General features: G+C 34.7%; 1 protein-coding gene across 2 annotated transcripts; it reads right to left on the bottom strand.

Moving 5' to 3' along the window:
* Nucleotides 1-30,470: 30,470 nt before the first annotated feature.
* Nucleotides 30,471-60,716, bottom strand: LOC149535495 (acetyl-CoA carboxylase 1-like). 2 transcript variants are annotated; one of them, XM_089807780.1, is made up of 32 exons: nt 60,577-60,716; nt 55,654-56,027; nt 55,109-55,315; nt 54,819-54,980; nt 50,964-51,056; nt 50,662-50,757; nt 49,700-49,873; nt 49,457-49,550; nt 49,163-49,350; nt 48,972-49,022; nt 48,445-48,484; nt 48,230-48,354; nt 47,999-48,115; nt 47,827-47,901; nt 47,637-47,693; nt 47,406-47,510; nt 46,786-46,872; nt 44,850-45,041; nt 43,426-43,614; nt 38,821-38,931; nt 38,618-38,710; nt 38,302-38,478; nt 37,885-37,962; nt 37,512-37,634; nt 36,202-36,471; nt 35,722-36,071; nt 35,061-35,298; nt 34,592-34,938; nt 34,246-34,459; nt 33,726-33,905; nt 31,053-33,200; nt 30,471-30,944 (listed from the first exon to the last, which is right to left on the bottom strand). In XM_089807780.1, exons 2-32 carry the CDS (start codon nt 55,999-56,001, stop codon nt 30,885-30,887), a joined length of 6,789 nt encoding a protein of 2,262 aa, XP_089663906.1. In that variant the 5' UTR covers nt 56,002-56,027; nt 60,577-60,716; the 3' UTR covers nt 30,471-30,884. The 2 variants fall into 2 exon arrangements, with proteins under 2 accessions (XP_089663906.1, XP_089663905.1); XM_089807779.1 differs by having other exon boundaries at nt 34,246-34,462.
* Nucleotides 60,717-63,517: the final 2,801 nt, after the last annotated feature.

Consider the following 63,517-nt stretch of genomic DNA (forward strand, 5'->3'; position numbering starts at 1 on the left):
ATTAATTTTAAAATAGAGTAAACAATATTTTCTCTTTCTCCCTATCGTTTCCAAGTTTTTAACTGTATGCAACACATTTTTCAGTCAGTATAGACTGTTTTTCATGTTGTATTTTTATAGTTGATAGTCGTGTATATTGATGATGTTCTTGAATACTTTTACCATTTTTTTTTCATTTTTTTTAATTAAGTTTTATAATTATAGTAAAACATTCGAAGAGGAATTAAGAGAATTATTGGACATGATATTCTCTTTCCTCCTAGGAAAAGATTAATATATCCCTCTCAGATTCTATCAGTTTTCTTGTCAAATGCCCTTGATCTATTGCAGTCTTTATTTCATTTGGAGATGATAGTTTGTAGATTTATCAAACCTGGTTTCTTGCAGGGTGGTAAGCTGCTAAAGCTTGCCAAAAATATGATCTTTGGAGTGGTGTTGCTCTCATTGGGAACTTTTATTTCACCATCATGCACTTCTTAGTAATCATGGTGTTTATGTGGTTTTTGAGAGCATCAAAGAGGCTCTAGAGAGGCAGTCTTTTTGTCTAGTTAAGGCTATGTTGTAGCAGTATGGTGACCACTTGCCTAAAAGTTGTGTTAATAATGTGCATCAAATTGTCTTTTCCATTTTGGATCTTTTGGAGCATGACTCTTCTCAAGCACCTGTATCCCCACTAATATCTCCTCCCAATTTCATTCCTGATCTGTCATGCCCTAAACTAGCAAAGTAAAAATACAACTACTTTTTTTTTTTTTGTATCTAACAACTATATTCATAATCATAAATCTACATGTCACTTATAAAATACACATCTATAATACATCAAGAGAAGAATTAACTGCAATCTTTCTTCATAAATTGCAATTTGATATATTAGTCTAATCAAAAACCATTTTCCACTATAATCATAACTTGCAAATTTATAAATCAATAAATTCATGAATCAATAATAGAATCAAAAGGAGATAAAACCCAATTATTCAACCCTTTTATGAATATATATATATATATATAAGAAAATCACTCCAACCTTTCAAGTCCTATGCCCATTTTTTTAATTTTTTAATTTTTAGTTGTCACCAAATTCATACACTAAAAAAACAAAATAATCTAAACCTATATTATACAAATCCAATAATCTAATTATGTTCAAAATAAACTATGACAATTTATACAACCATATAATCATACCATCCTACCCCACTAACAATTCACCAATGCTAACTATGCACTACACCTAAAACCCAACTACCCTATACTTCCTCTTAATACCCCATCTTTCCTTACCATACGTCCACTAATCATACTTAACCTAAATTCCTCTTTCTCCAAGGAAGTTGCGTGGGTCTAAGTGCCTATACCTAGATTTGGATGCCAAGCCAAGTGGGCATAATCCTAAGCAAGCGACCATATTCCCAAGAAATGTTTGTTTTTAAAGAAAACATTACAAACTTGACTTTCTTCCCCAAAAACATGCTAAAATCGTACTTGCTAACTTGGGTCAGAATGTGGTAGCCCATGTCCCATCCTTGATACGTGCTTCTCATCTCTTGATCCAAGGAAGATAGATGTGGGTGAGGGCTGCTATGAAAAAGATTACTATTTAATTATATGTTCACAAGGAAAGGTACGCCTAGATTGATTGACCCCAAGTTTTGGGATTAGTGGTTTATCTTTAATAAAGTGAGTCGTCCCATACGTGTTAGAGTGGGGAAGGTATTCTCTTTTTTTATTATTTTATTTTTATTTTTATTTTTAAAGCACATGCAAAGTCCTAGGCGAATGGGCAGTCATCTCAAGGGGTGGTATTGTAATTATTGTTATTATATTATATTTTATTTGTTTTCTTTAGATGTGACTCCTCTAGGTCACGGGTCTCTTATAGACCTTTACTATAATTAGTTTTTATCAATAGAGGGTCATTCAAAATCAATCTATGGTTTAGCCCTATTTTATTTTATTATTTTATTTGGATTATATTATAAGTAATTCCTATATTTTAGTCTCCTAGGCTAGAAATAGATCTTTGTGATTATTATATTGGTCTGTAATTGGAGAGTGAATTTTTGTCCCTTCTCCATACATTTTCCAGAGAGTGAATTACACTCTCCCAGCCTTTTTTTTGAGTTCAAGTATGTTTGTTTACATTGGTTTTTTTTCACCTATGTAATTTTTCTCAAATGGGAATATTATATACATGAATGCTCACTTTAGCATTAAATTTAATGGAGGACTAACACTTTAATTAATGCATTCAAATAATCATTTCAATGCAACCTACTGAAAGATGATCTTGAGGTCTTTCCACATGTTTTCTCACTTATTATCAATAGATTTTAAGTCCTTTCTTTAAAAAAAATGAACAAGATATACTATGAAACCTATTAATTCAATCTTTCCTTTATACAATGAAACTTTTCTATATTGAACTAAATCACTCTATTGAAATCATTATCAACCATGATATGAGCACACTTTAGTCATCACATTTCATACATCAACTGGCATATTTTAAAGAAGGTATTCACTTTATCTTGATGGCATTATCTACTATTGAATAGAAATTTCATGGAACATTTCCAATGTTATACACACTAAGATTTCACTTGAAACAACGAGTAAATAAATCTAGGATCCAAAGGACTTTTTCATACTATTGTCCTAATCTATTACATCAACTTTATAGCTTGCATATGAATAAGATCCCTTACAAAATTTACCAATGTATTCATTATAATGAAACCTTAATGAGAATTCTAGCTTTTTATATGGATAATCACAATCGAATGCATCTTCAATTTATTATTCTAAGATATAATTATGACTATGAAACTATCTCATATATGATAGAGAAGATAGTCAACTCCTTCTATTCCAATGAAGCACATAAAGATAGAGTCTTATAATGCATTTAGTAAAGAGAACCTCCAAAATTATTTTCTCTACCCATGACCCATACATCACAGTGGTACAAATGGAGATTTTCACAAAACAAAAGGAACAAGAACTATACTTTTTACAAATACAATATTTGATGCCAAAAAACAATATCTCCTTCCAAACAAATGACATGTCCCTTATGCAATCATTCATTGCAACCACATGAACAAAATGGAGAGTTCTCCATTACAGCAAAATGACAAGTTTGTCTTCAAGCAACGTCCATAAGATGGTTATTCCAAGCTTGTTTCCATTGCTCCCTTGAGCACAAAATCTGCAAATACATCACAAATAGACAACAAGGACCATGGGTGCTTTCCACCCAACCATAGGTCTCAAAGAGACCACCCCCGCGCTAGGAGAACAAGGCTCGAACTAGGTTACACACATACATCACAAAATTTTGCATGAAGACACAACAAAAAACACAATCAACACCATTCCATGGCTTGCACAATGATTCACCATTAGAATCATAGAACATTGGGTGAAGGTGGGCTCTTCAAGGAGGATAAATTTTAACATCATAAGTATCATATTGCCAATGCATTTTGCCTCTCAAGGCCACCACAACATAAACAACATATTGTCACTGCATTGCCTCTCAAGGCCTCCAAAACAACCATCTTCTCCTCATCCACCAAACCTCCTTGTAACTCCCAAACAACAAGATTCATGGCCATGATGGAGCCCATGCTCCATGATAATAACAACCTCATCATGAGGTAAAAACAAAAATAAATTCTCACTTGCAATGTCAAGCCCAACTTATGCCCTTCACCCAAGGCTTCTCTGCCCTCCCAAGGGTGAGTGAAGCCTTCACACCCATAATCACAATCAACACTCTCATTCAAACAAGAAACAACAACAAAACAAATGAAGAACAACAAAATAAAACCAAGAAAAGATCTTCATGAGCACAAGACACATTCACTTCTCCACAACACAATGACAAAGATCATAATGCAACAAGAACACTACATATTCTCACAGCAACACAATATCCATCCAAGATGCAAGACTCCCACTATAATGAATATTCCATTGACACATTCCTCATACTTGCAAATCTACTTTTCAATACTCAAGAATGAGAATGAAGCATGGTTTGGAACACTAACCTTGGTCCAAGCTAGGGTAAGGATAGTTGTGGTAGAGCTCCCTTCATCTCCCTCCAAAACTTAACTGTCCCTAAAATTAGAGAGTGGGTAGACACCCCACTAGTTTGGCCAAGACCCTCTAATAAAGCCTTCTCACTAACTTATTTTAGCAAAAACACTAAGCCACTACTTCTTACAAACTTGTCTCCTCTAACTTTTCTATTTTTGACCAAGTGGGAACATGGATATGACAACTCCAAATTCGAATTGATGGAAGAATGCATGGGTAAAGGGGCTCCCTAGGCTATCTAGGCACTCACATGATCAAAATTAGGTCCCTGACATGATGTACTATCGTATGGGTAACTTATTTTCACCTAAAAGACACTTAGGGACCACCTAATGACCCCTAAAAACGCTAGCCAAGTCCAAATTCGAATTTCCTTTGATTGAGACTCCTCATGGAATTTTTTTCTATGTGAGGTTAACTTGGGTACAACATTGGGGTCAGGTTTAGGTTAGGTTACTTCTTGCCAAACCCTAAATGACATGGCATCTCCACATGGACAACACAAGTGTCAAATGACACACACAAAACAACACATTACATTAAAAGTGACTTAACTCCAATAATACATGAACTAAGCTATCACACACATACAATTCACATATACAAAATAAAACACATTACAATGAGGTTTGAATCTTTTCCACTAATTCAACCTTGGCTATGTCATGTTTGTAGTAGTTTGAGCCTTAATTCCTCTTTAAACCCATGGTCAAATTCCTGCACACTAAACTCGAGTGTCAATAGTCCAAGAAAATCATATAAGCATATGTAAAATAAATCATTATCTCATTCAAAATTAGGCTTGCATATATTTCATCATCTCATATCACATTCGACATTTGAGTTCCATACTTCATTTCTTTTAATTAAATTACTTTTTCTAATAATTTCCATGTAAAATGCTCAAAATACTATAACATCAAACATAACATGGTAAATTTAATATTCCGAATAACTTCATAGTCTATTTTTATCATTGCAACAAGATGCTGACTCCACAACTATTGAATCCCTAGGTATGCGGGTTAGGTCTCAATGCATAACCAAATTTATCTTTTAACTCTAATTTCCACTGTAACATTACCTTCTTACATTACAAGCATTTCTACCATTCAATTTCTATTAAAGCAATGTCAATAGCTTAAAACATGAATAGAATCATTAAATGCATCAATTAGGTCATAATATGCAGAAGTAATTGTGAATCATCAAAATGTAGATATTAAAATGACATATCCCTATAGTCTCAAAAGTGTATCAAAACATAGGATTAAAATCATTGTAATGCAATTATCTTATTGGTACTATGACGGATCGGGTGAGGCCTCACATGATCTTACTCTCAAGCTTGGTAATTTTGCTCCTATAGCAAGAGTCATGGAGGAATTAGATAAGTTGTTATGGTGCTATTTTTTTCTATGTGGTTTTGTCTTTTTGAATTGTGTAGGTTGTTGCATGGAGATTTTTTAGCAGATAGGTCAGCAATTGGACTGGTATAAAGGTTTTCAATTTTTGCAGCATCTTTCTGCCATTCTTCAGTTTCATTTTTGAGATAATATGCCTTCCTATCAAAGTATTATCAAAGCTGATTATGTGATTATTTGTATATATTAGTCAAATGGTTATGCTAGGTTTTCTTCCTCCTTCATCTATCTATTGTAAATTGGAGGTATCATTCCTGGGATATTATAACTTGGTTTGATAGCCTCCATTCTCTTCTTTTTTCTTATTGATGGGGTTATGAACGGAGTTTTTCTTCCTAGTTCTTTTCTTCGAGAGCTCCTTATATTAGAATTAGAGTATATGTTATAAAATATATTTATTATTTATATGTATATATCAACTGGCTCTGCCACCCTTTTAAAAAAAACATTTGATATAAGTGTACAATCTTAGTGTCTATATTCTATTTGTTCTAGATCTCTTTGATCTTTTCTATGTACCTATCTATCTACTATCTAATATTCTTTTTATTCTATCTATTCATATCCCCACTCTCCTCTTTTCTCTTCCTATTTCTCTCCCTCCCACTTCCTTCTTCTTTGCCTTTTCCTTCATATTTATCTCCCTCGTACTCACTATCTCCCTATTTTTGCCTCCTCATTTTTATCAAAATCAACATTTTCACATCTCTACCTCTCCTCTCTTCATATTAATCATCTTATTACTCCTCAAGACCTCTCTCTCATTATCACTCCCTATATCTCTCTACAATTTTAACTATCGATTCTTGTATGAAATGGACAACCTAGTATTTGTAAAGACATGTACAATATATCATCTTATTGTAAAATTTAAGAAAAAATAAATCTTACAAATCTATTGATAAATATAAGTTAGGCCAATTGATAAATGCAGTAAATATACACTTTGTAAAAATGTTTCATCTTCTCTAACCATATTAAGGATTGCTTGGCTTGATTTTAAAATTTATTAGGTTTGCAATATATTTGACTAAGATTTATACATATAAGATTATAATATCGATTATTCTAACTTTGAAGATTAGTCAATAATATAGTTTTAACATTTTTGGTAATAGTAGGATAAGAAAATAAATTTTAAAAACTCCTACATTTGGTAAAATAAAGATTGCAAACCAACATATATAAAGAGGCTATAAATTTGATCCTTCTAAAATATACTATTAATAAGGCTTTGAATTAAATGCATGACCACTTAAAATTAATTATAAATATATATTATTTGTATATAACATATAATATTTCAAAAATTCCTTGACCACTATTTTATGTTATTAATGTATTATTGTACTTGTCATAGGCAATATACTATTGCATCCACTTCAATCAATAACTCAATGAAATGCACCAATCACAAATAATTATTTTTGGGTGATTTACATATTTCTTAAGATCTATAATTTTTTTATGATTTTTTTATTATAAAAACTAAACGTATTAGATATGATCGGCTCAATTCATTTTGTGTTATAGGAACTTTTTTTTTTGAAAGGTTCTCCATATTTCAAATTTTTTGGCTAAAATTTTGATACACAATTTTTGAATTGTAATATATGTTAAGAGTTAAATAATATACTATAGTTATATTTGAATAATAATATACAATTAAAATTTTGGTACACAATTTGTAAATGATTTTTTTTTATTAAAATATAAAACTATATAATTATATATATCTCAAAAATTTACATATAATAATTAATTATATAAATTTATGATAATTAAATAATATATTACTATTATATTTGAACAATAATATAATTCTAAACTATTTCTTATACTAAACATCTAATATACAAAATAGTAAAATATGATAATTTAAAATACTTAAAAATAATAATATATACTATATATTTATACTATCTAGTACTATAATTATCACAACTTTAGAGTTCTAAAATAAAATTATTACTTTACAATATTAAACATTAAATTAAAATTTATAATTATTATAAAAACTATTAGGCAAGTACATGTCACTATGTCGCACTTGTTTTATAACATAGATACTTTAATTATATTTATATTTGTTGATTGAGAGATGAAATTGCATCAACTCATATAAATATATTCATTATTTACCTTTTTTATATATAATTATTAAGCATATATAAAGAATTTTTGAAATCTTATATAAAAACTTTTTTAAAAGTTGTAATATATGTTATCATTAAAATAAGGTTGTAGTTAAATGAAAATGTTTATTAGATATGTACAACGATTGAAAAATAATCAATCAACTTTAATTTTATATTTTTTTAAATTATTATAGAATTAATAGTAAATGTCATTATAAGATAGAAAATCAATAATCAATTATCATTAATAGATAATATCATCTACATTAGAGATTTGATATTAATAAGATTTTTGATCATTTGAGTTTATTTTAATATTAAATGATGGAGGATGGCTCTGTGCATTGTCTGTTCTATTTGCGGTTGTTGGTCATGGCTGGGTTGCGATCTTGGGGGGGGTTTCTTTGCTCAAGGGTGCATGCATTGGCTAGGGGGTCCAATCCTTGTCTGGTTGTGGGAGAATGTTTTCTTTTCCTACATTTTTGTTATGCTCAACATTTTCTTGGCAAGGGGTGTTTTGTGATCTAAGACTATGGGTCTCTTGCTCCATCTCTCTTTGCTAGTGGGGTTGTGTTATTTGTCCCATGGAGAATCGGGGTTTTGTTTTATCTCAAATTTTCTCTAGGGATTTGGAGATGGAAAATCTATCTTCTTCATTACATGCCAATGTTGAAGATCGGATGAGTAAACCCCTTTCTAGAGATGGGGTCTCCTCCTCAAAAGGGATGCCTCAAATAAAAAAGTAAATGGATGTTCAAAAAGATCTGAGGATTGACTTGTTTTGGTTATTCAACCTGAGTAGGTTTTAGAGGATGTTGAATACTGGCATAATCATGCCCTTATTTGCAAATTTTTTGGGCCTTTGTCTTTCTCTACCTGTGTTGGATTCATGAGCTTCTCATGTTTGGAATCTTGAAGGCGATATGGAGATTAAATGAATAACTATTTTCTAGTTATCTTTTCATGCATATCAAATAGGAATAGGGCTTTTGAAGGAGGCCCTTATTTCTTTAACCGGGTGGAGATTTTCATCAAGCCTTGGCACATGGGATTTAACTCTACTAAAGAGATCCCCTCACGGGTACCTCTGTAGGCTCAGTTGTCAAGGCTTCCTTTGGAATTTTGGAGGGAAGATATTCTTCACTCAATTTTACTACTTCTTGCAAAAACTATGGGAGCGGCTACACAAACTCAAGATCATAAGGTAATTTCTTATGCTCGTATTTCTATAGAAGTTGATTTAACTAATCTATTACCAGACTCTACAGAAATTTGCATGGGATCTTCTTCTCGGATCCAACAGTTGGATTATGAGACCCTCCCTTTTAGATGTCAAATTTGTCATGAATATGGTCATTTACACCATAATGTCCTAGATTATTTTAACTTCCCCTTGGTGTCCTTTGGACCTCCTAGGGGGGACAAGGGGAAGGATCCTATGCCTAATGAACCTACAAATAATAAGGGCTTTATTCAAGTTAAGTCCCATAACAAAAGCAAGGGTAAGAAGAGAACCTGGTTGGATAGACACAATGACAGCACTTTTAATAGATTCGATGTTTTGAAGATTTGGTATAGGAGGAAGGTATTCTAGTTGAGTTCTCTTCTAGGGATAAGGGTCTGTAGGAAGTTCAGGATGAGGATGCAGAGGAGGATCATATTTTATCTCCATGGGACCTTCAGGTTGAACAGATTGCTCAGGATCTGTCTTTTCAAGTTCAAGACACCAGGGATCTCCAGGGGTCACAGGCTCTAATGGGATCTACTGTGGTGGCTCTTGATCCCCCTACTCCTAAGGGTGCCTTAGACTTGGCAAAGGGTAACAAAGCTCCTCCTATTTTAGGCTTACAGCAAAAATCCTTTAAAAGGGGCCTCTTGATAAACCGTCGAGGAGTGGTAGGAAGACTAATCAAGAGAAAGTCAAGATTATGGGGGATACTTTGGTTGAGTCTGGGTCTGTGAAACCCATTGATTCCCACTTCTCCCACCCCCATAAATGATTGTTCTATCATGGAATGTAAGGGGGTTGAGCAACATCCTGGACAAAAGGTTGTTAGCAAATTAATTGATTCTTAGTCACCTGATGTGGTTTTTATTCAGGAAACTAAGCTTACAGTGGATGGTTTGGCTAATTGTGTTTCGTGCATCTAGCCCTAGGGCAATTGGTAGGGGGTGGGATCTTTGAACAGTTCAAGGGGGTGGCTTGCTTCTAGAACCCAATGAAAGTGCTCCCCTTATGGTGGATTTCTAGTCGGTCTTCTATCTCTTTAGTTGCATCTTGTTTTGCAACTGGAGAAAGGTGTCTCTTATCCAATATTTATGCTCCTACTAATCTTTTAGGTAATTCAAATCTTTGGGCTTACATCAGCTTCATCTGGGCCTTAGACCCATTTCTCCCATGGATTATGGCTGGTGATTTTGATTTTATTACTATTTTGGATGAGAAACAAGGCAGGTTATCCAGGTTGGACCCCTTTGTAAATCTTCTCAAGGATATGATTGGTTCCTTGAATCTTATTGATTTGAAGCCAACCAATGGTGTCTTTACATGGAATAATAGGAGGTGTGGTGTTGAGGCTATCTCAAAAAGGCTCAATAGATTTTTGGTTTCCTTCTATTGGATGAAAAGAAAGTTGATCATCAATTCAGTAATTCTTGATTGGAGAGGCTCTGATCACTGGCCTATCAAGCTCTCTATCACCACTTATGGAGTCTCCAAAAACCTTTCTTTCAAATTTCAGTTAATGTGGTTAAGAGATCATTCTTTGCAAGATCTTATGTTGGATTGGTGGTGTGAGGGGATGCATGCCCATGGGATGATCATGTTTACTTTTTATAAGAGGCTTCAACATGTAAAGTACAGGCTTAAGAAATGGAATAAACAATGTTTTGGGAACCTACATGCTCAAAAGATAGTTTCTCAGTCTAAGTTGGATAACATCACTCATTTGATTTGGGATCAAGGGTTGACCCTGGATCTAAGTAAAGTTGAGTCCTTGGCTCTTAAGGATCAGAAGAGTGGGAGCTTCAAGAGGAGATCTTCTAGAAATATAAATCTCAACTTGATTGGCTTCAGAAGGGGGATAGGAACACTACATTCTTTCATAATTTAGTTAAGGCTCAGAGGTAGGGGAATTATTTCTCCTCTTTGGTCTCACTTGAAGGGTCTCAACTCTCTTCCTGTGTTGATATTTCCATGGTTGCAGTCAATTAGTTTTCAAACCTTTTCTCTAAAGAGGATATTACAGCTAGGATGAGGAGAGGGCCATCTTGGATTGTGTTCTCCACTTGGTCTCTGTTGAGATGAATGGGGCTCTCTTATGTCCTATTTTTTTACCTGAATTGGAGAAAGTGGTGTTTAACATGAAAAATGGTAAGGCTCCTAGCCCAAATAGGTTTCTGATTGATTTCTTTCAGGAGTTCTAGGAAATAATAAAGTTTGATCTCCTCGAGGTGGTTCAAGAATCTCATAGGAATAAACAAATGCTCAAGTCCATGAATTCTACTTTCTTGGCTTGCATACCTAAGAAGGAGGGGGCTAATCAGTTGTCTCAATTTAGACCTATTGTGTTATGTAATGTTGTTTATAAGATCATCACCAAGTTGATTATGAAGAGACTCAAACCTCTCCTCAATACTCTGATATCTCCTGAGCAGGGGGTTTTTGTTGAAGGAAGACAAATTTTGGATGGTGTTGTGATTGCAATGGGAGCTATTCATTCTATGGCTAACTCTAAGGAAAGGGCTATGTTTATGAAACTTGACATGGCTAAAGCTTATGATCGGGTGAGCTGGGAGTTCTTATGGAAAATTCTTTTGGCATTTGGCTTCACTAAGGAGTGGGTGAATTGGGTTCTTAGTTGTGTGACCTCTTCTTCCTTCTCAGTTCTCATTAATGGAGAACCCTCAAAAAAAATAGGTGCTTCTCAGGGACTTTGGCAAGGGGACCCTTTATCTCCTTATTTATTCATTATCATGGTGGAGGCTCTTGGAAGATTTATTAAATCTTGGGTGGGGTAGTGTCTTCTTCAAGGTTGGAGTTGGAACAATTCTCTTCCTTCCTACTCATCTTCAATTGTGGATGATACTACGTTGATGGGTATGGCTAGAGTTAGAGAGGTTATGAACTTTAAGATAGTTATTTGAAGGCTTTAGGTCAATGTATTAATGATGAAAAATCCTCCATTTATTTCTTTAATACCCTTCAGCTTATTGAAATTAGGATTGCTATGATTCTTATATTTCAAACTGGTTCTCTTCCCTTAATGTACCTCGGGATTCCTTTGGCTTTGGGATCTCAGCGTAGAGATTACTAGCAGGGGATTTTGGATAAGTTCCAGAGTAAGGTTAGTCATTGGACTTACAGATGGTTATCTTCTGCTAGGAGAGTGGTTCTTCTAAAGACTATGGTGCAATCTCTCCCCATTTATAGGTGTTGTGTGCAGGTTCCCCCTTCCACCTTTATGAGGGATTTTGATGCTCTATCTTGACAATTCCTTTGGTCTGGCAACCTCCTTTCCTCGAAGTGGAGTTTAGTCAAGTGGGAATGTGTCTACAGGCCAAAATATATTGGGGGCCTTGGTCTTAGGTCTATGGCTCTTGGTGTCACAGCCTTGGCTACCAAGCTGTACTAGAGTTGGTGCAACAATCAGCAACAAGATTGGGCCAGGATTCTTTCCCACAAGTATCTTCCTAGTGCCAATAGCTTTGATGTATTGTTACTTGCTCTACTGGGTAAAGGTTCTTGTATTTGGGATACCCTTAAGAGGGGTGATCAGTTGATTAAGGAGGGTGTCTTATGGATCTATAATAGAGACTCTGATACTCTATTTTGGTAGGACTCTTGAGATGGCTACCCTCCCATTCTTTCTAGTTTCCCTCAGCTTCAGCCTCTTTTGCATATTTTTTCTAAGGTGAGTTGGATTAAGGTGGAGCATTTTAAAATATTCAAGCGAATTGGTCAGGCGGTGGTTGCTTGCTGGAAGGACCTGCAGTAGTGGCCCATGGGTGGTGCAGATGAGGATTGTGCTATTCTTACTAGAGTTTTGGAGGGCAGGCTCTGCAGTTCCCTTAATGGGAGGAACATTCTAGCTAGAGTCCAAGTCCAAAAGGTAAATTCTCTATGGCTCAAGGCTATGCTATGCTTGATAAGAACGTACCTGGTCCTACTGAGGTGCACTAGTGGAAGAAGTTTTGGAACAAATTTTCTTGGCCCAAATGTATTGTTTTCTTATGGTTGGTGGCTCAAAATAAGTGCCTCACTTGGGAAAATCTTTGCAAGCATGGTTTTCAAGGACCTTCTATCTGCTTCCTTTGTTCGCACAGTGAGGAATGTACCTCCCATTTTTTCTTTATTTGCCCTTTTTGTAGAGAGATATGGCATAGATGGTGGGAGGCTTGGCATCATGGTTGTATTCATGCTTCATCCCTAATTGATTTTGGGAGAGTCTGGGTAGGCCTCTAGCAAAGACTTCTTTCTTGCAAGTGGCCTAGTCTGTTGGGCTTGTTTTGATTCTCTAGAACCTTTGGCTAGAGAGGAACTGTAGAATTTTTTGTGGCTCCAAATTGGGAAGTTTTCAATTGTGGAAGAAGATAATTAGCAAACTTCAGGAGACTATTTCTGCTAAGTGTGATAGGTCTGAAAATATTGATCCTGGTGATCTTGCTCTTTTATGGAATTTGAACCTGGGGGATAATAGAGGGGGAAGCATTGCTAGGAGAAGACCTGTCATGTCAAGCAATAGATTTGTCATGATGAGAGGTGATCATCTCCCCCTATGGGGTTCCTTAAGATTAATATTGATGGTTCTTCTCATGGGAACCCTAGTCATGTTGGGGTTGGGGGTATTGGTAGGGGTAGTGATGGTGGTGTAAACTTTTTCTTTTCTATTTACAATAGTCAACACTTTAATAATCTAATGGAGGCCCTTGCTATTAAGATTGCAATTGAGCATGGCTGCTCTTTTGGGGTAGACGATGATCATTTGTGAGTCTGATTCTCAAATTGTTGTGGATATGCTAAATAACTAGAGGTTGGAGGATCTTAGCTAGCGATTAGCCTCTATAGTCAGAGAGATTCTAAGTCTATATAGTTCCTTGGTTTTTGTCTCCTTTTGTCACATCCCTAGAGAATGGAACAAAGTGGCTAACTGTCTGGCAAAGTGGACCTCTGAGAATGTGGATGGCTAGGATATCAATGGAAGGGATGAGTTACCTTCTGATTATCATGAGACCTTGGAGAGGTTATTAGTTGAAGACTGGAATATGTAATGTGGTTGTTGGTTGTTCTTGAGGTGGTCTTGTTCTGGTGAGCTTCTGGCCTTTGCCTTGTAATTTGATTTTGATTGAATAAAGTTTTTACCCCTTTTTAAAAAACTATTTATTAAATAAAAAAATTTAAATACGTATCAATATTTTAAAATTAAAGTACCTCAAAGAAATGCAAAGTGATAAAATGACACTATATTATTAATAAATATCATATTTCAATAAATCATTAAATATTATTAGTTAAATTAGGAAATGTGATGAATATTATTAGTTAAATTAGGACATATAAAATATTTTCAAAACATTAAAATACACATTAATCTTGGCTAAGCCTTTTAGAAAACAAATCTTATTAATCAATAAAAAATTAATAATAATGATTTGAACTTTGTAAAAACTATCATTCTTATTAAGAATGAAACAAGAAGCTTTGTTTGGACCAGAGTCTTGTTTGGCATTGAAGCCTTGGCCAAATCAATCTCAAGGTCGTCTACATCACTTGCAACTTCTATCTCATAAGATGAAACGCAAAAAAAAAATGAGTTATAAAATTATCCAAAAATAATCTTTATATTCTTATAAGAGATGTACAGAGCACCAAAACAAAGATGCACCTACTTGAACTTCAAATTGGTGATGTATATTCAAATATCCAAATGTATGATATTGGTTCGCATGAGTAGTGGGCTTAAAAATAAATAATAAATAAAAAAATAAAAACATGATAGGACCGTCCGTTGCATTGTTGACGGCTAAATGTAGTGTCAGATATAATATCACAAAAAATTACTCCTTACTAAAATTATTATTGTTCTATGAAAATATAGAAAATTGAGATATATATAATCATATAAAATAAAAAATAAAAAATAAATAGAAATATTAAAATTTTATTTAATTAATTTTTACATTAATTGAAGATGGGCTAGAAAAGCCCCCAAAACCTAGTACAATAAGATGCTTATGTTGAACATTGTATTAGCAAGCTATGCTCGATGGCTCTATTAAACTTATCATTATGCTCCATTTTCAGTAGTTTCTTACTGAGTATCACATGTAATGTAGTTTGGAAATATTTTCTCTATTTTTATTAGTTTCTTACTATTTATCACATGTAATGTAGTTTGGAAATATTTGTGGAACAATACCTGCACTCGATTGTAATGTCATAGGGTTCAATTTTGCAATCTATTACAGTTGAGAGATATGCATTGTGGTGTTTTTGTTTTAGTAAAGTTAAGCTACATATGAAGTTTTATCATGTGGGAAGTTAGGAGTCTACATTATGCTTGTTTGTCATAGAAAAGGATGGTGTGCATCAACCAAGAAAAGCATGTGGATTTTTTCTGAGCTAGACAAGTCTATAATGCATAATGCATAATGTTTCTCATCTCTTCTCTTGTAGTAATGGTTTGGCTTTTGGACCTAACTTATTACATGTCTAGATATGGGATCTATTTGAAGCTATCTTGTGGATATTGTAATTACCTTTGAAGTAAATATAATTTTCATTGTAATGAATACATATTTTGGTTTAGTTTTATTTAGTCGATAGGCTGTTTGTGGGAGCTTTGCTCCCTAAAAAATAAAATTTCATGAGAAAAGTTGTAAGACCTTCTCGGTATTTTTATTTTCCGATCATATACTTAGATTTTATATCATATCTATGTTTTTTATTTTCAACTCTATTTAGCTAATAAGTTTCTAACTCAAATGTAAACATTATCTTGTAAGATTGGTAAGTTTCTAATTTGAATGTAAAAATCATACAATTGAAAGAAAGTATTCTAAAAAAAGTATTTTCCCTCTCAAGCTACTTTTTTCTTCTTCTATTTATCATGCTCAACACAAATATTTTTCTTTAAGTTTTGGCATTTTTCTGTTAGATGTTTTGAGGATAGGCATTTGTGGAGACCATCTTTTTTTCTTCAAAATTTATCTTCAACACATGTGTTGGTATGTTTTTCTCAATTTCATGGATTGTGGATCATATCTAAGATTTGAAATAAAATTCATCCATTTTAATAGTTTTTTATATACTCGTTTAGTTATCATACATGTTTGAAATTTCGCAAGTTTTTGGCAAGGTTCCAAACCTCTTTTAGCATCTTAGGATTTGAATATGTCATGAGAAATTTTATTTTTATTTGCTTGAAATGGTAGGGCGGGATTTTAATTTTTTTAATTTGCATCCTTAAAATATTGTGCAATTTAACAATGGGTTTTTTGTTAACTGATGAAAAAACTACTGTACAAGTTGTGATACTTTTGTTTTATTGGATGGATCAACAAGAAGGTCAAAATTTTTGGGCCGAAAGAAAAAGTGTCTCTATGTATTTTATTGTGTCAGGAAGTAGCGAGGAAAAGTTCATATATTTTATATCTAAGAAGCTTCAATAGTTTATTTTGTAAAATAGATTTATTGTTTATCTGTCTTTACACTAAAGAAAAAATTATGGTTACAATTCAGGTAAAGAAGGGATTTTCACCTCACTAGAGTGCATTTAGTGCATGTATTAATGGAAATCCAACACATGTATCTTGTACCTAAGAAATATTTATGTTTTAATGTTTTTTCTTGTGTTTTAATTTTTGTTAATATTCATATCGTTATATTAATTTCTTTCTTTATTCATTATGAGTAATGTAAATATGTATTTGATTGGGTAAACATTTTCTCTAAATGAATAGTTCAATTAATGTTAAAAGTTTCTAAATCACAATTTAAATTAGAATAATTAAATATTGAATAATATATAATTAATGTTTGATTTTTTTATAACTACTACTTTTTCTATTATATAATATTATAAAACCCCCCAAAAAATCAAATTTAATTTGTAAGTTTAATTTAGAAAATTTTAAAAATACAAAGTTTCTAAATTTTAAACATAAAATATTACTTACTAAATTTAAAAATTAAAACTGCATGTATACACACTATATTTTATAAGTAATATAATTTTAATATTTAATGTAAAGATATTTTATATTACAATTTAAATAGAATTGATTTTCCTGTTTGTATTTTTAGTAAACTAATCATTTTTCCTAGAGAAATGTATTTAAAACTTTCAATTAGCATCATACATAGGGTTGTGATTGTCTAAATCAAGTTATGTTAAAATTATTTTTATTAACAAAATAAAGTAGTCATTGATATTTTAAATTTGATTTTAATTAAAAATTCATTCATAATACTAATTGTTGATTAATGTTTAGGATATTTTTTATAAATTTTTTAGAATGACTTTATTTCAAATATGTGAATTTAGTAAAATAAATTATTTTTATTTAATGTTTTAGATTAAGGTAAAAGTAGGTTTACATCAAAGAGAAAGATAAACCATTAAGCACAACCAAGTTTTAAAAGGACCTGAAACTAGCTAATCAACTAAACCAGGTTTTACAAGGACTTCTGACCAACAGATGTGACCAAAAAAAAACAACCATAAAAAAACTGGAACCTGGACAGTCCACAAACTAGAGCAAAGCAGCCTGAAAAACCACCCAAACTAGTATCCAGCAAACCATAAACGCATCCAGTTTACCGTAGTACCGTAGTAATAATATTTTTTGTTAAACAAGTGAGCCTCTTATGTGGGAGGTCTTGGTTCGAGTCAACTCAAATTTAACAAATAATAATAATTAATCATAACACATTATTATAATTAATCTTTATTTTGACTTCTCGTGATTAAAAAAACTATTATAGTAAATTATTTTAATAGCTTTAAAGTTTTATTCTATTTTATAAAATAGTTCAAATATGCATTCATCAATATTTAATTCAATGTATAACTATTATAGTAAATTATTTTAATAGCTTTAAAGTTTTATTCTATTTTATAAAATAGTTCAAATATGCATTCATCAATATTTAATTCAATGTATTAGTGGAAAACCAACACATGTATCTTGTACCTAAAAATATTCATGTTGTAATACATTATATTAATTTCTTTCTTTATTCATTATGAGTAATGTAGATGTGTATTTGGTTGGGTAAATATTTGTTCTATATGAATTGTTTGAATTAATGTTTTGCTAAAGTTTTTTTTATAAATTGTTTTTATTGGTTGGTAAACATTTGTTCTAAATGAATAGTTTGAATTAATGTTTTGCTAAAGTTTCTTTTATAAATTATTTTTATTATGGTTTAAAATTATTGTTAATTTATGTGATACATACAAAAATATTATTTAAGACACATGCATACATTGAAAATAATAATGTTTCTAAATTTTAAACATCAAATTTAATTTGTAAGTTTAATTTAGAAAGATTAAAAAATACAATGTTTATAAATTTTAAACATAAAATATTACTTACTAAATTTAAAAATAAAAAATGCATGCATAAACATTAATATTTAAAAAAGTAATATAATTTTAATCTTCAATATAAAGATATTTTATATTACAACTAAAATAAAATTAATTTTTCTATTTATGTTTTTAGTAAACTAATCATTTTTTCTAAAGAAATATATATATATATTTCAATTAGCATATAGGGTTGTGATAATTTAAATCAAATTACATTAAAATTATTTTTATTAATATAATAAAGTAGTAATTAATCTTTTGAATTCAATTTTAATTAAAAATTCATTCATAGTGTTAATCATTGATTAATGTTTAGGGTATTTTTGTATAAATTTGTAATGACCTTATTTCAAATATGTGAATTTAATAAAGTAAATTATTTTTATTTAATGTTAAGTACTGTAGTAATAAAAAAATTGCTAAGCAAGTGAGCCTCTTATGTGGGAGGTCTTAGTTTGATTCTACTCAAATTTAATAAATTATTATTATTATTATTCATAACACATTATAATAATTAATCTTGGTTTTGGCTTCTTATTGTTAACAAAGTCATTAAAGTAAATTATTTTAATAGCTTCAAAGTTTTATTCTATTTTTAAAAAATAGTAACAATATGCATTCATCAATATTTATTTCAATTAAATTTATTATATTATTTTTTGCAACATTGTAATAAATACACATAGATTTATTTTTATCATTTTTAAATCTTTATTTGTATATGATAGATTATTGTTAGATTGTATATTGTCTTTCATTCACAAGATTGATGATATTTTATGTTTTATTGATCATTTATTTTCTAACAATATTATCCAATAAGCCACTAACACTTTTAAACAATTATGAAACTGTTAGAAAATCTCACAATCTAAAGATTATTTAGTATCATTTCTACATTTCTTCTACATAACATTAATAATTTATTTTGCACATATCCTATCAGCTAATCATTGCATCTACAAAAGCATGCAACTGCTAGTTCGTAATTTGTTTGTTTTAGATTAAGGTAAAAGAAAGTTTTGAAGGGGCCCCGAAACCCATTACATCAAAGAGAAAGATAAACCATTAAGCACAACCAAGTTTTAAAAGGACCTGAAACCAACCAAACAACTAAACCAGGTTTTGCAGGGACCTGAAACCAGCAAATATGACCAGTAAAATTAACCAAAAACTTTGGAATCTGAAAGGACAAACAGACTGGAGCAAAGCAGCCAGGAAGGCTATCCAAACCAGATACCAGAAAACCAGATACAAGACCATAACACCAACCTAGAAGAACCAGTCAGCATAAGGGAACAAAAGATTATCCTTTTAAAATGAGGTTACCCTTACACGACCGAAGGGTCATATTTAAAGGTGGAGCAAAAGGCTTAGCCTTCTTCCCTTTAACCGCAATCCAACCGTCCTCAAACTTTGCTGCCTCGGTCACCCAATCCTCAGAGGACAAAGACCCGTGGAACCCAGGGGACGCAGAGGCCTCAGCAAACACCCTATGAGATACAAACGACAACTGACCCCTAGGAGGGTCAACCGAAGCAGGGGGAGAGACCAAATCCTTAACCACTAGCTTGGAAAGAATGCTGCCCACAGCCACTGAATCCACAGGATGAGACGCCAAAGAAACCACCGGCACGAAAGGTACACTAGCCTCAACCTTTGAAACCGCAGGAGCAACCGAGGATTGTTTCACTGTATAATGCTCAGAGGAGGCCCCAGTCCACCAAGAGGGGGAACGCCTGGGTTTGGATTTCCCAGCTACACAACGAGCAGCAACGTGACCCATCAAGTGGCACTTCCTGCAACGAAAAGGGATTCCCTCGAAATCCAACATTTGAGACCAAGACCCCCTCGGGGAATCCAAACAGACCGCCTCAGGAAGACCTTTAGAAACATCCAAGTCAACAAGGAAGCGAGCAAAGGTCGAGTGGAAAATATCTGAAGTGTCAACATCCACATATAAGAAATCTCCAATAGCGTTCCCAATAGATTCAAAAACTGAATCCTGCCAAAGATGAATCGAAAGATTAGGGAGCCAAACCCAGATAGGGTACTTATTAAAGGATTCCGAGAGAGGATCAAAATCCATATGCCACGGTTTGGCCATAAGTGGAAATCTGCCCTGCCAAGAGAAATTATTGTGACATAAAATAATCTTCCTGTCATTAGAATCTTGAAACTTAGCTATAAAAAAAACCTTTAACACACGGAAATATGTGAACATTATAATCAATCAGTGGCAACTAGTTCTTGGAGATCTAGCCATGTAGATCAGCAAGGGAGGGCCAATAGCCACAGAAGCGAAAAATTGCAGCAAAAGAAGAAGGTTCATCTACCGTTTGGAAAATGTCTTCAACTGAATATGGATCCAAAGGGACCCTAATAGGCTTTAAAGCACTTACAGGCGAAACCAGAGAGGGGCCAAATGAGTTAACATGAGGGAAAGCACCATGAAGCCCAGCCTCAAAGGCAGCAACATCAGCAAAAGTTCTTCCCTCGGAACCAAAAGAGCCTGAACCAGGAGCAGGAGAACCAGAAGCCGATAGAGGGGCAAACGAGACCCTACCCCCATCCGCAGAAGAGGCCGGGTGAGATGCAGAAAGAGCCTTAGCCCCACCCACAGAAGAAGCCCCACCCGCAAGAGGAGCGAAAGCGACTCCAGCAGCCACGCTGGAACAGGACGGAGACAAGGGAGTCGTAATTTGTTTGTTGCATAAGCTGAAAAATCTTTATTTGCTAATGTGTAAGTATGTGGGTGATAATGATGTGACTTACATTTCAATAATAATAAAAATTGTCTTATGCATTGTATGAGAATGTTCCAAAGTTCATGAGATCAAGAAGAAGCTCAATATTCAACCTCTGAGTGTTTTCATTGCATATCTTTTATATAATGGAAAGATTGTTAAATAATTCTAATGACAATTTCGATTTAAGTACATTTGTAATTCTTGGAGGAGTTATTGATGATAGCACCCCCTCCCCCCTCCCTCTACAGACTTAGCAATTGGTATTAGAGATAATTTCCCTGGAAGAAGCTTAACCATTTGAGATAGATTTGGGATGCACACTCAAAAATTCACAGTCTTTCTTCAAACAAGACACCACTTTTTGATGGATCCAATTATGCATTTTAGAGTGTAGGAATGGAATCCTACTTGATGGCCTTGGGTTTTATGTTTGGAAAGTCATAATCCACAAATCTGAATTTCTCGATATAATCCCCCAAAATATCAAATTGGAAAGAAGGCTTGTGGGAATAATACCAAAGCAATAAATGCTACTCTATGACTTGTCTTTTCTAAATTTGAGAAAATAATACATTGTAGTGCTGAAAAGAAAATAAGGATAAATTGCATGATTTTTATGAACCTGAATTAATAATGTCAAACATCCAAGCCCAAGCCCAAGACCAAGCCAACAACCATCACACCAAGATTTACATTTCTTCTTCCTTATAGATTCTATTGTTTTGTTGTCTTCGTGTTAATTTCTAAAATAACATCATTTTATATTCTATTAAATCATTTCTAAACATAATAAATGTATTCTATACAAAATTTAGTATTATTTATTATTAATAATATTAATTTTTAAAAATTTTTGTTGACACTTGAATTTTTATACTTTTGACTTTACATTTTTGTTTATTCTAAGTTGACTTTTAAATAATAATTTTTACATTTAAATTCTAATGAACTAAAAAATCAATACTTGTTTATGTATTGATTTAATAAGCTTATTCTATACTAAATTTGTTTTTTATTAAGTAAAACGGGTTTTAACAGGTGCCTGAAACCCAATGGTTTACAAAAGATATAGATATTAAGTCTTGAACCAAAACTACCATCCAAGAAACAAAAAGCCAAAGAAGGTCAGGAGAGCTTGACAAAATGAAATGGAGTCTAATAGAGCAGATGAGCAATGGGTTGAGAAAGGACCCAAGACCTCGTTAAAAATAGACCGTTAAGATTTACATTTTGGTCCCATCTTTTGAGAACGTAAAGACATATCAAAAGAAGGCATGGAAGATTTGACCTTTTTTCCTCTTACTGATGTTCATCCATCCTCCACCTTCCCAACAACCTTCTGCCAATCAGGAAAAACATCCCCACAACCACCCCCCAACACCCTCACATCAAGAGAAAGAATTGTTGAAGAAGCAACAACAACAGTGTTCTAAACAATAGCAGAAAAAGGGACAGAAGCACCAATCTAAATCTAAGCCTCCAAAGGACAACACTTGAAACAACGGTTTCAATAGCAAAGGTAGGGACAACAATAACATTCTGAGTCATTGTCAAAGGGAAAATGTTTGAATCAACAGGACCAACAATAGAATCCTTCACCAAAGAAGGATCATGCTAAGAAGAACTGTCTAGCCCATCCACAGCTGAGGATACTTTCTGAACCATGTAGTGATCATTTGAAACCCCCAACCACCATGAAGGTGATTTCTTCGATCTAACCTTTTCAGAGGAGCGTCGCGCAGTAAAATGGCCGGTCTTATGACATTTCCTACATCTAAAGGGAATTCCCTCATAATCAAGTTGTTGAAGCCAAGACCCATTTCGAGAGACCAGCATAATCATTTGAGGGAGCCCCTTGGAGACGTCAATCTCCATAAGAATGTGAGCATACGTTGTCCTAAACACATTAGAAGACCTTGAATCAACCAACAAGAAGTCCCCAAGGGCCTCCCCCATAGCCTCCAGGACAGAATCCAACCAAAAGTGAAGGGGAAGATTTGTTATTATTATTCATTACTTATTTTATTAAATTTGTTAATTTTATTTAAAAATTTATTATTTATTACTTATTTTATTAATTTTTTATTTTTATTTGTATGCATATTTATGTTTTATAAATTTTGATTTTGATTTTTTTCTATTCAACTTTTGAATGTTGAATTAAATATGAATCTATTTTAATTATTTATACATATTATCTCTCTTTACTGCAAACAAAACATGTATTCATTAGGAATTCAAAAATTTGTTGCAATGGAGTTCATCCATTTAAGTGAATGCATGATTGATTTGAAACTATTACATCTCCGATAAAACCTTTATTAGACCCAAAAAGAATGCTAATTGACTTTATATACTAAAATATATACATTTTTTCTTGATTAACCCTCCACACTTTTAGGGCATATTCATTGCACGCCAAAAGTGCAATTGACTTTCTATTGGGATTAAGGTGTCATCTATCTTGTAAATATTATATCATATTTCATGGTTCTAACAGAAGTAAGAATTCTTGTTAACCAATTAGGTTGTATTGGAAAAATATTTTGTAATATTTATTAATACTATAAATCACAATACATTAATGAGGGTTGGTTGATGTGACTATTAGTGGTTATATAATTAATTAATATTTGTTCCCACGTATGGGCACCTAGAATGGTATAACTAATGACAGAGGAAGTCCAATCTCTAAGTGGGCATTGCTTGGAAAAGAAAAAATATCTCTTAGTATAATTAGTCATTTATTGTATTTGATGTAATGTTTATCTTCCATATTTGAGAGCCCAAGTTGGAGGGAAAGTATTTGAACTAAATTTGGTGTCCTTTATATTTTATAGAAGGAAACTAAGAGTTGGGGATGTATAAAATGAAGAGTTGTCAATGGATGTCATTTTTTGTGGTTTGGGAGCTCATGCCATTCTATATAAAGGTGTATTTTTGGAGGGAAAGTGTTTGAACTAAATCTAGTGTCCTTTATATTTTATACAAGGAAACTAAGAGTTCGGGATGTATAAAATGAAGAGTTGTCAATGGATGTCATGTTTTGTAGTTTGGGAGCTCATGTCATTCTATATAAAGGTGTATTTATATGCATCCTAAAAATAAAGGGCATGCATAGCTTTTGCCTATGTTCTAATTCTTTGAAACCCATATTAAAGATATAGAGCTAAGAACCTCTTCTCTTGGTTGATTCCTCTATGAAGGCCAACCAACAATTTATAATAATTATCCCATTCATTGAAATTTATTAATGGAAAGCTACTCAACCCTAACATATTGTCCTCTTGGTGGGAAAATTGATATATTGTCCTCTACGTAGGCAAAAGTGCTCTCTTTGATTTCTCCTAGAGCATTGGCTATAATAATTTTCCTTTTTTTCTTAAATCATCTTTTGGCATATGTGCCACATGATCTTTTTTGTGTCTGATATATTATCCTAACTGTCAATCACTTCACCTTTATAGGATTCTTATGCTACATTGTCAATATCTTCTCTTTAAAGTTGTTGCAACACTCTAGTTTCCTACTATCGAGATTGTTGTGTAATCATGTCTCCACAAAATATACTCTTGAAGATTAGTAAGTTTGTGCTCCACTAGACCCTAGATCCCTCTTTTGTTAATTCTACAATCATCTCAACTATGACAATTACTGCATGGTAACTTTTTGAATACATTGAAGGAAATTTTTGAAATGAAGACTCCTAGGAGCTCCTCCCATGAAGACTCTCGCTTAGGCTTCGGTGTATGCTACTATGGCTTCTGCGACGGCTCAGAAGCCTTCCATTCAAACTGTTGCTCACACCCTAGCTGCTCATGCCCTAATTGCTCCCGCCATCGCTACTCAGGCTTTTTCCCTTGGTGTTGTTGATTCCCTTTGCCCTCCAGTTGATGCTACTACAGCTCAAGTTGTTGGTCCTACACCTGTTGCTCCAGTTGTTCATGTTGTGAAACTTCTCCTGTTCAATATGCTCTCTCGTATGTGGATGTGGCTATGTATGAGGCAGATATTATTCCTCCTATGAGGAAGGGGCTCTGTTTGGCTATGTCTTTTGTTAGTCGATTTGTTGAGCTTGTTCCTATAAGTAATCTGCTTGTGCTTCATCTTGAACAAGATATTGTTGATGAGATCAATTCATATGTGGTGGATTACTCTTCTATGGCTGACATTTTTCATTTTAGGGGTTTTTGGCCCTCTCTTTCAGATTTGCATGCTTGGATTTCCAAATATTGGGAACCAATCATCTCAAATGTAGAGCAAATTTACCCTGTGGCAAGGGGTTTTTTATTGTGAAATTTGCTAATGTTGATGATAGAAAAGCCATCCTATGTCGTGGTTTTTCTTGGGAGGAAAGGTTTTCCCTAATGGCCAAGCCCTGGTACCCGGCATTTAATCCGACTACTAAAAACTTTAATAAGATGCTTCTTCAGGTGCGGTTGTCGAATCTTCCCCTTCATTTTTGATAGGATTTGGTCTTGGAGGCTATAGGGGATGTCATTGGGGATTTCATATTGGTTGATGCAGCTTCTTCCAATGTCTATAGGACAACGTATGCTCGCATCCTTGTGGAGATGGATGTCTCCATGGGGGGCCCCCAGCATTGTTAAAGTTGGCATCTCCAAATGGTTCTTGAATTCAGCTTCTTGATTATGAGGGTATTCCTTTCAGATGTAGGAAATGTCATAAGACAGGTCATCTCGCTGCACGATGCTCCTTTGACAAGGTTAGATCGAAGAAATCACCTTCTTGGTGCTTGGGGGTTTCAGATGTTCACTATATGGTTCAGAAAGTATCCACGGATGTGGATGGGTCAAATACCTCTTCTCATACTAACACTATGGCTAAGGATTATGTTGTTGTTTTTGATGATTTGAATGTTGTCCCTACGACGGATTTGAATTAGAATGTTGTTTCTGACTCGTCGCCTGCTATTGTTTCTATTGATTTGATTGTTGTCCCTTTAGCGGCTTTGAGTCAAAATGTTGATGCTATCCCTTTTTCTATTTTTGACTCTATCCAAAACACTGATGCTGGTGCTTCTCCTACTGTGGGGGTTTTGGGGGTTAGTGGGGATTGGCAGAAGGCTGCTGGGAAGGTGGAGGATGGTTGGACATCAGTTAAAGGAAAAAAAGACAAATCCTCCAAACCTTCATTTGATATGTCTTTATGTTCACAAAAGACTGAACCAAAATAGAAATCTTGATAGTCTATGGCTTCTTGGGTTGTTTGCCCTCTTGTTGGGAACTTTGGTGTGTCCCTCTAGTTTGTCGAGTGGTTTTCCACAATTGTTTTAAGATCTTCATTGTTATATCTTTCTTGTCCTTTGTAAAAGGTTTCAGGTCCTTTCAAAACCTGTTTTTACTTAATCAAGACAACTATTGCATGTTACATCTCAATTTTTGCTTAGTTTTTAAATTGTTCATATAGTCGTTGTGCTTTCATGTGAAGTCAGTTGACAATTAGAATTGGTTATGATCATGTGAAATAGTACGATGGTTAATCATTACAATTTCATGTGAAGATGACATGTTAGTTATCAGTTAAGATGTTGTTATATTGCTATCTTGAAATATTAGGAAGTTTGTTAAAAAAAATCATGAAAAGTGAAATGGTAGTTAACCGTTATGATTTATGATTAATAGCTTGTTAAAATAATTTTGAGTATTTTGAAGAATGTGATATTATTGTGGAGGATTTTCTTCTTGCAAGAGCACATCAAAGGCAAGAAGCATTACCAAGAAAGGAGTTAGGTGAGGGATGACACTTCATGTAGGAGTCAACAGGTATGAAACCTAACCACCAAGGCTAAGGGTAAAACAGCTAGGCAAGCAAGAGTATGCTAAGGACTACCATGAGCTTACTAATCAATAATTGTGCATTGTTAAGAAGACACTAAACATTTAATTAAAATGTAATACCTTTTGGTAAGTGATGATCTCAGAACTTCTTGTGATGTTGTCATGCCTTAGTACATTATCGTCATATCATTTACCTATACTTGCATATAAATGTATGTATGTATGTATGTATGTCTTGAAATATTGGGAAGTTTGTTTTTTTTTTTTTCGTGAGAAGTGAAATGATAGTTAGTCATTATGATTTATGATTAATAGCTTGTTAGAGTAATTTTGAATATTTTGAAGAATATGATATTATTGTGGAGGATTTTCTTCTTGGAGGAGCACATTGAATGGGGTAAGCATTACCAAGATAGGAGTTAAGCAAGGGGCATCATTTCATGTAGGAGTCGACGGGTATGAAACCTAACCACCAAGGCTAAGGGGTAGAAGGGCTAGGCAAGCAAGAGTATGTTAAGAACTACCATGAGCTACCTGGTCAATAATTGTGCATTGTTAAGAAAACATTAAACATTTAATTAAAATGTAATACCTTTTGCTAAGTGATGCTCTCACAACTTATTCTGATGTTTGCATGCCTTAGTACATTAGTGTCATATCATTTACCTATACTTGGGTGTGTGTGCGTGTATCTACACACACACACACACACACACACACACACGTAAGTGTGTGTGTGTGTGTGTGTGTGTGTGCGCACGCACGCACGTGCATGTATTAGACATATGTATGTATCCACATTATATGAGACGTATATGTTAAATATGTTATTAATATACCATGCATTCATGTGTGTGTACACAAGTACAGATAGGAGGAGGATGACACTATTGTACTAATGTGTCACGCATGAATTAATAATTCTTAGCAATAGTTTATTTTCTGTTTGAGTGGCCACCTTTCTATATTGCTCTCATCGGCCTTTTTATTGTTTATTTTTCAGCGGTCATATTATTAATATTATTATTGCCACATGTAGTTGATGACCAAAGAATCTTGTAACTCTTGCCAGCATTGTATCTTGCTTGTAACTAAGTCAAGAAGGCTATGTTTTATGTGATGGCTCTTGATTGAATATATATCTTCTTCTCTTAAACAATTCACTACTACCTCATTTTCGATCCTTGTCCTAGTCTCAATATTTTTCTTGCAACTTGATACACCTCTTAACGGCGTTTGCATTCAACGTTTCTTACATCAATGCATATTGAAGCCTCTTGGAGTGAGTATTTTGTGCATCAACTAGAGGTACTCATACCATGCATTCCGAACATTAACTAGGTCATGTTGTTACCTCTGCACATGTATAAATATATCTTGCAAATAGATTGTAAGGCATGGCTGAAGCCATCTAAAGATTTCTTGTGTTGTTTTATTGATTGTAAATGAAACAATGATCTTCCTTATGAATGGCATGATTGTGTCGAACTACAGTGTCTATTTTTTTGAAAGTTTTTATTGAAATATAAGCCAACACAAGTGCATCTTATAGAGGGGTATTTGCATTATACTTCCTCGGATGGGAGTTATGTACCTTAAAGATTCATATTTGTAAAAGATCAAACTTCTATACCAATGTGTATTAGCAAGCCAGAATGGCTGAATACTACATTGATTAAAGGAAATTGTCATTATGTTGCCAATGCCAAAATGGTGGATATAGTGGTTGTTATATGAATGCTTAATTGTTTCCAGGTTTCCCTTTTGAAATGCCAATGCCAATGCCAGAGGAATTGGCCATGCATATCAAGATTTAAATTCATAATTGTATTTTATTAAACAAGAGTCAAAAAGGCGGATTATTAGTTGTGATTACCATTTACTCATACAAACACCTGATGAATCATCCTGGAAGACCAGCATGATCAAGATGAAAAATGTGAACAAAGGATACTCCTGCATGATAAAAAGAAGGAATCATCAATAACTCAAGCAAGAAATAATTTATTAAAAGAAATTATGTCAACTCGTGATAATCCTTAATTTAGTCTTGTTGTCAGATCGACCAGTAGGTGATCAGGTACAGAGTGCCCTCATAAATCCCTGGCCAAGGTAGGTTAGTGGCATGCTTGTTGTGATCACTAGAGGTCAAAGTGTTAGTAGTTAGAAGATAGGTTGACTGAAGATGTCCACAACCTCATCATTGACTAGCCGACACTCTCAACACCAAGATGCTCAATGGCTAGATAGTGGTGCCCCAACCCTGAATCCTAGGGTAGGGAGGGTCTTTCTCGATAGAGATACTGTGAGAATACTTAAGGGTTCACAATTAGGAGGTTAAGCCTAATGGCAATGCTTCTCTTCACCTCCGATAGCCAAGGCTTGTACAACTCAAGGTCAAAGTCTTTTGCAATCATACGTAAATCGGGTACTTCATTTTCATTTTAATATCTTGCAATTTCCAGTTAAGAATTACAGTTAAATGCGACGGTTGTTTCCATGTATATAGACAAAAGAAGTTAGATTAGTTAATCATTTAATTGTTATGTCAATAAAAGGAAAATGAGATAAATGCTTAAATAGTTATAACTGCCCTTCATGATACATCAAAATATAGTTATTTTTTACATATTTCCGGTTGATTATTTATTATGAAAACTTAGCATGTTAAACTGCAGCTATTTCCTCTCAAGTTTTTTTTGGATTAAATGAATATATTCTCCAATAGTGATTAATCCTAATCCTTCAGATTTTATTGGATGATTCTAAGAATGTCATTGGATTCATACGTCTTATATAACTTAATCTTCTGTTGCTACATCATTCTAAATAAGTTGATGGATTGTTGGATGCGGCAGCAAAACTTCTCAAAAAATAAATAATACTTTCCTTGTATAATATAAAATTATGATTTCCAGTGCAAACTGCCCACCGGTCGGGATTATTAGATGACCTATTCGTTATTGGCAGCATGAGGAATCTATCCAACTTCCTGCAATACACATTAGCCTTGAGATAATTCCATGACTGTAAGGTAGTCACCAGAAGACATTGAAGCAAGATGGAAGCATCATTTTGAAATTGGAGATGAAGTATATGAATAAAAAAGTAGCACCATAGCAACCGAGCGAAAAAAAGTACAGCCATAGTAAATTAAATTATAATGGAAGAATACAAAAGATGTGTGGCTATTAAATCTATTGCAAGCATTCTTCTCCGAACCAATTTTTGTGAACCACTACCTCTGTGAATATCACCTAGATGCAGTGAGCGCCAAATTTTCCATTCATTTTCATGAGAGGTGGATTCTTGTGAAGCTCATGAAACAAAGATCAATGAATTTGACTCAAAAATTACACAGTTGAATCCTCATAGCAATATCACAAACTGACTTACTGTTGAAAACATCTCCTACTTACACCAGTTCTTGTTATAATATTTTCGTAATGCCAATGTTATGGTCATACTGGACAACCTCCTGATTTAGTAACTCGGTGTGATTGAAAAATATTTGTTTAATTTATAGAAGAATCGGTTGATATCCATAATAAACATTAATTTTATGCATTGTGTAGCTTAATCGTAGATAACATGTTAAGAGTCTGAAATACTAACAAATATCATTACTTTCCATCATTTGCACGGTGCATGGTTATTAATCTATGCTTCCCATAACAGGAGCTGGATAGAGCTATAATCACTTCTACTACAGCTCTTATTCATTTATTTTCTTCTTGCATGAGACTCAACAACAATATCATATGATGTCTCCATCAGTCTGATAGATAAAACTACAAGCGGAAACAAAAACAGAGGGTTATAGCTTTGGTCACTTACCAGAGAATTCAGGTATTCTAATCATAATCAAATTTGGAAGGAGACCAGATCTGATTTATCAAATATTGGCACCCCCAATGAATATGCATTATAGTCACAATACAAATAAATAATAAAATTGTATTTCCATGGAAAACTCCAGCTGCTTATAATTACAAACAAAGAAAATGCAATTTAGTGGGGACACTAGTCAGACTCTCTATAGTAAGGTGAATGATTGAAGGCCTCATGAATTAAGAACATTTCTTATCTGTTCCACCAACTGTGATCTCAGTGATGGCTGAACCTGTCAAAAATACCAACAATAAATTATCATTAGCATTTTTCAAAGGGATCCTTTCATAGCTAGAAACCAAAAGATATATCTTTTCAAGAAAGCAACCAGGCAATTTACCTTGCGTAGAAGGGCAGCCAGTCCTTCAGGCAATGCTTGCAAATCTGCTATAGAAGTTTCCATATCTAGTAGCTTCCTACACAATTTCTCAGATCTTAGTTTTTGTAGATGTAACTCAAACTTGCTATGATCATCTTTCCAAGCCAGAAAAGCAGCATCATCTTTCCATGCATCTTCTCCACAATCCTTAACCGCTGAGGACAAAAACCACTCCTTTATTAGACACAAGGCTGACTTATGTGTCAAGGATTCCCCAGCAGCATCTCTTACAGTTCTAATTAAAACCGATTCTGCTACTCTTCTGTTTAATCTCTTGTAGAAAAAAAAGCGTGACTCCTCCCAGTTAACTACTTTTTCTATGACCCCTTTTGCAGCCATTCTGAAGGATGTGTCATGCAACTCAGCAAATCTGATAGCTATCTGTTTATAAATAGGAAGCAACTGTTTCTCGCGAGCTTTAATTTTTTGTTGTATGTCTACAATCACCCCAATGTTACTATCATTGGCTTTTTGCGACTCCATTTTAAGTGAGATCAGTTGCTTATCAAGCCTGTGCATGCATTGAAGCAGGTCTTTTGTACGGAATTTAATTTCAATCATCCCCTCTGGTTCTAGTACACCACCTTTTGCTGTTCTTTCAGCATACATTTCAACTTCATCAGAATTAATCTTGCTATCTACAACGACCCATGCCCCTCCTCTTAGTTCCCCTGTTTTTGGAATGAAAATAAATACAGGTTGCTTGTATGTACGGAGATTTTCAACAATGGTTGATCCTGCCTGAAGAATTCCTTCAAAAAGATCCCTTTGGCCACCAGAGAATCCTCTCCAGTTAGCCAAGATGAAAAGAGGCAGCTCTTCCTTGTTAAAATCTTGTAAGGCTTGAGCTGTCTTACTTGCTGAATCTGGAAACCAAACCTGCCCAGCTTGAGGAACTACTCTCTCAGCAGAATCAAGTTGTCCAGGATCTGCAGGAATCACCTGCATTACTGTTTGAGTCTCAACAGCAATGACACCTACAGGGATGCCCCCAAGTTTCGCTCGTCCAGTTACCACTGTTTGTGCCCACCCTTCTAATGTTTCTATGAAACTGTCTTTATCAAAGATGCCACCAAGCCATCTACCATTGACTTCTATACCACGAACTGCTGCACGAGGATCACATGAATTCTCTGGACAGTATTCAACTGGTCTTTCGGGTGGATCTAGTGGCTTTACAATAGGGAGAGGGCCTCCCACATATGGAGGAACATAGCTGAGCCACTTCAAGATTGCTGAGACTCCTTCTAAATCATCGGATACAGTGAGATGAACAACACCATTAGTTGCCATGATTTTTGGGCCTCCTAACTGCATTTGGGAACTGTAAACTTCCCGTCCAAGAAGTTTATTTAAAGCTGAATATCCAGTCAGAATTATAGGCTGATCCAAGCGTTGAATGCAGCGCATTCCTAGCCTTGCGAGATATGCACCAATACCAACTGTTCTACCTGTTACATATGTCAGTGTAAAAGTCTCCTGATATGCTCTTGAATATGCACCAGCAATTGCTCCACTGCCTGATAGATTCTCCACACCCAGTCCATCCTCCTTACCAATAATGTCATCTATAACCCATCTGCTTTCACCTGATTTGAGCTTTATCTCATGTGCTATTACAGCTGAACCAATTACCTTATAGTCTTCAGGACTGAGGAAAAGATATTGAAATCCACGATCTGGAGACAAATCATCATGCCATCCAACTTGAAAGCGAGCTCTTACTTCTTCTGCCACTCCAATCCTTGCACCAGAGTTGGCAGCTAAATAAATCAGAGGCAATTTTCTTTTACAAGCAAGATCAGTCACAGATGCAAAAAATGCATCTTCTCTTGGACCAAATGAACCTACATTATGTGTGACATCATTTGACACCACTAAAATAGTCCGCCCATTGGGGAACTCAGGAGTTCTCATCTCCATACACCAGGCTACCATCCCTACATCATTATTTGCAGCAGTGCGCTCTGCAGTGACCAAAGGAGTGTCCCAGGTCCCTTGCTTCTCAGAAAATACAAGCTCCTGAGATTTAAATATGGCCTTATCCTTATTTCTGTCTTCATTCTGAAAACCATCTGTCCAGAGACACTTCAAAGATGTCTCAAACACCTACAGTCAAAAAGGCCTTCACTCTAAGAAATATTTATTTAACATTGTCAAGACAATTACCAGAAGAAAGAGAAAATGGATATATAAAACATGTATCATAATTTCTGATGTTAAAAAATACCAAGAAATTCCAATTACGTGTTACAAACCAGAAATTTAAAATGACAGAAGTGTACAGGCAGACTCACAAGTAATGCTAGGTCTTAGAAATACAATTGGAAGTTGAAATAAAATCACATTATATTGACACAGATTATTTCCTCTCAGAAAGGGATAAAGGCTAGGGTTTTTTGTTATTCTCAAAGGAAGTGCAATATAAGTCCAGAAGCAATATTAAGTTATAGTAAATGAAGTCATGAAGCAGTTAGCAATACCAGACATTTACCAATGAAAGCTATAAAAAGTGGACATAAAACAGTAAACTTTTTGTTTCCACTTGTAGTTAGTGCTATCTGCCAAAAAACAATGTAGATATTTACCAACAAAAATCAGTAAATAGTAGAAATAACCACACAAACTACTAACCAATGGAAAATCATAACAATATGTTGTGTTATTTCTCCTTGCAACAAGACGCTTGCGCTCAACTGTGTCCAGAGATTGATATCGTGCTGCTACAGGAATGCCATGTAGAGGCCCAGTTACAGACAATGGGGATTGGTAAACAATTTCACATTTGTTTGTATCTTCCACCTCTCGATATGTCTGACATGAGAAAGAAACTCTTCAGAATAAGCACTTTATGGACTACAAAATGGAATCGAAATTCATATCGAAAAACAAACAATGGTAAATGAACCACTTAATTACTATGAACGATTGATACATGAATTGGAAGGCTTTACGATTTACATGCTAAGTAAAGATAAAATGCAATCCTCTTGTGTGATGATAATCTAGTAATTGGCTATGGAAAGTAATATGATGGTCCATATCCTAGACTTTCATAATCCTATAGTGGATTCAGTCATACGAGACAGCCAAAAATCACCATTTCTACCTTTATTACAAGCTTTACTGGGGTAAATAATAGAGAGAATCGTACATGTACAGTGCAGGTCTGACCAGTAGGATTTGTAACTACAATCCGCCATGCTCCATTTGCCACTCCTAATGAATCTAGTCGAAGCCTGATCTCCCATTGTCCAACAGCTAGGCGGTGCATTCGCACACCAAGTAAATCATGTATTCTATAAGCCAAATCTTGTAACAATTTGACAACTGCTAGATCTTCCTTGCCAGTGGTTATGTCTACTTTCCTGCTGTCAATAGTTATTGCTTGTAAGAATTTTAAATATTTGCAATGATATAGGAAAAAGAAAAACAATAGACTGCTCCGTCCACTATTAGATCTGAGAGCTAAGTGCTAGAAATAAGATGAAATGGATTACCTGGAATCAGGAATGAGATCACTTGATTCTTGTGGACGTAATATGCAAAGAAATATATGCACATGATCAGATTTGACATTTGCATTGTGTGCATATAGCTCTAACTCTTCCAAAGCACCCAACAGAGATTTCACAACACTATTGGCTATTAATGACTTAGTTGAGGCTTCTTTTATATCCTCATTCAGCATTTGCAATTTGGCTGCATTGTCAATGAATTTAGGATGCCTCACAAGGGTACGGAGAAACATTCTACGAATAGCTGGCTTGTCTACAACAGTATACATGTGCCACTGTCGATCCCGAGAAGTTGCATACTGCTTTTCCTGGTATCCTTTAAGCTTGTCCTGAAAAACAATTTTTAATTCAAATATGCATGGGTTGTGTAAAATAAGAAAGAATCCATCATTTCCATACAATTTCTAGCTGACAATTTCACTATGCATAATTAGACATGAGTAGGGCATACCAGTTCAAGAAAATTTGAGAGCGGTGGCTCAACATGACGAAGCAAAGGTTCTTCTTCATAACACTGATTTTCAGAAGACCAATGAAAGCAATGGCGCATGGGTGGACGACCTTCATCTCTCTGTATCATGCAGCTTATTACACCAACACCAGCAACTCGAAGGCTTGATCCTAGCTTTTCATCTTTTAATGCTTTGGCCAGTTTTTTAATTCTTTCCTGTGCTTGATCTTCATCACCACTGCAGTACAACAAATAGAAAAATTTATGATATGACAAATAAAAACTTAAATCCAGATGCAAAATATACTTGGATTTTCATTGGAAATATATGAAGTCTGATATTTCCCATCCAGTTCTTAGTTACTGACTAAGTGTCTAAATCTATAGACATCACTTTTGATCTTTGAATCAAAACACATTGAAGTAACTAGGTTATGTATTAATTCTCTCCAGTTTTTTCCCAATCATCCCAAGGTATCCATGCATGTAAAACAAAACATATTGCATGAAGACATTTGGGCACCATTTAATGCTCGCATGAGCTAACATTAGTTTTGCACTTACATAAGCCAAAGCACATAGAGAAAATATGAAAACCAATTTCTGGTAGAAGGCAATTAAATAAACTAATAAAATTCATCAAAAAATAGAAGAACTTTACCTGTCCTGAAGTGAGCTCATTTGATTGTTGATGCCCACTAAAGCCAAATGAAGCATGTTTCCAAATTCAATGGGAGTTGCAGCTCCATTCAGCATTGCACCATCAGTAGGAACAGATACTGCAGGGGTTGTTTCCTTCAGTGCAGCACTTACTGCTGTTGAAAGGTCATTTAGAAATTTCAAGATTACCATGGCACCCCATCTCTTTTCTCCACAGACAGGAGCTTTTATATCAGATTGACTAGTTGGTAGCTTGCTTCTTCTCAGAGAAGTTTCATCTGAGAAATGCCATGATGCAATAAGGCCTGATCGGTGCCACTGCATCCTGACACTTCCCTTAACTAGGTAGGTCTGTAAATGGAAAAGCATGGAACTAAGACAGAGTAACCAAGATGCTAGAAACGCAAAAAAGAAAATAGTTACTGAGAATATGCAGAGATTGACTTATCCAAGAGGCATAGAATGTACTGTTCTTTTTTACCTGGTACAATCGTCGGACATATGTCTCAACAACACGTCTTTGGAGCGTATGATCACTATGATCAAACAAAGCAACAAGTGCATCTTCAACAGCTAAAGGTGCACTCACAAGATCCTCTATCCTCTCATCTATCGCACTTTTCCTTCCAGGAGTGTATATGCGTTCTCCTTCTTCAGTAAACATTTCCAGCTCTGAAAGACTCCGGGCAATGTTAGTGCGAAGTTCACTCAATTTGGTCTGCTCCAACAATTGTCCTGCTTTCAATGCTATCTGCATCAGGCTCAGCATTGAGATTTAATCAGCTTGTGATGTAACCAGTGGGTGAAAAGAGACTTTCCTGATCCCTTGTGAAAATGCTCACAGAAAGCCATGCTCTACTATTTTGAAGAATATTGCAATATGATTTTTAGGAAATGAAAGCATGTTCAATAAAAATACCTTGTATTAAATGTACCTTCTTGTTTACACTTTTCCAAAATTTATAAGATTTACAATCACGAAAGTGAATAGTGAATAGTGGTGAAAGTGAATAGCGAATAGTGGTTGTTGAGGCAAATAACATTATTGGTTTGAAGATTCAGTATGCTATATGGAAGGTGGATTGTAATTAAAAGTAATAATTAGATTCCTTATCAAGCAGATCTTTATCAAGCCAGAGGTTCCGACAAGCAACGCAAAAAGAGAACAAATATTTTACCATTAAAGTTTAAACTTCAGGTATGCATTTCTACTTGATTAATACTGGCATGTAATTGTAGGAAAAGGGTAATGTTTTTATGTGCAAAGGAAGAAAATATTATGACATGGTTTGAGCTTTAAAGATTCAAAAACCAAACATGCCAAAAATGTTTCTAAAGAGGACTAAAAAGCCAAAATAGATAGAGAATATGAGTATATTGCTTTAGTGCATGGACTTTTCTTTCAGATACCATAATAATTAATGATAACAAGCTGTCTTTTTATGAAGTAAAAGACAGCATACCTACAAAAATTCACCAAATTATTTAGAAAACTAGAGTTAACAATGCCAACATCCCTGAGAATTTGCAATCAGCAATAAAATAATCAATACAAAGAACTTGGCATTTCAACACCTTGTTCCAAATCATATGCTTTTTGACCTAACTGTTGCTTTCTTGACCTTTATGTATATGTTTCAGCCTCTGTCCCAGATAATATCCAACACACTTTGGAAAACTGAACTAAATTTATAACCACCATGGATGTCCTTCACTCCTTATCTTTACAACAACAGCTAAAGTTTAAATTAAGGAGAATTGCAAATAGCACTTTCAAGTTGAAGGCCACACCTCAGAGTAGCTGATATGGTTGAGAGCAGAAAACCGAACCAACTGCTCCCGGTATGCAGCAGGATTAGGATAGACTAGAGCTTCTGTTAACAGCAAAATCAATTTGTTCTTTCTTTTGACTCCCTGCAGTTCAAAGCCAAATTTATTTCAACTCTCCAGCCAATCCAGCTTATAGATAATTAGTTATACTAGAGATGACATTTTGAAAATAAGCATGACTTGAACTAATAGCAATTCAATTATTTGTGAAAATGTTAAATAATCTCAAATCTTGTAAAAAGAATACATGATTACAAAAGAAAATAGACGCACAAACACATATACAACTAATTGCTTAAATATGATTTTATGATTATCTGTTCGATAGTTATACCTGATGAGAAAGGACCATGTCCACCACCTTCAGGAGATCTTTTTTATGCTGAAGTCTCAGACCTTCAATCACATCAGCCTGATACAAGCAAAACTGCCTAGATTTAGACTAAAACTTGAGTGCCATGTGCTTCTGTCTTTTCTCTTGAATAATTCAATTGGAAGAAACTCCCGAATTTCATTAGAAAAGCCAATGGATTCAGTAACCAGCACATGACTAAAATCCTATTAGCCTGTCTTGGTAGAGTTAGTTTTCTTAATTCATTAGTCTATTCCTAAGCTCATTGATTACATAAAAAACAAAGAAAGATAAAAGCCATTCTTAGTATTGTATTCAACAGCAGGCCATGCCAATCATGGGGTTAGCAGTTTTCTTAAAAGAAATAATAAGTCTTGGTATCTATTTAGCTCACACAACCTGCATATTTTGACTGAAAAGCTCTTCAACACGTAGATACTCCTCAAAGAGTGATTGGACAACGATGCGAGCATGACTTTCACGCCCTCCCTCATAGGACTTTGCAAGACTCAACAGAGGTTCAACAAGTCTTTCTTGTGAAACCCTATCTTTTTCTGGACAAGAAGAAAGGAATGCCTGCATGTAAAAAGTTTGTAATCATTTACCACCATTTATTATCACAAAATACTGCATAATTCCAATTGCAACCTGCCACATTGTGGTTAATCTACTGACATAAGAGGGACAAATAAAACAGATTTATATTACTACCCACCTCAAAGGCTGCCCGCAAAACCTTTGCTGGAAACTCTGCCTTTCTTATGGAATTTGCAAAAGATGTTTCAAACTCCTTATATATTGCATCCAACTGAGAAAGCATATGAAGATTACATATATATTAATGAATTTCCATGAAGCATTATCAATGCATTGTTTCCTAAATGGTTCAGTCTAAATATGTTACTATGAAATAAAAACCTGAGATTTTAGATCTTTTGGTAGCCGAGTTGCTAGGACAGCCATGCACTCTTGCCACTGCAGAAAAGGAAGTTGAGGATCGTCCAAACAATTTAGCAAAGTCTGAACAACCTGGCATGCCAAAAGATAAAACATTAAACTTCTCTGATGTGCAGGTTTTAAGTTCATCAGTTTAACTACAAAAAGTTCTCTCAAAAAGAAAGATCACTGAAATGATTAAATAAACAATGTCCCCATATTTCAATATTAATCATAACCATAGAATCTTCCCATTGACAAGAAACTCATCTGTTCCCAGTAATGCAATGAAATCAAGGTTATCTACACACTGGGGCCTCAATAATTATACAATGCCTAGAATTTGTTCTTTCTTCCATTTCCATCTTGATATAGCACACAATCCCTGCTGTTTTCATTGAGACAAACACAGCATGCTGGGGCCATCTTCCCAGTCGTGAATGACAATAATCGTACTTCGGCAATCCAAGTACAATACATCTAATAGATGGGATAGCCATCACGTGATTCACTCATTATAAAGCAACTAATACTTTTACGAGATCAAGGTAAAACGCAGGGAATAAATATCAAATATGCAAATCAGTGCAAATTATAACTGAAAAGGACATAACAATTGGAATCAATCATGAACAAGATTTTCAGTTATGTTGCATAAATTGGTTTCATGTGCTTTGAGGCTGTTTTTGAAACCAACGAAAACAAATGGCAAGTTTATCATCTAGTTGGAAATGCTGTTTACATTCCACTGTCTGATTAATATGGAAGTAGAGCATTTTGTTGTCACAGACTGTTCTACATACAGAGATGGAAGACTCATGAACAAACTGCTGAGTTGGAAAAGCTTGCCAGTTATTCACAGAATAACTCGGCCCTGAGATTTTAGTGAAAAACTTGTTGATGTTTTGTAGCTTCTGTCGGATAAATTCTAATGAAGATATGTATATATATATTTAATATATGTGAGATGTACATATATATATATATATGTGTGTGTGTGTGTGTGTGTGTATATGTGTGTGTGTGTGTGTGTGTGTGTGTGTGTGTGTGTGTGTGTGTCTATATATATATATATATATCTATTTCATTATTATATATTAAAGAACGAAATTTTATACATACATACATACATACATACATATATATATAATGATTATTATTATGAATGGACATGTCCCTGAAGAGACATGTCTATTCATAACTCATTCTCCATATAAAATAATTGATTGCTGCAATTGAAAAACACATACCAACCATGGCAGTGCTTTTGCATCTGCAGCAACCATAACTTATCAAAATTCAAGAATAAATGCCAAGTTACCATCTTCTCCCCTCAGCATGCAAATTCGACATTCGATTTGTGGCTAATTTGAAGTCGGTTCCAGTTCTTGTCAAATTCGTCATTTGTCTGATGAATTCCCCACAGATTCTCTTTTTCGGACCCTGCATGAATTTGGGCGAATGTTGAGCGAATTTTGTAGTTGACGGAAGAACCCAGGAGGAATTTGGAGCGATTTGGGCATGCAACCAAAAAAGTTTTCACTTTTTAATGTTTTTATTGTTTTGAAAAGGCTTTTTTTTTTGTTTAAATATAATCTGATCGACCCAACCCTAAAACACGCCCGCACTTCATATAGTGGTGTATGAACTTATTTGCTGCAGCATAATTTTACCTATATAGATAAAAAAATCTTGTACAACCCTAAAACATGCCCGCACTTCATATAGTGGTGTATGAACTTATTTGCTGCAGCATACTTTACCTATATATATAAAAATTGAAAAATTGAAAATTCTTGTACGGACGAACCCAAAAAGAACCCAAACCCAGCCCCAAAAAATTTGATTGAATTTCGAAACCGAATGTCGAACCCGCATCTGAACCAAAACCAGAATCCGAATCGGCAACTCAGAATAAATGTATTACATCTGATCTATTTTCCTTAACAAAACTTGTCTGCAATCCACAGATAAGTGAGAAAAAGTCTCACAATTTAGTAATCCACTGCACTTGTTTCATACCACCCAGCCAGAAATAGTTCATGTTTTCATCATTTGGGATTTCTTTTCTTTTAGCAGTTGTTACAGAAGAGTCTACAGAGGTTTGGTTGCTCATCCCAGCTTGTAATTGTAGCATTTTCAGCAGCATGTTTTGTTTTTGTTTGCTGTTTTGTTTTCGAAGCACTTTATAACAATGCTAGGGTTTTATATTTTGATTTTATTTTATTTTATTTGATGTTAAGTTTAATTTAGTTAGTTTTTGGCAGGTATTTACTGCCGTTAGGGTTTTCTTTCATTTTATCCGTTCTTTAAACTTGCTAGGGTTGATTTCCACCCCAGAAAGAAAATACCATCCACAAGGAAGGAACCTAGCAACAAGCCCAGGGACAGAAGGTCTATACTTATAGTAGAGTAATTACAAAACACAACTTCAGCCAAAAACCATCACTGTTGAAATATTCAACTATGTTTGTGACTGACTTGTTGCGACAGCTGAAGACTGTCACACAACAATTGAAAACTTGTTATGCAACAAGTAAGAATTGTTGAGAAACATCTCGAAAAATGTTACACAACAACTAAATGGATGTGCTGCAATTGCAAACTTCTAATGCAGCAGTAAAAATCTCATTACACAGCAGCTGCAGACTTGTTGTATATCAACTAAAAACTTGTTACACAGCAACAAGTAGGTTGTTATAGAGCGAAGCAAAAAAAACCTTCTTACACAAACAATAACTCTTCCTTGTCACCATCTACTTCAAAACTGGCATGATTTAATTATTACTAAATCCTTCCAGTGAAGCAAGGGATTCATCAGGTCATCATGATCAATTGCATAGTTAGCAAGGATGATGATTTATTTACAAATGTCCCTATAGCTGTTAAGTATTGAATAGGAATCAAAGGAGTCCAGAATTGCCTAGGCCATTTTCAAAATGTTTGCCACCCAAAAATGTTGGGGTATTCCTTGTTCTGATGGCATTAATAATCATCATCAAGTAGTCCTCAAAATAAACATTTATAATCTTGTAAAAGAAACTAAATATTAAAGCCTAAAGGTGAAGTTGTTATGTAATTGTATTGAACTCATTTTTTGGTCTATGATGCTATGTTGCTGGATCCATGAATTATGCAGCTAGATCCAGGTCCAGTCCAAACTAGATGCGGTTTAATGTGGCAGAGGATTTCATTAAGGGGTGGCAGAAAGTCTGTGGGTTTGTCTCAGACAAAACTAGGAGAACCTGAACAGAAACTAGGTGGACACCAATGAATCTGCACAAATTCACAGAGATACAATGGCATTTTTTAAAAATTATTTTTAGACTATGAATAACTTTTCTATAACCTTCACATCTTTTCTTTAGGTTAAAACATTATCCATATTCAATGCCTCATCATTTGGCAGAAGAAGAGGGGTGGGCACACAGCTTAATAATTTCATATTATCCTTGGAAAAGAAATTGGTATTTACTATTTTTATAAATATGAAATGATTACAAACTATTGTTTATCATTTTGTAGTTATAATTTATGAAAATTGCTGATTGCTGATTGATGTTTTTTAAGGCTACATTAAATGGTTCAAAATTAAATATTTATTATTAATCATTTCATATTTGTTGTGATTACCGATTTCATATTTTTTGAGCTAATTTTAGAATAGTAAAAGGTTCAAATAAGATTTGTTTTGGCAATTGATATAATTTTTTCAAATTAATGACATAGAAATGTTTACTAATTCGTTTATATAATTTATTATAAAAGCCTTATAAATATTTTTTATATAAAAGTTACTAAGAAATGTGTACATTGTTCCTAATATTCCTGCTACACATACACACACTCTTTTTACTTTTACGGATGAACTCAACCCCCAACCCCACAAAGTTTTGCTGAAACTGCATGCCCAAACCAGAATCTGAGCCAGAACCAACAACATAGCTACGACGTGTGTTGTACTTTAATTTTGATCCATTTATGAAGAAAACGATAATATATTTCTTGAATTCAGTAGTATACTTTTTTTTTTAAAAAGCTACATATATTGTGTTTCTAAATGTTCGGAAAAATTCACCAAGTGTTTACCCACTTTTTCAAGTCTCCATTGATTCAAAATCTTGACTGAGTCATTGTCAAGTCCAAGTTTAAAAAAATTTCAACCATGACCATATGTACACTGTATACAGTATAAGTGAAACAGTAGTCATGAGAGTGGCGTAATTGTTTTCAAAGTAAGCCAAAAAGGTTGTGGCTGAAGAAATTGAAGCATCTGGTATCTAGAAAGGATGAGATTTTTTTTTTTAAAAAGCTACATATATTGTGTTTCTAAATGTTCGGAAAAATTCACCAAGTGTTTACCCACTTTTTCAAGTCTCCATTGATTCAAAATCTTGACTGAGTCATTGTCAAGTCCAAGTTTAAAAAAATTTCAACCATGACCATATGTACACTGTATACAGTATAAGTGAAACAGTAGTCATGAGAGTGGTGTAATTGTTTTCAAAGTAAGCCAAAAAGGTTGTGGCTGAAGAAATTGAAGCATCTGGTATCTAGAAAGGATGAGATTAAAATGTTTTCACTCACTTCGTTGATGTCATGCTCATAACCTGCTAGAACCATCCGTGCAGCATTTGTGCTAGCAGCAAACCGCTGATGAACTTTTCCAGCCACTGCAGTTGGAGAACCAAGAATAGGAAAGCTTCCATGAAATGGTTCTGCTTTCCTAACAGCAGAGGGATCATCCAGGTCAAGGCCCGCAATTAAATCACCAGCCTGTAGTAAAAAGTAGCATAAGAATCGGTTTAGTAGTTCTACCATATTACAAGTAATACTTTGCAAGCATTAACATTAAGCAATGCTATATCGAAAATTGTAGTGAAATTTTACAATGTAGGATCTATCCTGCAGCTCTATTGCATCATGAAATAACACATTTCTAAGAATTGGTGATTATTTGTACAAAAGCATTGGAGAACTTGGATTTTCAAAACAGAGGTCTATGCAGCAGAAGGAATAAAAGCTTTGATTAGAAAAATTGTGACCCTGTTTAGGAGAAAGATGTTTAAAGTAATTATTTAAGATTGAGAACTACCATATGCTACAAACATTTGTCACTTTCCAAAATTCATCACCTTTTGGCAGTTTGCACTCTCATCGTAGTGCACCCAAAAAAATTGGCATATACCTCATTTCTATACTTCAGAGAAAATCTGAAATTGAAGGAAAAGCATGGGTGCAACTACATTCCAGTACTACGCATTCCATACAATTTCTCCATTTTCTTTTTTTTGGTGCCCCGTTCTTTAAGGCACTTAAAAATCGATTTGATGAAAATTAAGGGCCTTCGGTGACACAACCAAAGAGTCGGTTTCCAAATTGAGATTTTCATAAACTTGTAGACTGATTTCAATCTCCTATTTCTCTCAACAAACAATAACTGGTATTTACTATACAATATAACACAGTTGAAGTTTCTTTTGAGAATATGGTAACATGGCATCTTAGTGCCCATGAAATTCAACCTTGTACAAGACCTTTAAATTAAAAAATCACAGATAAAAGGATTTCAAATTTTCTGCAAGTTATGAAAAGATAGAACCCTGTAATTCTGGAAATGGCAGTAAACATGTGCAAGTTGATACACACAAAAAGTATGAAATGAGATAAGGATAATTATGCATTTCAAAGGTGTCTATTTTGTCCTGGCCCAACATTATTAAATTGCAAACCTGATAATACAGAGACATCAATTTTTCGCGGTAGTAGACTCCAAAGCAACAAAGGTAAACAATATCAATTATAATAGGTAATCTGCTAATCCAACAGTCTTAGCGGAAACAAATTCATAAAAAAAATACTACAGGAAGGCTTACTAATGGGTGATTAATACATAAATAAAAAATCACAATATAAAATAAGCAAATTTTCATATTTTGACAAGAAGACAAGTAGATTGTAGAGTAACAGCATGGCATTTGATAATCCAAAATCTGTTAGAATGATTTTACCTGCATTGGCTGGCCCTCAGACATCTTAAAGTGTATCATGCCAGCAGCTGGTGAGAGTAGAGGCATACACATTTTCATCACTTCCACTTCTGCGTATGGAGCATCAGTGTCTACATGAGAACCATCTGGAACCAAGAACCTCATTAGCTTGCATGGTGTCTCAGCAACTAATTTAGATGGATCATGGTCATTCTGTAAAACAAGCCAGTTAACAAAGCAATAAGAATTATTTAAATGGTGCAAAAAGTAGAAATACACAAAATTCATTATTAACACTAATATAACTTGTTAAGCACTTAAAACAAAGGCATGGCTATTTTATGCTCTAATGTTGCAATAAATATAGGCAGAAATTGTAGTCAGATGCTTTAAAAACGTGCCTCCCAATCCAAAAACTAACAAACTTCTTCAAATTAAGCAATCATTAAGAGTAAACATCATGCAAAACTCTATTTCTTATCTACTGTACATCTAACAAATGATAAACTATTAATACACCATTAATAGCTCGAGACATATATAAAAGTATTAAAGTTGTCCCGAGTTCTGGAATTAAATGAAAAAGCAGCAGCTAACTCTACAATATAATTTGAAAGCCTGTGCTCAAAGTTGGTATCCAAGTCACATTCAGATGTCCTTTTTCTCTGATAGTGGATCTACAATGTCCATAAAAGTTGTGTTTTTCTAAAATGATATGGACAACCATTGAGGACAATAGCACTCATTCTAAGGTAACAGAAGATTTACTTCCCTAATTTCACGTTTTTACACGATGTTAATCATACCTATACTGCTACTACATCCAGGATGGCTTTAAATAATAATTAAATGATAAATGGATCGAAGGTGGACTACTTTATCAATCTACTGATACACAATGTTTGAAAGCATAAATTCAACAACCCTGAGAAAAAAGTTGAATAAGATAAATTGACAAATAGATGAAGAGCAGAATAGATTATCAATGTGCACATACTTCTAGACAGCATAGCTTAGAAGAATTTAAGCATTTCACACATGTCTAGAACCAGTTATAATCCCACCACAATACTTAAATAATCACCAATGAGAGTTAAGGAGTTGCCAATATGATGTATGACTTCAACAGTTCAACTATTACACTACAAAAGTTAGTGCAAGCTGATTCCAGGTAAATGGTAATCTGGATGTATGCTTCCATTCTATCAAAATCAACAGCATGCACGGCAGAGATGTGCAAACAAAACATTAAGATTCACTTCAAATTTCAATAGTTGGCAGGTATGAATAGAGAGGGATCAACATTTGGACCAGATGTGCAAACAAAACATTAAGATTCACTTCAAATTTCAATAGTTAGCAGGTATGAATAGAAAGGGATCAACATTTGGAATGGTCCAGAAACATTCAAAACTATGAAAATGTGAAATTCTATGCACTATAACAATATACAAAACATGGAAAAAAAGAGTTTATAATCAACTACACAGATATCCATGAGTATTACATTAAATTATATCAAACATGCTTGCTTCATGAGTTTCAGTTCCTTTTCTTTTTTATTCATTTTGATTTTGATTACTTCGTCAAAATTTAATTTCAAGTTTCTTTTCTCTGTCTTACAATTGTAGGCACAAGATTAATTGTTTGAACTAAAATAAATTATTTGCTCTGTGCCAATTTAAGCCAAAGAGGTCCAGACAAATTAAGAACTCCAAATACTACCAAACCTCATCCAAGTTTGTCTGGACCCAATAATATTGATGAAACCATGGATGTAGCAAGCATGCATGAATTTAGCTTGGAGTTTACAGTGTAGTGAACAATTCATGATCTTGAAGTGTTAAATAAAATAAAAATTAATTTGTAAGAGTATTGAAGTATATCAATCGGGTAATCCTTTTCAAAACTGCAATTGAAATATGTGGAACAAATGATAAAGGATGCCTATGAATACCTGTAGCAAGCAAGTTCGGCCATCAATCAGAAGGCGAGTGCCAGCTGCCTCCTCTTCTGCATATATTACATGACTATTCCCGTCCAGCTGCCACAAATAGGTTATGAATTTAGTTAGTTGTGGCTTCGAAGAATAATATTATATTTTGAAATCAGCTTTAACTTCATGGCTGCACCTTGAACCCAGAAATATAAACTGTTTTTATAAGAAATTTAATAGGAATCACACTCTGAACACAGACTTTGATGCTAAATAAAGAAATGACATGAAGTTCATGATGGACAAAAAATGAAATTCTTTATAAAACCTGGAATAGACAGGACTGATAAGTTATCATAAGTATTAGCATACTCAAATCAAAATGAGATTAGTATTCACAAAAATAATATCGAAATACATATAAAAGAACAAGAAATCAAACTTTCAATATTAAACAAGAGATCATTATAATAAGAAAAAAACTCATACTCAATGCCCAACAACTGTTACACATAGATTATTAAATTATAAAACAAAGTCGAACAAAGAATTGTTTCACATTCAGATTTTTTTGATCATAACTTATAATGTAAAGGCCCACAGGCATGAACACAAAGCAAAGGAGATAAAGAATGATGTGCCTGCATCAGTAGCCCTCCATCGCGTAGTGTGTGTATTTCAGCTTCAACTTCTGACTCGTTAAGCTTTATTCTATAGCTTCCTGGTCCTCCCCTTATCATTTCAACCTACACAAATAGCATGATACATCATCAACTTCAAGAATAAATTCATTTGTTCACAGCCTACAAGTATATCCCTTAGAATCTCAAAACTAATTAGCAGAAATAACATATACAACTGTCAATACATACCGTGTATTTGCTCCCTTCAATGTTGAGAGAAACTACGGAATTTACCAAAGAGATATTCTACAAGTCAAATAGAAGCCGTCAATAAACTAAAAGACTGCTATAACGAAAACTCAACTTAAAGCTGCCAAAAAAAAGCCAATTCATTCAATTTTCTCATACTTAGTTTAAAAACACTTGAGATTCATCGCACCTTGGGAGGAATTTGTCCTTTCTCAAGGTAACCAATATATTCAGAGACCCTTGCTGCACTCATTGTTGATGCTTTCTGAAATAAAACAAACCTGTTAGTCCAACTAAAGCAAACTAGCAGAATTTACTCCTCAAGCCTTTCCAGTTGTTACAAATGAGATTTAAAACCTTACATAGAGGGCTCCTCCAACGACAGAAATGTACCAAGGTGGTCTTTCTCCTCTAACACGCATAGCAATCCGACTGTCAAGCCAACCAGTATGGATTTTGTTTTCCTTGTATTCATTGGCCTACAAAAAGAAAAGTTTGTCATTTGTGGGTCAATGAATCCCTGATTTACATTTTCGAGTACCAGAAAATATATTAAATGTTGTCAATGTTTCAAAAATTAAAAAGTAACATACATGTAGAAGATCTATCGTGTAATCCACATTAGTGCGAATCTCTCCTCGGATATGAATTTCTTTCAGTCCAAGTACCATGTTGGCTATCGCCAAAGCTCGAGATTCCCCAAAAGCAAACACGTGACCTGAAAAGCACACCAAGTATTCTAGTCATTTAAACAATATAGGCTAAGCAGAAGGATCAGTGAACTTTCTGAAAAGAGATTTGTGTATACCAAACTGAGAGTCAGAAAACTCGTGAATTCCCCCACCCGACTGCAACAGGAACAAAAAGGTAAATTATAAATACATTCAAGTGGAATCATGTATAAAATTTATACACTTTTGGATTTAGGTACATAAATTTTCATAAAAGCAACCATCAAAACAACTGTGAATTATGAAACTCAACACCTAGACATATAAAAGTGCTATGCACAGGCTGTGATTTAGTAGCTAGTGATAATCTGGAGAAAGATTTATTGACATATTTGCCCCACGTGTGAGGACTTTTGTAAAGCGGAAAAAAACAACTTAGAAGAGAATACCATTTGAAGTAGATGAATTTGTATGGAGTAAGACAATATGTAAAAGGCTTTGAGATTATAAATTTATAACAAAAACTCATAAATCTATCCCATATGGAAATATTTTAACATCAAAATCCACAAAGCAATATCACCATTCATGTCATAAAGGATGAGTTGAAAGAGCAACAACAAAATCTATTATTGATATAATATGTATGACAAGCATTCCATACCTTCACAGAAAAATATGCCCATACATTTGGCTTGCTTTTAAAGCTGAGTTCCTGAAAATGTTTTAAAAAACCTACAGTAAATATCAGTCATGAAACAACAATCCAGTCATTCACATCCTGAACAGTTGCTTCTTAATATACTTCCACCCTAGTATTTATCTGCAACTTTGAGTAACAATCTTGGTTCAAACCTGCACTTTTCCACTGGTAGGCTTAAACCCATCATCAGGATCTTCACTAGTCACACGAACAGCTACACAATGCCCTTTTGGTCTGACAGATTCTGCTAGATCGAAGTCAAAGGAAGTAGCAATGGCTGATGTCTTTCGCCAAGCATCATAGCCTCCTCCTGCTTCCTTTCCATAAAATCTTCTTATTTCTGAGGAATACACAGAATGTCATCACATTTTAAGTGCTAGTTAAAGAGTCAAGAATAAAATGTCACATCAGAGAAATAAATGTACACTCCAGAACAGCAAACAAACCTGGAATTTGCCAAAGAGGAATACCCATGCCAATGGAAACTTGGGCTGCAGGTAAATTCACTTCAGCTATCCATTCTGTAACAGGATGTTCAACCTATAAAGACAACAGAAAGGTTAAAACACCAATCATTCTATTTCCCTCGTGATAAACATAACACTTGATAATTTTAATACATATGTTACAAGCTAATTAGGTCCACACTCATTGTATTTATTGGCATTCTTAAATTCAATTCTTATTACCTGTAAACGAGGATTGAGTTCTAAGAAATAATACTCCCCAGATTCCATGCTATAAAGATACTCAACAGTGGCAGCCCCAACATAGTTTACACACTTTGCAAGTCTCCGTGCACCTTGCTCTAACTGCTTCACTGTCTCCACTGAAGCAACAGTAATTGGACCCTCTTCAATAATCTGCAATCATATATACTGGTATCATCAAGACAAATTTCGGATACCAAGTATTTGTAGATAATTATATAAGTGCTTATAATTTAAGTGCAGAAAAGCCATTGGCTTCTAGTGGCACCAGCTTTCTCACACACTACTCTCCATATGTGTGTGGGGAAACAAGCCATCAGTATCCATTTGCGCATGAACAGGTGGAAATAGAGGAATATACACACATATATGATATGTGTGTGTGTGTGTGTGTGTGTAGAGAGAGAGAGAGAGAGAGAGAGCTGAAGCAAAAGTAATTGGACCCTCTTCAATAATCTACAATCATATATACTGTTATCATCAAGACAAATTTCAGTTACCAAGTGTTTTTAGATAATGATAGAAATGTTTATAATTTAAGTGCAGAAAAGCCATTGGCTTTACTGGCATCAAATTTCTCATACACTACTCTCCATATGTGTGTGTGTGGGAACAAGACATCAGTATCTTTCTGCATGAACACATCCACAACCATAGAGGAATATACATGTATATGATATGTGTGTTAATGTTTGGTGTGTATCTGTGGGGATGCGTATATACTATATATTGATGGAAACACATCTATGTTTATGTATAGCTGTGGAAGAGTTCTTTGCTTTATGAGAGTTATGTTTTATGCGCAACAAAGCACATGCTGTGCCTAACAAGAAGACTGGACAGAATAATATGTTTGCATCATTTTCCACCTAATTCATTTCTGGTGAATACATAATTGAGAAGTCTCAATAAACAGACAGGAAAGAGGAATGAATCCTAGCCTTTTGGTGCCTTCTTTGAATGCTGCAGTCACGACTGTGTAATGCAGCCACATTCCCATGTTGGTCACAAAGTAGTTGTACTTCTAGATGTCGGCTCTGTAAAGGAAAAGATATATATGATATCATCAGTAATAGAAAGGATCAAAAGAAAAAGAAAAAGACAAATAAGTAACTGTACGACAAATAATATAAATCTCTAGATCAATTTTCCACTTTATTAAATTCTATTATAGATATTTCTACATGCAGCTGCTAAATATATCATCCAAGTACGTGCAATCATTGACGGACAATAACAATACCTGAGATGCAACCTTCATGATAAATATTGGAGAACCTGGTACCTCACCCTGGACTTGTTTGAATAGGGCTTTGACCTCATCATCATTATGAACCTACATGTGAAACATGGACAACCTCATCATCATTATGAACCTACATGTGAAACATGGACATTAGGATCTAATGTATATGCTGTCCAGACAGATCTAGCTACAAGGTGCTTTTGTTAAAGGAAGATCTGCAGCTAAAACACAGGAAGCATTTAACAGTTTAAAAAAAAGCACTTCAAAGATGCAAGAAGCTATGTTACCCAGAGTTTCCCGGATGCAGAGACGAGGAAATGGGGAAATGGGTTTTGGGGACAGATTCTTTTCTTTTTTTTGACATTTTAGGGGATGGAGGGAACAGCAGAGGGAACGACTATAAAACATAAGAAATTTTTTAAATATATAGGCAAATGTTAAATATTCACATGAAAACATGGATAAGAATGCTTATATGCATGATAGAATCTTAGCATATAAGGATCGTGTTAAATAATTTAAATTGAGAGTTCACATTAGAGTCAAAGTCAAACAAATTATCAAAATACAAATATTAATAATATGGGACAGACAGGACATGTGTTTCCATGTGTCCCCGAGATTCCAGGATGTCCCCATTTCTAAGACAGGTTCCCCAGGTGACACTGGTAAGGAGTCACATAAATAAACTTCTCATGGCGAGAAAATTTAACAACTAATAGGAAACAATGTTCTGGTATATTCAATAATCTAGCATGACCTTAAGTATTATCCTGATACAACCTGAGAAACAAAATCTGAAAATACACAAGCAATTTATCGCTCTCAAAAAATTGCCAGAAGGTATCAATCTCAAAATCTGATTCTTGACATGCTAATTGGATGGCTAATCACAAAGGAAAACAGTGATAGAGGCCAATATTTTGATTACAAGATGGAGATGAGATCCTTTCTTACGGAACTCAGAAAGTTGACTACAACAAAATTCACAACACGAATTGATTGGTGGCATGTGTTAGCTATATTTACATTTCAACTCAATAAATGTGAGCTGAATCCAACAGGGATGTACTTAATATTCTTTGCCATTAACACAAATAAAATGATGGACATCTTGATTGAAACGGCATTTCGTAGATGACAACTTAAAGACCTGATATAAGTTATAACCTTTTCAGTTTTGGAAGATACAAGGCTGTAGAGAACAGAAAGGCGTCCCTATGATTCTTAAAGGAGCATGGTCACAATTCTACTTTATGATTGGGCAGACTGAAAGAAGATTTACAGATTTTAGCATCAAGGACCTGCTCCTCAGAGAGAATAAGGGATTATCACTTATTATATATATAAAAGGCAAGCCTATATTGTACAAAGAAACACTTGGTAGGGACAATCCTTTTCAATTTATCACTTATTATATATATAAAAGGCAAGCCTATATTGTACAAAGAAACACTTGGTAGGGACAATCCTTTTCAATGCTATTCTGTTATTTACAATAGTAAGCTGTGTACTGTTTCAATGTGTTATAGCCATGGGGGATGTAATGACTAATATTTTTATTTGTATTAATACAAAATACCTTGGATACCGATTCAGGCTTCCCGCTTGCAGAGGCAGGCGGATGCAACCAGAGGCAGATTGAGGAGCGGATGCACACTGAAGCTGGCTGGAAGTGTTATAGCCATGGGGGATGTAATGACTACTATTTTTATTTGTATTAATACAACAAACCTTGGATACCAATTTGGGCTTCCTGCTTGCAGAGGCAGAAGCGGATGCGACCAGAGGCAGATTCAGGAGCGGATGCACACGGAAGCTGGCTGGAAGTGTTATAGCCTTGGGGGATTTAATGACTAATATTTTCATTTGTATGCATACAAAAAACCTTGGATACCGATGCAGGCTTCCTGCTTGCAGAGGCAGAAGCGGATGCGACCAGAGGCAGCTTCAGGAGCGGAGGCGGGTGGAAGCTGGCTGGAAGTGGCTTCCACGTGCATCCAAGTGTCTCCAGCAGCCTCTGTGGGATACAATTGCACTTCATTGGACAGGAACAACATCAGGAGCAGATAAATTAATGGTCTTAAGGAAATTACAGTTCTATAAAGATTGTTCAGGAGTATAACATAATATTAAAAGAAGAATCAACATTAATGCAACCCACAAGAAAAGGTCAATGGAATCACTGAAGATGTGGATCGAAAATCCACCTAGATCCTCAAAATATCAGTTCAAGTAAAGTATTGCAATAAGCAACCTCCCAGATTGACTAAAACTGTTAGTAGACATATAATAAAATTGACACATTGCATACAAAACTTCTAACTGCCATTGCTATCTTTGTATTTTCAATGTGCCATGTGACTATTGGTGTTGGCAAATATAGCATCAACGCAGTGTATTGGCAAGACAGGACTGTCAAAAGTTGACACTGCACCATATCCCTTAGCCTTTTACCCAGTTTGGGTTGCAATATTTTCATACTATCAAATGTTATAATTTCGTATATTTCTTTCATTACTTTGCATATACATAGTACTCTCTCTCTCTCTCTCTCTCTCTCTCTCTCTCTCTCTCTCTCTCTCTCTCTCTCTCTCTCTCTCTCTCTCGCTATATAAATATATATATATATATATATATCCACATCCCCCCAAAAAGAAATTGCGCACCCGCTTCCCACATCTGCATCCAAATCGGTAACTAAGCAAAACACCAAATGATGAATCCACTTTGTACAGAGCTCACACAACTACTTTCCAAGGTTCCCTTTGCTTGTTGTTGATCTGCGTTATAAGGAGGTTAAAAGTGTCGTCACCACAGATTTTTTTCAAAACCCCAGCATGCTGCCTTACATATTAAGTTCCATAGAATATGGAATATTTTGTTCCTAATTATAATTTTTTTACCTGATACCTTGAACATGAATTAAACTAAACTGTTTTTTCCAAAAACTGGAATTGAGAAAAAAGCTTCAGAACTCTTATTTCAAGTTTGTTAAATATGTACTAACGTACTGAAAAGTAAAACCACTACGAAGATATTGAAAACGGTGGCATACTGCCTTACATATTGACTTCCATAGAATATGGAACATTTTGTTCCTAATTATAATTTTCTTACCTGATACCTTTAACATGAATTAAACTAAACCGTTTTTTCCAAAAACCGGAATTGAGAAAAAAGCTTCAGAACTATTGTTTCAAGATTGTTAAATATGTACTAACATACTGAAAAGTAAAACCACTACAAAAATATTGACAACGGTCGCATATATATATTTGCATCCATACACATCCACATCACCCTAAAAAGAAATTGCGCACCCGCTTCCCACATCTGCATCCAAATCGGTAACTAAGCCAAAAACCCAATGATGAATCCACTTTGTACAGAGCTCACACAACTACTTTTCTCCAAGATTCCCTTTGCTTGTTGTTGATCTGCGTTATAAGAAGGTTAAGAGTGTCATCACCGCAGATTTTTTTCAAAACCCCGCCATGCTGCCTTACATATTGACTTCCATAAGATTATGGAACATTTTGTTCCTAATTATAATTTTTTTTACCTGATACCTTTAACATGAATTAAACTTAACTGTTATTTCCAAAAACTGGAATTGAGAAAAAAGCTTCAGAACTCTTGTTTCAAGTTTGTTAAATATGTACTAATATACTGAAAAGTAAAACCACTACAAAAATATTGACAATGGTGGCATAAGTGAAAACAGAAGACTTGGAATTATTAGTATGTAGTGACCCACAAACATACATGAGAGTTCCTAGCAGCACTGTGAAGAAACTATTCAACATTAGCCTCTTCATGAGAAGATAATATTCAGTTCTGCCTACAAACCTTTCGAATTCCTTTACCACCACCACCCCAAGATGCTTTTATCATAGCAGGATAGCCAACTAACTGGCAACTTGTAACTGCTTCTTCTGTTGTATAGACACAAGCTGCCTTGTACAGATCTTCAGGAATAGAGTCTGAACAACTCTCAGAAGGAATCTTTACCTGCATACATGTAAATAATGCAGCCACACTGTTAGATAAGGAAAATGACTCTATGCAAACATGCCCAAAACTAGTAATTAAAATTTGAGTCAACACTGAGTCCAAAAAAATTTAAAATTTTAACTCACATTAGAACCACTCCATGGAAGAGTCGGCACACCAGCTGCTTGGGCAATCAACGAAGATCCAATTTTATCTCCAAGGGCTGCCATGGGTCCAGAAGGGGGTCCAAGAAATATTATACCCCTGCTCATTAATGCATCAGGAAGTTCTGGATTTTCTGATGCATGGCCCCAACCTGGCCAAACTGCTGAGACACTTGTGATTTCCGCTATCTGTGGAAATAAAGATTAAAGACAAACAATGGTTAATTTCAGCAAAATTCTAGTAAGCAATTGCAATAAAGGGAACAAAATTGACACATCTGACACTGCAATGGATTGAAAAACAAAAGGGCAAAAAATCACCTCTCGGGCCATTGTAATTAAAAAACTCTACCACACAAAAGTGCCAAAATCAGACGTAACAAAAAAGTTGGGAATATGGAAGTGAAGCTACTAGTCCACTCAAACAAAGAATAAAGCAGTAGAAATTCATGCTTTGAAATATGCTCCAAATATAAACTTTGGAAACTGTAACTTCATTTGAAACTAAAACATTATGCAACACAAACCTCTGTAATGAGCTGAACATTTGCATAGTTGTTATTATTGGTGCCTCCGGGCACTTCAACAAACTGATCAGCAATTCGAATATGCTCTGCATTGATCCTCATGTCCTCAGGCGTGGCCATAGCCACCAGTAGAATTGCTTTTTCAGTGCCAAATGTTTCATAAGCCCATGATCTAACACTACGCATAAATTTGACAGCTGCCATGCCATTGTTGGCAATTAGAATACTGTGAATTGGTTTATTTCCACCAAGTGCATAGCAGAATTGATCTATTTGAGACAAAACCGCAGCAGATCTTACTGCAGTCTTTCCATTAGGAATCCCATTGGCACGAATTCCCTCCCCCATTTTATTCTATTTTTTCGCCTTACACCCTGCAGAAAAAAAAATCATTCTGATCACTGAATTGCACTTTATATAACAAAAGAAAAGACATAGCACCATAAAAATCATTTCAAATGTATATAAATTAATTAGATCTCTCATAAAATCAAGCAACCAACATCTATTACACTACACCTACACAAACCAAAAAAATAAAGCTCGAAAACTCAAAACAAAGAGAAGAATAAACCACTACCCATTTGATAAAAATATCAATTGGAATAAACAATGAGAATTTTCAAAAGAATACTTTTCTATTGTATTTCCAAACTTTTGAACCACCTTGAGCATCAGCAAACTCCAAAAAACAACCACATGCTCCAATCCCCAGGAAACATGACAAAGCATTGCAATTGAGTAAAATGCAACATCCAATATGCTTGGTGAGGCATATCCAAATAGATAAAGAGTGGTTGAATTTGACAAAAAGATAACAAATGGGGTTGCAGGCAGAGTGGGTTAACCGTGGAGGAAACTCTGTAGTTAAGAGTGCTCAAGCTGGAGTAGTACTGGGATGGGTGACCTCCCGGGAAGCCCCGGTGCTTCACCTCTGTGAGCATCACCTAGATCCAATGAGTGCTAAGTGTTCCATTTATTCTCATGAGAGATGGATTCCTGTTGAATCACTACTCATGAAACATGAGTCAATGAGTTTGACTCACAAACTACACAGTTAAATCCTGATAGCAATATCACAAAAAGATAACACTCAATTGAGGCATCCAAGGGCAAATATCACAATGCAAAGTTTTTACTCTTTACCAAAAGAATAGAAAGCTATTCCCACCTGAATTAGTGATTGTAAATTATTTTAAGAAATCGAAGTCCACGTAACAATTTGATGTTGTCTCACAGTGAAATCCTGATTTCTTAGCACTCTGGATTTCAAAACAATCGTGTCGTTCTTTGACACAGCAGTGTCGTTCTTTGACACAGCAGTGTCGTTCTTTGACACAGCAATCCCCAGGTTGAAAGGGTTGAATGTCCAAAAGCATCACAATAGCCTGGAATCGCAACAATTCCTGAATACAACAGTTTGATAGGCCTGTCTCAACATTACAATGATCTTAACTCATTTATCCATGGAATGTAGTGTTGAAAAAAGTAAGTGAAGCAAGCATTAAATGATCTTATATGTCAATGATAAGTTAAACCATTCCTCTTATCTAATGCACAAGCTTGACCCAGAATTTCTGTTAAGTCCACCAAGGATGCAAAAGATATCAAAAAGAATGTCTCACATTAGAGCTAACTTAGATCATTTTGTTAAATGATAAATAAACCGATTCACAAGGCTCACTAGGGCACTACAAGATAATAATACAATTGCCATATGCCTTTGCTCTTGCTATTGAAGTTGACTCATCCATGAGGGAATCAGCCTTCCAAGCAGCACCATATGATATGATTGCCAGCTCAAGCTGACAAAAGCCAGAGACATCCAGCAGTAGATGTCTTTGTTCCTTTGGTGTTTTTTTGGCTCCGAAAACTAAGCCATGAAAATATATGTTATATAAGGGAAGAAAATGATTTGCTCCCAAATGTAAACAGCCTGGACTAGAAATTTATTTATGGAGAAAGAATTTCTCTTGTAGCCTGTGGTAACCCAACATGGCAGTATTTTTGATGACTCGTATATGACAAGGTTTAGCTAAGCCCGGCTCTCTTTCATAGAGGTTCCCCATAACTGATAGAGTAAAACATGTGGGGTATAATTAAAAATCCTGTACTTCAGCGTGTCGAGCCAAAAAGGTATTAATCACCTTGCCAATAGCAGCCAATATTATTAATTGCGAAGTCTAGTCACCAAACACCTGCCCAGAACTGTCTTCCACAAGCAGCATCTCTACATATTTACATTTGCTAGAAGTTAACATCCTAATGGCCAACAGAACCTAACATTTCACCCTAAAAAGGTAAACAATAACTAAATGAAACTTAAATTTTGAGGTTATCTTTTTTCCATAGTCTAGCAATGTGCCTCAACTGTAACCAATGAACAAGAAAACTATGACTTGTTGTGAACTCTCTTGCCAAGGCTTGGACAAGAGGGAGGTAACAAAACAAGCAAGAATTATTACATTGAATGAGCCTTGAGATGAAAAAATGCCCATTACATGACATTCAGATATGACAAGCATAACCTGTGAATTCTCAGAGTTACCTGGGAGTCTAGTGCGCTTGAATAGCAAAAAGTTCCAACCTCTAATGGGCTTTATACTGTTCTATTTTAGAGTTCATAAATCCTTGGCATCTACTTGTAATCCAAGTCAGTATTATATCTCTATTCAGCACTGTGGGTCATTCTTGCATGAGAGACGAAACCTTTGTATTTCTAGACAATTATATGACCTTTCCTATTAAAGAGTTAACAAACAATTGCACTGATCAATACAAGGCTTCAAGCTATTCCATTTCAAATTTGTCAAGTGTACAAAAACTTGAACTATATATGTGTGTGTGTGTGTGTGTGTGTGTGCGTGTGTGTGTGTGTGTGTCTGGTAAACAACAGGGTTCCCTTGTTCCTGGGGGCAACCCCTAGCGTGAACGGTTGATGGATAGGCTTGAAGTCGTGGGTCACCCCCATGGTCTCAGGTTCGATTCTGCCTCCAGGTTTACCTGGTGAGAGTGGCTTGCGCGCTGTTGCTCTTCACCCATGGGGGACTAGTCTCACCCTCAGCTCGCATCAGCCGCTGGTCATCGCTGGGCTTAGGTCACGGGGACACCTCCATGTACAAAAAAAAAAAAAAAAGGTTCCCTTGTTCCTGCAAGGCGGGATATACAAGCAAGTGGCATACCCTAGTCTGGAACCTACAAAAGCATCTTCATCTTTACCTTTATTGTCATACATTTAAATTCATTCATATCCCTTTTCAGAAGTTTATTCTTCCATATGTTTGGGTGGATAAGTAGAGCTTGAAAATGTGACCACTGATTTACAATTACCAATTTACCACTCAATTATCCTTATAAAAAATGAGATGTCTTCTTTAAACCGAGTTCTCTTAACACCAATTATCACTATCCTAGCACCATAGCAACTCCAATGCAAGCACAAGGACAAGGAAATTGGATACCTAATCTAAGATACTGGTTTAATATTTTTGTCAAGAACACATAATCACAAGTGTGGAATTTTGAGTTCAATTACATTCAGTGTTCACACACACCGACAGGAGCAAGACCAAGACGATTGGCCGATTCAAATAAGCTAGTCCCCTCTTAACTTTCAACCAATTCCTAATGTCTGAAGAATCAAGCAACGTCATCCTCTTTATTGACCAACCAATTCCTAATGTGACCACTGATTTACAATTACCAATTTACAACTCAATTATCCTTATAAAAAATGAGATGTCTCCTTTGAACCGAGTTCTTTTAACACCAATTATCACTATCCTAGCACCATAGCAACTCCAGTGCAAACACAAGGACAAGGAAATTGGATAGCTTGTCGAAGATACTGGTTTAATATTTTTGGCAAGAACGCATAATCACGAGTGTGGAATTTTGAGTTAAATTACATTCAGTGTTCACACACACAGACAGGGGCAAGACCAAGAAGATTGGCCAATTCGAATAAGCTAGTCCCCTCTTAACTTTCAACCAATTCCTAATGTCTGAAGAATCAAACAACGTCATCCTCTTTATTGTATTGAAAATTACAAGCCATACACGGAGAGAGGACCTAATGGTCCCATCATGAAATGGGATTGAAGACAGGACTATCATATGAATCCAATACAATTTATATAACTTCCACTCCTGAAAACAAATAATCACTCTAGCTTTCATACATGTCAACTATGCCTTATTTACCCACGAACGAGACATCTACTCAACTCTGCTGAAATTGCAGTTCGGACGTCTAGACAAGCTTAAGATTCCACAGTTAAGAGTACGAGTTGTTTGATGTTAGAGCAACTCATCTACGGAAATAGGTTTTGAGTTTGGGTCCTCACAAACTGAAATTTTCAACGGACTCAAAGTTTGACGTTTTGGTTGATATCGTATGTCCACAGAACCAGGACTAGGAAGGCTTACCAATTCATATAAACTTCAGTAAACCTTATTTAAATCCCATCCAGCGAATCCCTCATATCTCAGCATAAGCAAGATATCCACTCAAACTCTATTAGAAATTACAACCCGTCCTTCTTGAGCGAGCCTGAAGATCCCATCATGAAATGGTCAAATGCTCACTGGTGACCAACTCATACCGGGGCATACGACTTGGGTTTTTCATCCTACAAATCCGAAGTTCTACACGAACTCACGGCATTGGAAACGGAGATGCCTTTAAATAATCAAGTTCCACTTGATGTTGCCCCCTAACCCGTCTGCCCCATCCTCCTCCTGCCGCCTTAAAAACATAAAATGTGTAAAACTAAAAGTGGCGTTCCTTAAAATGAATCCTCAAGGAGATCATACAATAAGCCAGTGGGTAATACCATCAATGCAGATGCTTGACTTGGGACAAAAACAATAACAAAAGAGATTAAAAGTTGACATTTTTTCCAAAGCGGTATCAGAAATTACCTCAGAACAAGGACATATGAGACCTGCAGTGCGCCAGCCCGCTTATGTTTCCACTTCCAACAAGTGCAAAAGCAATGAAACCCAACTGAGCAGACTAAGGGATCAGTGACATTTAAAGTGTCTTCCTGTGGTTGTATGGAATAACAGTGGGAGAAACATAGAATATAAACGAAAGGAGCAGGATATGTCCACCACAGTTTGATAATCAGTTGATCATGCATTTACTGAACTATGAGAAAGGATGGTAGAAGCATTAATGAGGTGTGAATGAAGAAGACGAGTAGGAGGCCCCCACGTGAGCCAGCAACCTAGCCATGTCAGCACTATTATACCCATCAAGATTGTAGTAGCAGCAGCTGCTCGCAACTACCGTCCTTAAATCCCCCAGCTTCCTGTCTTCTATGACTCCCGAACACCCACTTCCTCCCCCAACGTCTCTGCCTGCCAGTCTCATTAGAAAATCATATTTTCGTGAGCAAACAAAACTGGGTAAAATCAGAAATTTGTTGGATGTGATGTTTTCGACTGTGGGTCTCACAAATTTGATTTGTCTCGATGCTCAAAGATCTCTCGGTAGGAAAAAAGAAATTCAAAATTGTTTTCTATTAATCAATAATTTACATAGAATTTGATGCCAAGGGTGTGGTGCGGGATGTTGGGGTTCGCAAATGCACAATTTGTGTGGCCCAAACGAAATGACAAGTGCCCGTTTACGGCCCCTTGACTTTTTAATTAAACAGTTTTGATTCTATTGAAGAGAAGCTTGGAGGATGCATGACCTTGTGTGTAACTACCTTTATTCCTTTATAGAATATAAATTGTGTGTTGTCTTTTAAACAATGTTGGTAGTTCAGGTGCATGCCGTCCTACCTTACCTTCTCTCTACAATAAATGTTATTTTAAGTTTTTCTTGTCTTGTGTATGGTTGTGTGCTTAGTTATTAGATCACCAAACCTTCATAATTCCTACCAACCCTTCTTACTTCTTCAAACTTGTGATCTTTATTTCCCTTATATATGTGTTACTCTTCAAACCAAGTGTCAAACCAAGTGTCATTTATCGTGTCATTTTCCAATTATAGCAAATGGGATAATTAGGTGTCTTTATATTCTCTTCTCAACTAAAATCAATCTTATTATACTTTATGAGTTTATATGTTTATGTAGATTATTTATCACTTTTTTAATTAATCGTAGAGAAATTTTCTCATAGTTATAGGACTATTATATTTTATAGATTGAAAATGAGTTACAAGAAAATAGAGAGGTTGGAATTATTATATATTTAATTATAAAATTATTATATATTTATATATAATTAAATATAACAATAGTTTAAAATTAATTTTTAAAAAAATAGTTATGAAATTATTAGTTTTATACAAAAGTTTTCTAATACATTTAGATAATGATTTTAGTCTAATGATTTTATAAACTTAATGAATCACAACCAAAATAAATAAATGAAAGGAAATAAAACCTAGCTGAAAACAAAGTAGGACATAGAGCAGGGGTTTAATCAGGGGTTCACTATCTTATTAGGAGATTGAAAAAATCACAACCAACAAACAAGAGGAAAAATATGTGTTGTTGACATAAACTAATCTAAATTAAATTAAATAAAGAACTGAAATAAAGGTGGTGATTAATATAAGAGTCACACTTAGGTCTAAGATAAAAAGCTAAGGAATAGTCGATGTTGAGATCATTATGAACCAATTTGTTATTGTAATAAAACTAAATGCTTCAATTTGTTGAATGTCTTAGAGTTTAAATTATCACATAAAATAATGCAAATTTATCTCAAGCCCTATTAATTTGCTATGAATTATTGCGACCCTATTACAACACACATAACTAACTTAGTCTCATGGAATCAATTCAAAATATATATACATAAAGCTTGATGCAAGATCATCTTGGGCTTGGAGCAATCTTGCATCAACCAAAAATATTTTGTTTCTAGTTTATGTTAGTTTGTACAATTTGAGAGATCATTCCAGCAATTTTTCTTATCATTGTATTAGCATATGCAATGATCAAAGTATATTCAGGACTTATCTTGGATCGGGTTTCTAGGTTTGCAACTTATGTGGATCTATGTTGCTCGGGTTATTATTTGTTCTCTCTCAGTTGGTGTGCTCTTATATGTTCTTGGACCTAATCATGGAATTTGGATTTGTGATGGAGTCTTACAGCTTGTGATCTTTGGTGGTTCATCTAACTATGTTCTTGAATCATGTGAGGACCTAAGCTTGGAAACACAAGCTCTCGAACTATTTATATCATGAATTCCTAATGATTTGGGATGGGACTTATTTATTGTACCATGTTTCCTATTATTAGGGAATGTTAATTATCTTAAGGTTGATCTACATGCTACAACCAATATATGTAATGAAATGGCTCTAGGGGTAGTAGTGGTTAGACCAAGGATAGATGTCATTAGAATTAAATCCAAGCTCTCTAATCAAATACTATAATCAAACAAGTTTGTTGTCGTCTTGAATGTATGAAAGCGTGTGTATTTACTATCCTACTTAACTTATATTAATATATTATAATGATACACTAAGGAGACTTGAATCTTTGGCTTCACATGTCTACTAAATATAACATATCCACAAATAATTCTACTCTATGATTCTTTCTATATCATCTATTATTTTTTTACACAAGATACTCTTCATAACACATTGTTATTACCATCACTTTATCACAAACATTAAGAAATACAAATCATAACATCATCATTACTTCATTAATCCTTTTGAAGCAATATAATAAGTGTGCAGTTCCCTTCTTTTCTCCTACAGAAACCCTTCTCCCTATGATGTACCTTTTCAATTTATACATGCACATGTGATCTCAAGATTACAACACATTGTATAGATTTTCTTCAAAAGAGCATAAAGAGTTCAAGACTCAAGAAATAATCTTCA

Source organism: Cupressus sempervirens, chromosome 10 (genome assembly GCF_028749045.1).
Source record: "Cupressus sempervirens isolate cs-2001-9-10 chromosome 10, ASM2874904v1, whole genome shotgun sequence".
NCBI classification, from domain to species: Eukaryota; Viridiplantae; Streptophyta; class Pinopsida; order Cupressales; family Cupressaceae; genus Cupressus; species Cupressus sempervirens.

Coding starts and splice junctions, on each gene's coding strand:
- LOC149535495 (XM_089807779.1), bottom strand. CDS start 56,001: ATGGGGGAGGGAATTCGTGCCAATGGGATTCCTAATGGAAAGACTGCA. Junction 51,057..54,818: donor GTGGTAAAGGAATTCGAAAG/GTTTGTAGGCAG, acceptor TTTCACATGTAG/GTTCATAATGATGATGAGGT. Junction 30,945..31,052: donor TGGCTGCCCTTCTACGCAAG/GTAAATTGCCTG, acceptor TATTTTTGACAG/GTTCAGCCATCACTGAGATC.